Source organism: Gossypium arboreum, chromosome 8 (assembly GCF_025698485.1).
Source record: "Gossypium arboreum isolate Shixiya-1 chromosome 8, ASM2569848v2, whole genome shotgun sequence".
Taxonomy (NCBI): domain Eukaryota; kingdom Viridiplantae; phylum Streptophyta; class Magnoliopsida; order Malvales; family Malvaceae; genus Gossypium; species Gossypium arboreum.
In genome coordinates, this window is record NC_069077.1 from 72,470,333 (window position 1) to 72,542,421 (window position 72,089).

The window sequence follows — 72,089 nt, forward strand, 5'->3', positions numbered from 1 at the left end:
ATTACTAAAATACCCTTGGTTTATAAAATTACCAAAATACCCTAGTTTGTAAAATTACCAAAATACCCCTAATTTGTGAAATTCTGAAATACCTCGACCAGTAAAATTCTTGAAATGCCCTCGACTTGTAAAATTACCAAAGTACTCCGATTTACGAATTACTGTTTTACCCTCGGGTTATAGAATTCTTGTTTTACCTCGATTTGTAAAATTACCGTTTTACCCTTGATTCTGAATTACTGTTTTACCCTCGGTTCTGAATTACTATTTTACCTCGATTTGTAATTACCGTTTTACCCCAATTTACATAATTACCATTTTACCCCGATTTACATAATTATCGTTTTACCTCGATTTACGTAATTACTGCTTTTACCCTCGATTTATAGAATTACCATTTTACCCTCGATTTATAAATTCTTGTTTTACCCTTGATTTACTGAATTCTTGTTTTACCCTCGATTTACAAAATTACTAAAATACCCTTGGTTTGTGAAATTACCGTAATACCCTCAATTTGTAAAACTACCAAAATACCCTGTATGGTAAAATGACGAATATGCCCTTATGTTCCAGTATGGTGATGTGCTTAGGATTTACATATATTGATATTGGATTAGTTAAGTTTGAGTGGTGGTGGTGGTTATCGAGGCGATTGATTTTGGAAACGTTTCAACTTCAACCCATAACGGTGTGTGCTAACCTCTAAATAGCTTAGATTAATATTTTTTGAAAAGTCGAAAGGTTCATATTTTAGTGATTCGGGAATTAATATTTAGATCTATTTTTCACGCACGTTTAAGTTGGATTCTAGCGGATATGGGGTAGGAAGGTATTTGTAACGTTCTTCAATGAGTAGATCTCTTGGTAAGTATTGAACCTTCTTTCCATTTGTATCTTGTGGTTTAAGAAAAGTGAAAACCCTCTCTTCGACTAAGGCTAAAAGGGTTTTGGTGTTATTTGGTTTGTTGGTACTAGTGAGGATTAAAGGCTACCGATCGAGGAGTGTGTGAAAAGCTTGGATCATCGGAGTGACTAAATCTAGTCATCAACTTGGCAAAGGTATGAACCCAAGGGTCATTGTGGATGGTGGCGAATGTGTAAGTGATGATAATAGGTAGTTTTCGATTTGGTTTAATAATAACATGGTCTAATCTATAAGTGGTTGATTATAGGAGAAATCGCATAGGAGATCTCGTCAAGGAATATCGCAAATCGTGTGTAACGAACCCTTTTCATAGCTTAAAGTGATAAATGCGAAAAGCGAAATGCGTAAATTCGGCATTTCGAGGACTTGTGAGCAATAACGCTCACTAGTTAGTTAGAATCGATGAGATGATGATCGGGAACAATGGAAGCAGTAAGGGCGTGTTTTTGGCGTTCACGGTAAGTTGGGCCTCGAGAGGTTAAAATAGGCCCAATAGGCTTCGGGCCCATTTGGGTAAATTTCGTAGAAAATGGGAAATCATTAAATTGCATGTTAAAACTATTATCTTGTTATGGATAAAGGCTAAATGGGCCTAGATGAGAATCGGCTAAGTAGGGCCCATTAGGGTTTTTGGCCCAATAACTCGATTTCGCTAAAATGGGCCGGGATCACTGTTTGCACCTATGAATTGTTTGTAACCATTAATGGACATGGAAACCCTAATCTTTGGTAAAATTACGAGGTTACCCTATAACATGAAAATGACCGTTTTGCCCCTAGGTAAAAGTGACCATTATACCCTAGGGTTTATATATGAACTTAATGCATGGGATTTTGATAAACATGATATGTATGATATGCACATGACATGTATGATATGCACATGATATGTATGATATGCACATGAGATGTTCATAAATGCATTGGGTTGGGTTTTATATGGATGGAGGAAGTGCAAAAGGGCTTATGCCCTAGTTATTAAAGGGCTTATGCCCTGATTATCAAAAGGGCTTATGCCCGATTATCAAAAGGGCTTACGCCCTGATTATTAAAGGGCTTATGCCCCGATTATAAAAAGGGCTTTTGCCCGATTATTAAAAGAGGCTAGGCCTCCGGTTATATGATAAAGCGCTAAGCCGCCGGTGGAGAGTTATGGCGGGGTGGGTCGAGTTAATCCCACATGGTGTGTTGGTTGGTACGGTGGAGAGTAGCGGATGGTGGGTTGAGTAGTCTCCCCAAATGGGTTGCATTCTTTCATTTGACATTACATGTGTTATAAAATGGGCCTATGGGCCATACCGTTTCTGATAAAGGCTTGCCCGATAATATGAAACTTGAAAAGGCTTGACCTAGTGTTATGAAATATGAAATATGAAAAGGGCTATGGCCCAATATATGTTTGAGATTGGATTTGGGCTTAGACCCAACAGTGATTATTGTTTTGGGCTTTAAAAGGGCTTGTTGCACACTCGAGTTTCCAAACTCACCCCTTTCCTTAACCTTGCAGGTGAGCCTTGATGTGGGGACTTGGTAGGAGGGATTGAGTGGCCACGGTGATTGTCTTTGGACTTTTAAATAAGTGTTGGTTTTCATTTAATTTCCTTTAATTATTATTTATTTTGGGTTGTAATAAGGCCAATTTTAACTTTCCTTTTATTTCTTTTGAATTATTTTAATTTTAATAACTTTAAAAATTGGTTAATAATTATTCAAATGGGCTAGACTTAGGGCGTGTTTTCAAAATGATACTTGTTTTCAAAATATCTCAACACCACGATTAATCGATTTATCAAAGACATCCACTTAAACAAATTTAAACTCGATATAACAAAGTGTGGCTATGGTTGTGGGCATGTCTAGATTGGATCCAACAAAAGAGCTTGGTACTTAGCGACCTTCATGGCTCACCTCCTCTGTCTCGGATACCTACGGTGCCCGGCTTCCATACACTTTGTTAACTCAATAAAATGTATGGTTTTAAAACACTAAAACGGAACGTGGGTTTTCAACTCCAATGTGGCACGTCAGATTCGGCCATAACGTCTGGGCCGGGTTTGGGGTGTTACATTTCTTGTTCCGTTTTTAGTAATTTTGATATTTTTAAAACCAGGATAGCTTAATCTATATTTGAAGAGTTATCAAAGTATGGAAATTAGATCATGGATGTATATGCTAAAAATTAGAAAATTATGGTAGAAAATGAAAGGTTGTTGACAGAAACAACTTTTACAAAGTGATTTTTTATGAAAACATGATTTAGGGACTAAAATGTAAAGTTCTGAAAGTTGATGAAAAATTTTGAAATTTATAGAAAATATGTGCTGTAAGTTTTATGTTGAAATTTTGGCTAGGATTGGCATTGGGAGTAAATTGCATAAATTTCATTTTTCGAGCCTAAGGATGAAATTGGAATTTATGAAAATAGGATGTAAATTGAGTCCAAATGAATATGAAATGTGTGAAATTGATGATTAAAGTTATTTATATAGATCCAAATGAATATGAATATGAACTAGTGTCGAGGTAAGTTCGTGTAACTTAATTAATCATGTAAATATGTTAACTTGAATGTTATGATTGTATGCAATATGATTTATATTTAAATGAATATTATAAATGTATGAAATGATTACATGTTCAAAAAAGTCAATAAAAGGGGTAAAGTCTTGTTTGAATATTGATTTTCAATGGATAAATGTGATTGCCTTATAAAATGAGGTCCTGCATTTGTTGCTGACGAGATTTAGCTCGGACGAGTAATCCTATTGATCTCATTATAGAAAGGATTTAGCCCGGATGGGTAATCCTGATATAATCCCTCTCGAGCGTATGTTACAATTAGGATTTAGCCTGGACTGGTAATCCTGTAATATGATATGTGGGTCGAGAGTGTGTTCTTTGATTAAATGTCCTAATGGGTACTCTTGAATAAGAATTGACGGGTTATTGAATTGTACACCTTGAGTGTACTACCTGAGTATCCATCGGAACTTCAATGATTCAACACACAAAAATCTTGGCATGATGAGAGAATTATGAGATGAAATGATAATGTCTTGAAAGAATATTGCATGATGAGCTCATCTATATTTACTTGATTGATATAAGATTTTGTGACTAACACGTTTGATTGAATGCATGTGTTTAGGCAATTTTGTCAAATGGATGGAAAACATGATATTGTATGCTTAGATTTAATAAACGGGATTGGTAAGTTTAGTTCCGTTATATGAACTTACTAAGCATGTAATGCTTACTCCATTTTATTTTCCCCTGTTATATAGTGCTCGGAAGCTCACAAAGGTTGGAGATCATTGGAGCATCATCACACTATCCATTAGCTTATTTTGGGTATATATATAGTAAAATCATTTTGGTATAATAGGATGTATAGGCTAACTTGGCCTTAGATGGCTTAAATATGTGGTTTGTAATCTAGCCATTGGAATGGCTAGTAATGGTTGTTTTTGATATATTTGTAATGTCATACTATGGTAGCTACATACATGTCAATGGTTGCTCAAATTATGCCTAACATATGGACTATGCCAAGGTAAGATTATAAACATGTATGCATGTCATGTTGAATGATAGAGTTTGCTTAATTTGAATGCTTGAAATGGTTGGTATTTGGATGTGAGTTAAGTGCAGGTCATTGGTGTGATTTTGGGTAAGAAATGAAGTTAGAAATGGATTCATTTTGTCCACGTAGGCGTGTGTCTAAACCGTGTGTGCACACGGCCTATACATAGGCGTATGGCTAAGCCGTGTACCCTGCATCTTAAATTCGAGAAAACAGAATGCTCAGGATTGAGCACATGGGTAGAGACATGGGTGTGTGTTTCATCCGTGTGTGCTACATGGCCAAGAACATGGGCGTGTGTCTTGGCCGTGTGAAACCTGCACCTAATTTCGAAAGAATTTAATTAACCATACGGCCTAGCACAAGGGCGTGTGGTATGACCATGTGTACAAGTCAAAGAGTTACACGAGGTCGAACACGACCTGCAACAGAGACGTGTCCCTTGGACCACACGAGCATGTGAGCCCTGTAACTTAGAAAATTTTTGAAATGTCGTGAAAAATTCTTAGAGTTTCCGATTAAGTCCTGACTTGATTCTAATGCTCGTATTAGGCCTCGAGGGTCCTTTTAAGGGGCGATATGAATAATCTCGATTAATGATTAGTAAATTTCATGAATTATCTAAAAAATATTCTGAAAGTTTTGGTAGTGCTCCGTAACCCTGTTCTGGTGACTAATACGTGAATTATCAGAGCTACGGTTTAGCCGATTCTCAAATTTAACGTAGCAAACGCGAGTTTAGCTATATACATGCCATTATATTATAACACCACTTACCCGTGTCCGACTCCAAAACAGGGTATGAGGTATTACCGGACTTAATCATTCATAAACATGCAAAACCTGAGCAATAAAATTTCATTCATATAAAAACTTTTCATACACATGCATAATGTCCCATACACAGGCCTACGAAGCCCTAAACATGCATTGAAAGTAGTTAGGGACTAAACCGAGAACTTTAGAAAGTTTTGGGAAAGCATAGAAAATATTTTTCATGACACAAGGTCACACGCCCGTGTGGACACAGGGACATGCTCGTGTGCCTTCGACACGTCCATGTGCTAAGGCCGTGTCCCCCACACGGTTGAGACCCACGGTCGTGTCTCAGCCCGTGTGGCCAACACTTAGGCTATTTGCCAAGCCTTTAAGTTACCCTTAATCCTTCACATCTTTATTTCCATATTACACATTTAATTTAGGGATATGACCATTTAGATTGGTCATAAAACATTCATCATGCACATATTTCATAACACCAACCATATATGGCCAACAAGCATAATCACATCACAAGCATTAGAACATAGCATAGATAAATAGGTTCACAAACCGTACTCAATATGAGCCACCATTCATGGCCATATACAAATAACTCAATATAGGCCAATACATTTGGCTAGTCATATTAACACATATAAAAAAAAAAACAAAGTCCCTATACATGCCACTCACTTGAAGGCGCTTAATATATATATCAATATTCAATAGTGATGGCTTGATATGTGGTGCTGCCTCTGACGATCTCCAATCCCGAGCTAACCTATCAACATGAAAGAAAAGAAAAGGAAGGGAGTAAGCTTTATAGCTTAGTAAGATCGTATGAAATTAATATGCAATTTATCAATTTGCTTATCAAGGTAATACAACCATATTTGCACTTTTACTTATGTTCAGGTCAAGTTGTTTTCTCGAGTCACAGTCATTAAATTATTTATATCATGAGCTACAGAACTCCAAATTAAGATCTGCTAATTTTCCCTGAAACTAGACTCACATAACTTTTTACCATAAAATTTTCAGAATTTTTGGTTTAGCTAATAAGTACTGTAACACCCCTCACCCGTATCCGACGCTAGGATAGGGTTCGTGGTGCGACCTGACTTAAACTCAACCAACTATATAAAACTGGGCCATGAAATTTCAAACAATTTAAAAGCTTCTCTTTTCACATGCAACTAACTCATATATGGGTTTACGAGGCCCAATCATAAGTCCAGGGTTGTTTGCAACCCAACTGAGACCTCAAGAAAACTTAGAAAATTTTTGTGCATCAAGACTCCACACGCCCGTGTGAGTATAGAACATACGACCGTGTGCCAGGGACACGCCCGTGTCCCAAACTCGTGTCTGAAATCATAAGCATTCTGCCAAAACCACACAGCCCATGAACACACTCGTGCCCTATAACTGTGTCCTTCACACGGCTGATACACACGGCCGTGTCTATTATCCGTGTGCTACAAGCATGCATACTGACTTTATGACACGGCCTGGGCACACGCCCATGTGGCCTACCCGAGTGCTAAAATGACTTTAAAAATTTAAGTGCAGGGGACGCATGGCCGTAGCACACGCCCATGGGTGTGGGCCTAAGCACACGCCCGTGTGTCTTACCCGTGTGGACAAACTAGGATATTTCCTAAGCCTTTTTGTCACCCATTTTGCACAACCTACACAAGATCATTTCAATATATAAATCCCATCACAAAGGGCACTAATTCATCCATAGAAAGAACATTATATGCATTCATCAAAATGAATAATAGCCATTATTCCAGGCTTGATTACAAAATGAAGGGCCTTTGACTTAAGCCAAAATACATGAATCATTCTCTTAATACAACATCCTAGTCTAGCCCTATACATGCCACCACCAAAAATATAAATCCAACTATACCGGGTATTGCGGCCGATAGTGTGATCAATATCTCTGACTTTAAGGGATCTTTAAGTTAGCTTGATATCACTAAAAGAAGAGGGAAAGGAAAGAGGGTAAGCATAAAGCTTAGTAAGTTGCATATAAATAAATATACAACAACAATCTCACCATTAGTCATCATACTTATAGCTCAAAGGTAAACATAATTTAACTTACTCATTATCATCTACTCGAGTCACATTCTCTAAATTAAGCTCGTTACTCATGCTTACCATGTAGGTACCTGTACCACTCACAACATGATTATTCTTTCTTTATAAAAATTGATCTATAACTCTCATCATTGAAACATTTGAAATACTATTGGATATTCTATGAACCTTCAACATGGGATATATTTACGATGCCATGTCCCAGACATGGTCTTACACTGGCTCTCATATACGCGTGCTGATGCATGTCCCAGGCATGTCCCAAACATGTCTTACACTAGCACATCTCTTAGCCGATGTGTGTCCCAGACACGTCTTACACTAGCCATCTCTGTCGAGGCTAATGCATGTCCCAGACATGTCTTACACTGGCACTCATCTCTGTGTCGATGCCATGTCCCAGACATGGTCTTACACTGGCTATCATAGTATGGCTGATGCATGTCCCAGACATGTCTTACACGGGCCCTCGTCTGGATGTCGATGCCATGTCCCAGACATGGTCTTACACTGGCTATCATAATGTGGCCGATGCATGTCCTAGACATGTCTTACACTGGCGCACAAATTGCCCAAATGTCTTAATACGAATATCCAGTTCGTATCCTAATGTTTCAACGGGATATTTCTATTATCTCAAATATTACTAGACATTCTCAATTCATAACTTGACAACTCATACAATATCAATTCAATGGTGATACGAATACAAGTATTAACAGTGTAGTTGTATCATTTACATACAACTTACCTCGGTTTCCAAAAAGTACTTGGATATTCGGTTTAGTCAGTTTGCTTGGCCTTCCCCCGATCTAGGTTTGGATTTGGTAATTCTTGATCTATAATGACAATATGCACTCATTTCGTTACTAATTAGGATTAAGCAATCATAAATTACATCTTTGGTAAAATGACTATTTTGCCCCTAGACTTTGGCAAAATGACCATTTTACCCCTATGCCCGAAAATCAATTTTCATTGAATTTATTTGTATCTTAGGTCTAACCGAACTATTTTTACTATTATAGCAACTTCAAATTATCACTATTTCACATACTTATTAACCATTTTACCACTTATGCAAAATAGCCCCTTTAGGTGTTTTCATGCTAACACCTTTTACAAAAGTTGTTTATAACACAACTAGGACTCATATTCCTCCATAAAAACTCAATAAAAATCACAAATCCTTTCATGGCAACACTCTAAACTCTTGACCATTTTGCAAGATATCACCCTCATTTGAAAACTCATGCTTCAAGTGTCTCAAAAATGTAAAAATCATCAACAAAGGGTGTGGGAATCACTTACTTGTGAGGGTTTTTAGTTGCTGAAAATTTTTAGCCTTCAAAACTCCATTTTTTTTGATATTTTTGGTGGAGAAGAGATATGGAGAAGAAAGAAATGATAGCTAGGCTTTTAGGCATTATTTTATCACCAAATCATGACATCATCCACCTAACACTTTGACTATTTGCTTAAAACCCATCACATGGCCAGCCAACACTAATAAAAAGGGTGTAATTACCCTTTACAAGCCCTCAATTTAAGTTCTTTAGCTATTTAACTCATTTGGGTTACAAAAATGCAACTTTTGCCTTTTATGCGATTTAGTCCTTTTTCGAAATTGGGCTACAAAACATTAAAATTAGCTCACCAAATTTTTCATGCACTAATAAAATCTTACTATAACCTCATAAAAATAATAAAATAATTTTTTCTAACCTTAAATTTGTGGTCCCGAGACCACTGTTCCAACTAGGCCCTAAATCGGGCTGTTACAAGTACAGTTTATTCTTTAATGTCACCCTTGTTTTGCTTTCTGACAGTTCCAACCCCTCTTCACTAAAAATTAATTATCTCCTCATACGGGATTCAGATGATGTTTTCTTTTGTTTATTTTGAACATAGACTCATTAAGGATTCTAATCATATAAATTATAACCCATAATTATTTTTTTAAAATTTTTAATGATTTTCTCGAGTCGGAACAGAGGATTTCGAAATCATTCTGACTCTGTCTCACAACAATTCAAATATCTCATAATATGAACTTCTTTTGCTTACACCATTTCTTCTATATGGAACTAGACTCAATAAGATTTAATTTCATATTTTATTCAACATCTAATTTGATTTCCACAATTTTTGGTGGATTTTCAAAGTCAGACTGGTGCTGCTGTCCAAAACTGTTTCAATGCTAATTTTACCCTTTCATAATTATCTTTAAATAGACTTTTATGCCAATCAATTTCTCTTTTCATATTCATTAGGCCACAAGATGAAGGGATAAACATATCATGTCCCAATTTAATTCGACTTAAAAGCCTCATACATAATCACCCATCAAATTTACCACATAATTACACACCATATGTATCGACCTAATATTTACAAGGTCGTCACAAAGTCATTCTTATACGTATGACTTACTTATTTTCATAGCTAGAACTTACCCATATCATTCTTACCATCAAGGCAACATAATTAGACTCATATCTCATAGGTTCGAATAAGAACCTGCACCACTCACAACATGATTATATCATTCCATATCATTATCATAAGCCTTAAAATAACCCGTGAACCCTTTTGGAATGCTAATGGATATCCGATAAGCCTCACACAAAAGGATGAATTGCCAATGCCATGTCCTAGACATGTCTTACACTAGCTCACATGTCGAAGCTGATACCATGTCCCAGACATGGTCTTACACTAGCTCACAATCAACGCCGATGCCATGTCCAACATGGTCTTATACTGGCTCACAATCAACATCGATGCCATGTCCAACATGGTCTTACAATGGCTCACATGTCACCCAAATGTCATGGCATGGATATCCAATCTATTCCTAGGTTTAACTGGTAATGTACCACATTAATTTTCATCATACATTATTCAACCATATTATGCAAAATCATTCATTCAAACATAATAATGATAAAGTTACCTTACTTACGTACAACTTACTCACTTCCATGGAATATCATATTCCATCAAATTTCTAATGTATTCAATCATCACATAAATGTTATCAACATTTGGCATCACTTCTCATACTCAATATCATCAACATATAATTCAATACAATCATAACAAGATAGATTTCAAGTCTATTTACAATAACATGGATAACATGCTTATTTAGTCACACAGACTTACCTCGAATGCTAAAATGGCTAATTATTCCTTTTTTGTCCTAAACCACGTACTGTCTCGATTTAAGCCTGAATCTCAATTTTCTTGATCTAAAATAATAAAATTTACTCATTTAATCATCAAATTAAATTAAGCTTCCACAATTCATACTTTGGCAAAATAACCATTTTGCCCCTAGACTTTCACAAAAATTACGATTTTACCCCTAGGCTCGTAAAATGATTTTTATCAAATTTCCTCATTAACCAAGCCTAGCCCAAACTTTATTACTCTTTTAGCAACTCAAAATTCTAATTATTTCACACAATTCCCATCCATTTAACAAACTTTACAAAATGGTCCATATTACGTGTTTTCAAGAAAATCCTTTCACAAAAGTTATTTATTTAACAACCAAGATTCATTTTCTTCCATAAAAATTCAGCAAAAAACATGAATATTCTCATGGAAAAACCTTAGACTTTCAACCATTTTGCAAAATAGTCACCTCATTAGCTAGATTATGCTACAAGGGTCCCAAAAGTACAAAAATTATCAAGAAAGGCCATCAAAATTACTTACTTGTAAGGGATATAAGTTGTTGATATTTTGAATCTCCAAAACCCTTATTTTTGCTGGTCTTTTCAGTGGAGAAGAAGGAAGGAAAAAGATGAAGTCCTTTGTTTTATTTTAATTTTATTTCTACTCAAAATAGGTCACCAACTTCACCTAATTTTGACTTTTCTATTTCCTTTATCTCTATGGCCACCCAAGCCTTTCTTAAAGGATTATTTTCTCTTTAAAGACCCCTAATTATGGTTCTCTATCTATTTAACACATTTAGCTAGCAAAACAAAACTTTTGCCCTTTATGCGATTTAGTCTTTTTTCTCAATTAAGCTCACAAACACTAAAATTAGTTCACCAAAATTTTCATGTATCAATATAATCATGCTATAACGCAAAAATAATATTAAAAACAATTTATCCAGCCTCAGAATAGTGGTTCTGAAACCACTGTTTCGACTAGGCCCAAAATCGAGCTGTTACATATATAATTTGCAATAGTGTGATGTCTCTTGATCATTTTAAATGTGTTTTTCATATAGTAATGTCATCCAACCAAGCTAGAGCTGAATCCGAGGAAGCTGGGAGAAATGCTTCAGCTTCAGTTCAAAGAGTTGTATCTGCATCTAGTAGTGAAAGGCCCGTATCTGAGGGCCAAAGTGAATAGGCAAAACAGGCCTTCCTTCAATTCATAAATAAATGGTTTACTGAGTATTTAAGAACAAATCTGTGGTACAACGACCTCCCCCACCTTCTCCTCAACCTGTTCCTGAGATGCCATAGGGTGCTGAACCTGTTAGAACTGGTAAGCCTCCGTTAGATAAAATCCGTAAGCATGGGGCAAAAGAATTTAAAGCTACTGTAGAGGATGATCCGGAAAGAGCTGAATTTTGGTTGGAAAATATCATTCGAGTTTTTGATGAATTATCCTGTACACCTTCCAAATGTCTGAAATGTGCAGTATCTCTACTGAAAGACATAGCTTATCATTGGTGGAATACCATAACTTCGATGGTACCGAGAGAGAATATTACATGGGAATTCTTCCAAGCTGAATTCAGGAAGAAATGTGTTAGTCAGAGATTTATGGATCAGAAAAAGAAAGAATTTTTAGAACTTAAGTAAGGAGACATGACTGTATTTGAGTATGAACGAGAAATTGTTCAGATGAGTAAATATGCCAGAGAATGGGTCCAGTCTGAGGCTGAGATGTGTAAATGCTTTGAAGAGGGTTTAAATGAAGACTTCAAATTGTTGATAGGAATTCTCGAAATAAGGGAATTTACGGTGTTAGCCGATCGAGCACACAAAGTTGAGGAATTAATTAAAGAAAAGAAACAAGCTGAAAGAGAGGCTCAGGTTTCTGGAAAAAAGATTATCAGTAAGTCATAATCATCTTCTTCTAATAAAATAAAGAAGTATTATGATCGTGTTACCACCTCTACAGGATATTCTAGAAGAGAGCAAGGTTCCCAACGCTCTAACCCGAGGTCTTCATTGCCATCTATAACTAGTGTGGGTAGTGTCGGTAATCCCAAACCAACGTGTAAGTATTGTAACAAATTTCATTTTGGGGAATTTCATTTGAGAAGTGGAGCTTGTTACCGATGTGGTTCATTTGACCATTTTCTCAGAGATTGTCCAGAAAGAGTTGAAAAATAAATAAAACTAGCTCCAAAGCCAAGTAATCCTATTTCAAGGGGCAGACCACCCCATCACCCCGACAATGTTAGTGGTAGTTGAGGTACTACTAGGGATATAGCAGTTAGATCTGAGGCACGAGCACATATAAGAACATATACTATTCGTGCTAGAGAAGATGCCTCTGCACCAAACGTCATTACTAGTACATTTTCTCTACTTGATACTGATATTACTACATTGATTGATCCTGGTTCCACACATTCATAAATATGCACAAACTTAGTTTCTGTTAAAAAATTACCTGTTAAATTCACTAAATCTGTGGTTAAAGTTTCAAACCCCCTGGGCCAGTGTGTTATGGTGGATAAAGTCTATAAAAACTATCCGTTGATGGTAAAAGGTTATTGCTTTTCGACTGACTAGATGTTATTGCCATTTGATGAACTTGATGTGATTTTAGGAATGGATTGGTTAACTCAATATGATGTAGTGGTGAATTGTAAACATAAATATATTGTATTGAAATTCAGAATGGTGAATTAATTTATGTTGAATCTGATAAACTAGATGGATTACCTAATGTAATTTCAGCAATATCAGCACAGAAATATGTCAAAAAGGGTTATGATGCTTATCCCGCATATGTTTTAGATACTAAAGGATCTGAGTCAAAGATTTGGTCAGTGCCGGTTGTATGTGAATTTCCTGATGTATTCCCAGAAGAATTACCTGGTTTACCATCGGATAGGGAAGTGGAATTCTCTATAGATCTTGCCCTGGGTACAACACCTATATCTATAGCACCTTACAAGATGGATCCTACTGAATTAAAAGAGTTGAAAGCACAGTTGCAAGAATTGATTGACATAGGTTTTGCTCGACCTAGTTTCTCACCTTGGGGTGCACCAGTTCTGTTCGTAAAGAAGAAAGATGGATTGTTGAGGTTGTGCATTGATTAAAGGCAGCTCAACAAAGTAACAATAAAAAACAAGTATCTATTGTCTCGTATTGATGACTTGTTTGACCAATTAAAATGTGCCACTGTATTTTCAAATATTGATCTCCATTCTAGCTATTATTAGTTATGGGTAAAAGATTCAGATGTACCGAAAACAACTTTTAGAACCAGGTATTGACACTATGAGTTTCTTGTGATGTCATTCGGTTTAACAAATGCACCTGCAATGTTTGTGGATCTGATGAATAGAATTTTCAACCTATATTTAGACAGGTTTGTGGTGGTATTTATAGATGATATTTTGGTTTACTCCCAAGATGAAAATGAACATGCTGAGCATTTGAGAATAGTGTTGCAAACTCTACGAGAGAAACAATTATATGTCATCGAAGAATGTGTCTGAAGTTCGAAGTTTTCTGGGACTAGTTGGTTATTATCACAGGTTTGTGAAAAGGTTTTCAATGATAGCTTCTCCGATGACCCGTCTATTGCAAAAAGATATGAAATTTGAGTGGACTGATAAATGCCAGAAAAGTTTTGACAGATTAAAAACTTTATTGACAGAAGCTCCAATATTAGTTCAGCCAGAATCTGGTAAGAAATTTATAGTTTACAGTGATGTGTCATTGAATTGTTTAGGTTGTGTTTTGATGCAAGAAGGTAAAGTAATAGCCTATGCTTCAAGACAACTAAAACCACATGAAAGAAACTATCCGACACATGACCTTGAATTGGAAGTCATAGTGTTTGCATTGAAATTCTGGAAGCATTACTTGTTTGTGAAAAATGTCATATATTCACTGATCATAAAAGTTTGAAATATTTGATGTCACAGAAAGATTTGAATTTAAGGCAGCACAAATGGCTTGAATTACTGAAAGATTATGATCTTGTTATTGACTATCATCCGGGAAAAGCTAATGTGGTGGCAGATGCTTTGAGCAGAAAATCCCTGTATACATTGCGAGCAATGAATACCCGATTGTCATTATCTGATGATGGTTCAATTATAGCTAAGTTAAAATCTAGACCAATGTTTTTGCAGTAGATCTCTGAAGCTCAGCAAAATGATAGTAAATTGTAAGCAAAACGGATACAAAGTGAATCAACTCCTAACTCAAAATTTCATATCGGGACCGATGATTGTCTGTTATTTAGAGGCAGAGTATGTGTACCGAAAAGTTTAGAACTAGTACAGAAGATTTTGAATGAAGCTCATAATGGTAACATGTTTATCCATCCTGGTAGTAATAAAATGCATAATGATTTGAAAAAGATATACTGGTGGCTAAGAATGAAACGGGATACTTCTAAGTTTGTGTCTAAATATTTGATATGTCAGCAAGTAAAAGTTGAACATCAGTTGCCTTTTGGACTATTACAGCTAGTTATGATACGAAAATGGAAATGGGAAAGAATAACCATGGACTTCGTATAGAGATTACCTCTGTCTCCAAAGAAAAAAGTTGTCATTTTGGTGATTGTTGATCGGTTGACAAAGCTGCACACTTTATTCTGGTATATATTGGATTATTCTTTGGATAGGCTACCTGAATTATATGTCTCTGAGATTGTCAGATTGCATGGAGTGCATGTCTCTATTATTTTAGATAGAGACCTTCGGTTTACCTCTCGATTCTGGAGCAAATTGCAAAAAGCTCTGGGTACTCAGTTACATTTTAGCACTGCATTTCATCCACTGCAGATGGTCAATCTAAATGTGTTATACAAATTTTGAAAGATATGCTTCGGTGTTGTATACTTGAGTTTGAAGGTAATTGGGAAACGTATTTTCCTTTAATTGAATTTGCATACAATAACAGTTATCAGTCCAGCATCAAAATGTCATCATATGAAGCTTTGTATGGTCACAAATGTAGAATTCCATTGTATTGGACAGAACTCAATGAGAAAAAGTTACACGAAGTTGACTTAGTCTGTGAAAACAAGGAAAAAGTGAAAGTAATTCGGGACAGTTTGAAAGCAGCCTCTGATCGTCAAAAGTCTTGTAACACCCCTTACCCGTGTCTGATGCCGGAACAGGGGTACGAGAAATTACCAGACTTAATCGTTCACAAACATGCAAAAACCGGGCTACAAAATTTCATTCATATCAAAACTTTTCATACACATGCATAATGTCCCATACACGGGCCTACGAAGCCCTAAACATGCATTGAATGTAGTTAGGGACTAAACTGAGAACCTTAGAAAGTTTTGGGAAAACTTAGAAATTTTTTCCATGACACAAGGTCACACGCTCGTGTGTCATCGACATGCCTGTGTCCTCAGGCCGTGTAACTCTTTGACTATTACGTTAGCGAATAATTTGGACTACACGACCAAGCCACACACCCGTGTGCTAAGGTCGTGTCCCCCACACGGTTGAGACACACAGCTATGTCTCAGCCCGTATGGTCAACACTTAGGCTATTTTCAAGCCTTTAAGTTACCCTTAATCCTTCACATCTTTATTTCCATATTACACATTTAATTCATGGTCATGACCATTTAGATTGATCATAAAACATTCATTATGCACATATTTCATAACACCAACCATATATGGCCAACAAGCATAATCACATCACAAGCATTAGAACATAGCATAGATAGATAGGTTCACAAACCATAATCAATATAAGCCACCCTTCATAGCCATATACAAATAACTCAATATAGGCAAATACATTTGGCTAGTCATGTTAACACATATCATAAAAAAAACCAAGTCCCTATACATGCCACTCACTTGAAGACGCTTAGCATGCATATATATATATATATATCAATATTCAAAGGTGATGGTTTGATAGTGTGGTGCTGCCTCTGACGAACTCCAACCCCGAGCTAACCTATCAACACTAAAAAAAAAGGAAAGGAAGGGAGTAAGCTTTATAGCTTATTAAGACCGTATGAAATTAATAAGCAATTTATCAACTTGCTTCTCAAGGTAATACCACAATATTTGTGCTTTTGCTTATGTTCAAGTCAAGCTGTTTTCTCAAGTTGCAGTCACTAAATTACTTATATTTGGAGCTACAAAACTCCAAATTAATATCTACTAATTTTCCCTAAAACTAGACTCACATATTCTCTTACCATAAAATTTTAAAAAAATTTGGTCTATCCAATAAGTACAATTTATTCTTTGAAGTCATCCCTATTTCTCTGTCTGATAGTTCAGATCCCTCTTCACTAAACATTAATTATCTCCTCGTACAGGATTCAGATGATGATCCATTTTCTTTCTTTTGAAAATAGACTCATTAAAGATTATAATTATATAAATTATAACCTTTTACAATTTTTAATGATTTTCCCAAATCGAAACAGGGATTTCGAAATCATTCTAACTCTGTCTCACAACAATTCAAATATCTCATAATTTGAACTTTTTTTGCTTACATCGTTTCTTCTATATGAAACTAGACTCAATAAGCTTTAATTTCATATTTTATTCAGCATCTAATTCAATTTCCATAATTTTTGGTGGATTTTCAAAGTTAGACTGCTACTGTTGTCCAAAACTGTTCAATGCTAATTTTACCCTTTCATAATTATCTTTAAATAAGGTTTCGTGCCAATCAATTTCTCTTTTCATATTCATCAAGCCACAAGGTGAAGGGATAAACATATCATGTCCCAATTTAATTTGACCTAAAAGCCTCACACATAATCATCCATCAAATTTACCACATAATTATGCACCATAGGTATCGACCTAATATTTACAAGGTCGTCACAAAGTCATTCTCATAGGTATGACTTACTCAGTTACATTCTTACCAAAAGTCCAATATATATCGAGCTCATCACTCATGAATTTTTAGTACATACCTGTACCCTTTCAACATGATCATAAACATAGCTTACTCATTTTCATTCCTTACTAATCATACAACATACATTGAGCATGCATTTCATGAATTTTATGTAAGTACCTATATCACTCACATCATGGTCATAACCTCTCTTATTCTGACATAAATCGTAAATGTAATGTTGAACCATTTGGATTACTACAGGATATTAAATAAGCCTCAAGCATAGGGTAAGGTGCCGACGCCATGCCCCGGACATGGTCTTACACTAGTTCACATCAAAGTCGATGCCATGTCCCAGACATGGTCTTACATTGGCTCTCGTATATCAAGGCCAATTTCATGTCCCAGACATGGTCTTACACTGGCTCTCATCTATCGGTGCTGATGCCATGTCCCAGACATGGTCTTACACTAGCTCTCATATCTCGAGGCTGATGCCATGTCATAGACATGGTCTTACACTAGCTCTCATATCTCCCTAGCATCATGGCATGAATATCCGATCTATTCCTACAGTTCAACCGGGAGTTTCTCGTATTAATCTCATCATACATTACTCATAGCCACATTCAAACATTTTATGCAAAATCAATCATTAAATGCATAATAACGATAAATTTGTAATATTTACGCACATCTTACTCGTTTCAATGTAATATCATATTCCATTAAATTTCCAATGTATCCAATCATCACATAAATGTTATGTTATTAACATTTGGCATCACTTTCTCATACTCAACATCATCAACATATAATTCAATACAGTCATAGCAAGATAGATTTCAAGTATATTAACAATAACATGGATAATATGCTTATTTAATCACACGGACTTACCTCGAATGTAAAAACGGCTAATTATTCCCTTTTTGTCCTAAACCATGTACTTTTTTTATTTAAGCCCGAATCTCGATTTTCTTGATCTAAAATAATAAAATTTACTCATTTAATCATCACGTTAAATTAAGCGTTCCACAATTCATACTTTGGTAAAATGACCATTTTGCCCTTAGACTTTCACAAAAATTATGATTTTGCCCCTAGGCTCGTAAAATGATTTTTATCAAATTTACTCATTAGCCAAGCCTAGCCCAACCTTTATTACTCTTGTAACAACTCAAATTTCCAAATATTTCACACAATTCCCATCCATTTAACAAACTTTACAAAATGGTCCATATTAGGTGTTTTCATGAAAATCCTTTCACAAAAGTTGTTTATTTAACAACCAAGATTAATTTTTTTCCATAAAAATTCAATAAAAAACATGAATACTCTCATGGAAAAACCCTAGACTTTCAACCATTTTGCAAAATAGTCCCATCATTAGCTAGATTATGCTACAAGGGTCCCAAAAATACAAAAATTATGGCCATCAAAATCACTTACTTGTAAGGGATATAAGTTGCTGATACTTTTGAGCTTTCAAAACCCCCTCTTTGCTGGTATTTTCTGTGACAGCCCAAAATTGACCCTAGTCGGGATGTGGTTTCGGGACCACAAAACCGAGGCATAAAAATAATTTAAAATTTATTTTGATGCCTATGATATGTGTTAATTTGTGTGTGACATTTTTGATGTTTCGATTTAGTGTTATAAATGTGAATTTCACTAGATAGGACCTAGTAGCTTTGAAAGTATGATGGGGAAATGTGTGATGACTAGTTGCTCATGCATGCAAAAATAAGGGATTTGCATGTCAAATTTCCCCCCCCCTCAACATGAAGTGGCCGGCCATGGCAAGAGAGGATGGGCAAAACATGTCATGAAACATGTTTTGTTGGTGCATTAGGGAGAAATAATAAACAAAGGTGTATGGGTAAGAAAAGAATGAAAAAAAAATGTGTGTGAGTGTGGTATTCCCCCCCATTGCCGTGAGTTGTAGAGAAAGAAAGAAAAATTTTGTTCATCCTTTCTTTGAGCCAAAACTAAGGAAGAAGGAGGATTTTGCTCCATTTTTTTGTTTGGAAGAGATCTAGAAGGAGATTTTGGCTATACTTGCATCAAGATTAAGGTATGTATGAGGTTGTGTCATGAGATTCATGCATGTTTTAGTTGCTAACTTGATGTTCATGTTAGCCATGGTTCAAATCCTTGTTATGCCATGGAAATGGTATTTGGCCAAGGTTGTTATTGTGTTGAAGCCATTGCATGCTAAATGTGAAGCTTGCTAATGATGCATGCAATGATGGATTGACTACTCTTGAAATTTCTTTGTAGCAATCTTGAGTAAGACATTGAATTCTTTGTTTAACCATGACCGAAGTTGAAAGAGTATGGTTGTGATGTATTCGCCATGGTGCATTCATGAGCATGATTTATGCTTGTTACTTGATTGGTAAAATTTGTGTTTGGATGGGTATGAACCCCTTGAGATTGACCTTGCACCTATATGTGTATACATGTTTGCACATGATGTATTGGCATGACATATATACTATTTCAAGGTATATATTTGCTTGTGATGATGTTTGGTTATGAAGTACATGAGAGATGTGTATTGAGCTACAATATGTAATCGTTAGTTAGTAAAATGCATGCTGTTTTTGTGTGGTATTAAGTGCATAATTGGCCTCAACATGGACATGCATATTCGGCCACATGAGGGAAATTGGTGTGCATGCATTCGGTTAGAGGCAAGCATATTGATGCCTATTCTTGGCTTAGAAAATTCGGCTAAGAGGAATATTAACTAATGTGTTGAGTTCGATTAGTGATTTCGTACATATGTGACTTTGATGCCTAATGAGCATATATATATTGGCTAGGTATCTTGAATTCCTCTTTCGATGCTCAAATGATAAAACCAATTTATTTGTTAAATTAAGCTCAAGAGCAAAGGGAGCTAAATCCGATAAGGGAAGGAAAAAGTCGTCGAATAGCCGTCAAATCGTTCGACCACGTCCGAGGTAAGTTTTCAAGTATCGAAACTTAGATTTTGATTCGATTGAATGAAGTAATGAGCAATCAATTTGTGCCTTTGTATGTGGCCATTGAGCCGAAATGATATTTTGCTAAGGGAATTGTGCATAAAAGTTGTGTTATGAAATTGAAACAAAGATGTGTATGAATGTTCGAGTGATATCCGAGCTAAGCCGAAGGCAATTGTGCAAATTGTGATACGGGCTAAGCCCGAAGGCAATTGTGCGAGTTATGATATCCGGGCTAAGCCGAAGGCAATTGTGCAAATTGTGATATCCGGGTTAAGTCCGAAGGCCTTTGTGCGGGTTACCATAACGGGCTATGTCGAAGGCGTTTGAACAAGTAGCTATATCCGGATAAACTCGAAGGTATGTGATTCGAGAACTTTGAACTTGCTGGAAAATTTTCAGTTAATGCACTTGTGAAATTCCCAACAACAAGGTATGTTATGTGTGTGCCGCACACTATGAGTAAGTGCGTATGAATATTCGCTCTAATGATAAATGAGCTATCGGCATTAACTAGGCCGTTATTTGTGTATGAATATAAGAGTTGGGATTGTGAAGTAAGCATGTCTTTGAGAAATTGTGCATATGAATTATTGTTTAGCTACTTGAATGCTATGCTTTGGTTGTGTGTATATTATGGCTCGAAACTTACTAAGCATAAATTGCTTACTCCGTTTCTTTGTTTCTCTGTTTATAGATTTTGCTCGTTAGCGATCGGATTCGGGATCATAGAAGTTGAAGTCAACCACACTATCAAAGCCCTTTTTGGTACTCCTTTAGTTGAGTTTTGGATATGGCATGTATAGGACTACCCTCGGTTGTTTTAAGTACTTTGTGATGTATATGTGTGCGGCCATGCGAAAATGGTTCGTAAAAGTGGAGTATGGAATTTGACCATATGTGGTTTGTAATTATATTTGGTTTCATGATGTGATTATGGTTTGGAATAAGAGAGTTGGTCACATGATCAGCCATTGGAATGGCTAAATATGATCATATGTGGACCTAAGTATGACTAGACTATAGTTGGTCCATGGGAACTACAATATAGGTAAAGCCTACCTTAAAAACAGATGCTGCCAGCTGCAGTGACGTGGATGTGAAAAATCACCAAAATTTGTAGGAATGGTGTTAAATAGTGAATAAATTATGTGATCGAACCTTGACGAGTCTATTTTCATATGAAAGTAACGAAACGATCATATGAACAGTATACCGAGAGATATTAAAGTTCTCGTGAGACAGGACCAGAACGGTTTCTGGGTCCCCTGTCGCGACTTTGAAAATTTACCATAAATTATCCAGAATGAATTAGAAGTAATGCCTTATATGTGCAGATTCCTTTTTGAGTCTAGTTTCATTCGAAACAAACGGCATCAGTATTGAAACCCTGTACAGATAGATATTCAAGTTGTAATGCGCGAAGGTCAGTGTAGTCGACCCTGTAACATGGGTGACTTTAACTAATAAACTGTACCAATTGGCCCGACCAAAATTCTAGAAATAAATCCATGGATGGATATATGAGTATAAATTCAGGAAAATTTACGGAATCAGTTTCGAGTTGTGAAACTCGAGATATGCTTTTAAGGCGACAGCGACGCAGTTTTCCAGCTTGCCTGGGAATGTCAAATTAATTCGGTGCCATAAGTGGTTTTGGCTTGTTAACCCTCGTGTCCGACACCGCAGCGGTCTCGGGTTCGGGTGTTACAATTTATTGGTATCGAGCCACGGTTTAGTCGATTCTAGGACTACCGTGATATGTTTGGGGTCTAGCTATACATGCCATATAGTGATAAATTGATAGTGTGGTGATTTCGACAATCGAATTTGTGTTTGTTTATAGCAATGGATCCCGATCCCAACCGAGCAATAGCTGATGATGTGGAGAGTGTGGCGCTGCTCGCGCAAGGGACAGCGCGGCGGACTCTCAACCTATGGCCCACAATCCGAATAATGAGGCTAGGCAAGCCTTTTATAGCGTGATGAATGATTGGTTCAACCAATACATTCGAACTAACACTACTGTTCCACAACCTCCATTTTCGACTAATGCAACCCCGCACCTACAATACCTCCGATGGAATCGACCAAATAAGGTCAAGTAAGCCCCAGTCGATGAATTAAGTAAACATGGGGCCCATGAATTCAAGGCTACGGATAGCGAAGATGCCGAGCAAGCTGAATTTTGGTTGGACAACACTATCCGGTGATCGATGAGCTATCTTGTACACCGATGAGTGCTTAAAGTGTACCATCTCCTTGCTACGCGATTCGCCTACTATTGGTGGAGTACTCGACTTGTGGTGCCTAGGGAGCAAGTGACTTGGGAATTCTTTCAAACCGAGTTAGAAAAAAGTATATCGATCGAGATTCATCGACCAAAAGCGAAGGAATTTCTTGATCTTAAGCAAGGCTCTATGTCGATTCCGACTACGAACGAAAATTTGTGAGGCTTAGCCGTCTGGCGAGAATGCATTTCGTCCAAAGCTATTATGTGTAAACGCCGAGGATGGGCTGAATGATGATATAAGGATGTTCGTTGGCATTCTCAAAATCGAGAGTTCGTAGTACTTGTTGAGCGAGCTTGTAAAGCGAAGAGCTTAGAAAGGAGAAACAAAAAGTTGATGTGGGAACTGGAGAATTCGAAAAGGTCCTCGGAAAGTCTCTTCAACAAGCATCGAAGAGATTTCGAGATGATGTGAGCTGGTCTAGAGGCGCGGGCTTTTCTAGACGAGACCGCGATCGGCCCCTATGGGCACGCGAGTCACTTGATCGCCGGTGTTGGCAATGATCGCGAGACGAGCGGAGTGCCAATATTGTGGCAAATGGCATTCAGGAGTTGTAGATTCCGTGACCGCTCTGTTACAAGTGCGGATCGTCGATCATTTCATTAAGGATTGCCCGAGTTTATCCGAACAAAGCGTAAATCAAAGTGGGAACCCGGGTGCTACCACAACTCGAGGTAGGCCACCTAGAAATATGGGCAATGCTAGTGGCGGTCAGAGAGGATCTAGAGATGCTACCATCAGATCCGAGGCTCGTGCTCCTGCTAGGACTTATGCCATACGCGCGTGAGTATGCTTCCTCGTCAGATGTTATTACCGGTACTTTTACTCTCCTTTACACTAATGTGATTGCTTTGATTGACCCTGGTCCTACTCATTCTTATATATGCGAAACCTTAGCATCCAGTAAGACTTTGCCCATTGAGTCTACTGAGTTTGTAATTCGGTGTCAAACCCTTGGGTCATTATGTGCTTGTCAACAAAGTGTGTAAGAAAAGTCCCTAGTATTCCGAGGTTCTTGTTTTCGGCGGACTTGATGCTTTTGTCGTTCGACCAATTGACGTTATTCTTGGTTTGGATTGGTTGACCATGCACGATGCGGTTGTAAATTGCAAAAGCAAGACTATTGATCTGAGGTGCGCAAATAACGAGATAATTCGGGATGAGTCTACGGACTTAAAGGAGTTGAAAGCTCAGTTGCAAGAATTGGTGGATAGAGGTTTTGCTCGCCGAGTTTCTCGCCTTGGGTGCGCCAGTGTTGTTTGTGAAAAAGAAGGATGGAACCATGAGGTTGTGCATCGACTATCGTCAGCTTAATAAAGCGACGATAAAGAACAAATATCTGTTACCGCGTATCGACGATTTGTTCGATCAACTGAAGAGCTTCGGTGTTCTCGAAAATAGATTTGAGATCGGGCTATTATCAATTACGAATTCGAGATTGGACGTACCCAAGACCGCCTTGAGCGAGATATGGTCACTACGAGTTCCTAGTGATGCCGTTTGGGCTTACTAATGCCCTGCGGTATTTATGGATTTAATGAATCGGATCTTGAGACCATATTTGGATCGGTTCGTAGTCGTGTTCATTGATGACATCTTGGTCTATTCAAGAAATGAGACCGAACATCTTTGAACACCGAGGTTAGTCTTTGCAAATTTTACGGAATAAGCAATTATATGCTAAGTTGACAAGTGTGAGTTACGGTTAGAGAGGTTAGCTTCTTGGGGCATGTGATATCTGCATCGGGTATTCGAGTCGACCGAACAAAATTTCAGCCATACTTAAGCTGGAAGCCTCAGAAATATTACCGAGGTTGAAGCTTTTTGGGGCTGGCGGTTATTACCGACGATTTGTGAAAGGTTTCTCAACGATAGCCACGCCAATGACGGCTTACTCCAAAAGGATGTTAAGTTCGAATGGACGGAGAAATGTCGAAAAGTTTCGATCAATGAAAACTTATTTGGTGAAGCCCCAATTCTAGTGCAACCCGAATCGGGCAAAGAGTTTGTCATTTATAGTGACGCATCCCTACTTGGGTTGGGTTGCGTATTGATGCAAGAAGGGCGAGTTGTGGCCTATGCGTTGAGACAATTAAAGCCACATGAGAAAAATTATCCGACCCATGATCTCGAATTGGCTGCCATCGTATTCGCCTTAAAGATATGGCGATATTACTTATTTGGTGAGAAGTGCCATGTGTATTTGGATCACAAAAGTCTCAAATATTTGATGACCCAAAGAGACTTAAATCTGCGACAAAGACGTTGGCTCGAGTTGTTAAAAGATTATGAGCTCGTCGTTGATTATCACGGGAAAGGCTAATGTGGTTGCGGATGCCTTAAGTCGTAAATCATTATTTCGCTTCTGAGCGATGAATGTGCACTTGTCATTCGATCCGACAATGTGTTAGTAGCTGAATTGAAAGCCAAACCATTATTGATACATCAAATTCGTGAAGCTCGAAAGTCAACGACGAGTTGGCGCAAAAGCGAAAGTGAGTGTGTTCGAACAAGGACTCGGAGTTTCAAATCAATGATGACGATTGTTTGAGGTTCAAAGGTCGTCTGTGTGTTCCAAAGAATTGAACTTATTTCGATAATTCGGACGAAGCCCATTGTAGCCGAATGGCAATCCACCCGGAGTACGAAGATGTACAACGATTTGAAGCGTCGGTTTTGGTGACATGGTATGAAACGAGACATCTCCGACTTTGTTTTGAGATGTTTAATATGTCAACAAGTGAAAGCGGAACATCAAGTGCCTTGAGGATTACTTCACCGATCACGATACCCGAGTGGAAATGGGATCGAGTCACCATGGACTTTGTATCCGGACCGCCATTGTCGTGAGTAAGAAGGATGCGGTTTGGGTCGTGGTAGATAGATTGACTAAGTCGGCTCACTTTGTCCCGTGACGTACGGATTTTTCAATGGACAAACTAGCCATATTATGCGTTTTCAGATTGTGAGATTGCACGGGTGCCTATTTCCATCGTGTCGGATAGAGATCCAAGATTTACCTCGCGATTTTGGAAAAAGTTGCAAGAAGCTTTGGGTACCAAGTTGCATTTCAGACCGCCTTTCACCCCCAAACCGATGGTCAATCCGAGCGGATAATTCAGATACTTGAGGATATGTTGAGATGTTGCATCCTCGAGTTCGATGGTTCATGGGAGCGGTATTTGCCGTTGATTGAATTCGCTTACAACAACGACTTTCAATCAAGTATTAAGATGGCACCCTACGAGGCTTTATGCGGTCGTAAATGCCGTACACCATTGTTTTGGTGAGCTCGGTAAAAGCAAAATTTTCGGGTAGATTTGATTAGAGATCTTTGAGCAGAAAGTGAAAGTAATCCGTGAAAGTCGAAGATAGCCTCCGATCGTCGAGAAGTCGATGCGGTGCGAAACGAAAAGACATCGAGTATCGGTGGGAGATAAAGTGTTTCTCAAGGTTTCTTTGGGAAAAAGATACTCACATTCGGTACCGTAAGGGCAAGTTGAGCCCGAGGTTCATTGGGCCATATGAGATATCCGGCGAGTCGGTCCGGTGGCATATCATCGATTTTGCCCCGAACTCGAAAAGATTCACGATGTCTTTCATATTTCGATGCTTGACGCTATAGATCGATCCATCGCACGTGATTAGTCCATCGAGGTTGAAATTCAGGCCAATATGAGTTATGAGGAAGAACCGATTCGTATCCTATCACGTGAAGTGAAAGAGTTGCGAAACAAGCGGGTTCCGCTAGTGAAAGTGTTATGGCTCAAACACGGGATAGAAGAAGCTACTTGGGAAACCGAGAACTCTATGAAAGAGCGATACCCAACCCTATTTACGGTAAGATTTTGGGGACGAAAATTTCTTAAGTGGGGAGAGTTGTGACACCCAAAATTGACCCTAGTCGGGATGTGGTTTCGGGACCACAAAACCGAGGCATAAAAATAATTTAAAATTTATTTTGATGCCTATGATATGTGTTAATTTGTGTGTGACATTTTTGATGTTTCGATTTAGTGTTATAAATGTGAATTTCACTAGATAGGACCTAGTAGTGAACTTTGAAAGTATGATGGGAAATGTGTGATGACTAGTTGCTCATGCATGCAAAAATAAGGATTTGCATGTCAAATTTCCCCCAACATGAAGTGGCGGCCATGGCAAGAGAGGATGGGCAAAACATGTCATGAAACATGTTTTGTTGGTGTATTAGGGAGAAATAATAAACAAAGGTGTATGGGTAAGAAAAGAATAAAAAAAAATGTGAGAGTGTGGTATTCCCCCATTGCCGTGAGTTGTAGAGAAAGAAAGAAAAATTTTGTTCATCCTTTCTTTGAGCCAAAACTAAGGAAGAAGGAGGATTTTGCTCCATTTTTTTGTTTGGAAGAGATCTAGAAGGAGATTTTGGCTATACTTGCATCAAGATTAAGGTATGTATGAGGTTGTGTCATGAGATTCATGCATGTTTTAGTTGCTAACTTGATGTTCATGTTAGCCATGATTCAAATCCTTGTTATGCCATGGAAATGGTATTTGGCCAAGGTTGTTATTGTGTTGAAGCCATTGCATTCTAAATGTGAAGCTTGCTAATGATGCATGCAATGATGGATTGACTACTCTTGAAATTTCTTTGTAGCAATCTTGAGTAAGACATTGAATTCTTTGTTTAACCATGACCGAAGTTGAAAGAGTATGGTTGTGATGTATTCGGCCATGGTGCATTCATGAGCATGATTTATGCTTGTTACTTGATTGGTAAAATTTGTGTTTGGATGGGTATGGACCCCTTGAGATTGACCTTGCACCTATATGTGTATACATGTTTGCACATGATGTATTGGCATGACATATATACTATTTCAAGGTATATATTTGCTTGTGATGATGTTTGGTTATGAAGTACATGAGAGATGTGTATTGAGCTACAATATGTAATCGTTAGTTAGTAAAATGCATGCTGTTTTGTGTGGTATTAAGTGCATAATTGGCCTCAACATGGACATGCATATTCGCCACATGAGGGAAATTGGTGTGCATGCATTCGGTTAGAGGCAAGCATATTGATGCCTATTCTTGGCTTAGAAAATTGGCTAAGAGGAATATTAACTAATGTGTTGAGTTCGATTAGTGATTTCGTACATATGTGACTTTGATGCCTAATGAGCATATATATATTGGCTAGGTATCTTGAATTCCTCTTCGATGCTCAAATGATAAAACCAATTTATTTGTTAAATTAAGCTCAAGAGCAAAGGGAGCTAAATCCGATAAGGGAAGGAAAAAGTCGTCGAATAGCCGTCGAAATCGTTCAACCACGTCCGAGGTAAGTTTTGAGTATCGAAACTTAGATTTTGATTCGATTGAATGAAGTAATGAGCAATCGAATTTGTGCCTTTGTATGTGGCCATTGAGCCGAAATGATATTTTGCTAAGGGAATTGTGCATAAAAGTTGTGTTATGAAATTGAAACAAAGATGTGTATGAATGTTCGAGTGATATCGGGCTAAGCCGAAGGCAATTGTGCAAATTGTGATACGGGCTAAGCCGAAGGCAATTGTGCGAGTTATGATATCGGGCTAAGCAGAAGGCAATTGTGCAAATTGTGATATCCGGGTTAAGTCCGAAGGCCTTTGTGTCGGTTACCATAACCGGGCTATGTCCCGGCGTTTGAGCAGTAGCTATATCCGGATAAACTCCGAAGGTATGTGATTCGAGAACTTTGAACTTGCTGGAAAATTTTCAGTTAATGCACTTGTGAAATTCCCAACAACAAGGTATGTTATGTGTGTGCTTCGCACACTATGAGTAAGTGCGTATGAATATTCGCTCTAATGATAAATGAGCTATCGGCATTAACTAGGCCGTTATTTGTGTATGAATATAAGAGTTGGGATTGTGAAGTAAGCATGTCTTTGAGAAATTGTGCATATGAATTATTGTTTAGCTACTTGAATGCTATGCTTTGGTTGTGTGTATATTATGGCTCGAAACTTACTAAGCATAAATTGCTTACTCCGTTTCTTTGTTTCTCTGTTTATAGATTTTGCTCGTTAGCGATCGAATTCGAGATCATAGAAGTTGAAGTCAACCACACTATCAAAGCCCTTTTTGGTACTCCTTTAGTTGAGTTTTGGATATGGCATGTATAGGACTACCCTCGGTTGTTTTTAAGTACTTTGTGATGTATATGTGTGCGGCCATGCGAAAATGGTTCGTAAAAGTGGAGTATGGAATTTGACCATATGTGGTTTGTAATTATATTTGGTTTCATGATGTGATTATGGTTTGGAATAAGAGAGTTGGTCACATGATCAGCCATTGGAATGGCTAAATATGATCATATGTGGACCTAAGTATAACTAGACTATAGTTGGTCCATGGGAACTACAATATAGGTAAAGCCTACCTTAAAAACAGATGCCAGTGATGTGGATGTGAAAAATCACCAAAATTTGTAGGAATGGTGTTAAATAGTGAATAAATTTTGCGATCGAACCTTGACGAGTCTATTTTCATATGAAAGTAACGAAACAATCATATGAACAGTATACCGAGAGATATTAAAGTTCTCGTGAGACAGGACCAGAACGGTTTCTGGGTCCCCTGTCGCGACTTTGAAAATTTACCATAAATTATCCAGAATGAATTAGAAGTAATGCCTTATATGTGCAGATTCCTTTTTGAGTCTAGTGTCATTCAAAACAAACGGCATCAGTATTGAAACCCTGTACAGATAGATATTCAAGTTGTAATGCGCGAAGGTCAGTGTAGTCGACCCCTGTAACATGGGTGACTTTAACTAATAAACTGTACCAATTGGCCCGACCAAAAATTCTAGAAATAAATCCATGGATGGATATATGAGTCTAAATTCAATGAAAATTTACGGAATCAGTTTCTGAGTTGTGAAACTCGAGATATGCTTTTAAAGGCGACAATGACGCAGTTTTCCAGCTTGCTGGAATGTCAAATTGGTCGGTGCCATAAGTGGTTTTGGCTTGTTAACCCCTCGTGTCCGACACCGGCAACGGTCTCGGGTTCGGGGTGTTACATTTTCAGTAGGGAAGAAGGAAGATGAAAGATGATACCTTTTTTCTTTATTTTATTATATTACTAGTCAAATTAGTCACCAACATTTTACCTAACTTTGACCCTACAATATTTTTGCCTCTTTGATCAGCCACTAACATATTTATGGTCTATTTACTCAATAAATTTCCCTAATTTAAAGTTGTATAGCTATTTGACAACTTTAGCAAGTAGAACAAAACTTTCACACTTTATGCAATTTGGTCCTTTTTCAAAATTAAGCAAGCAATCGCTAAAATTATTTCACCAAAATTTTCATGCACTCATATAATCATGCTATAGCACATAAAATAACATTAAAAATAATTTATTCAGCCTCAGAATAGTGGTTTCAAAACCACTATTCTGACTAGGCCCAAAATCGGGCTGTTATAAGTCTTATGCTGATCTTAAACGAAAAGAAATAGAATTTCAAGTCGGTGACAAAGTATTCTTGAAAGTATCCCCTTGGAAGAAAGTTCTCCGGTTTGGTCAGAAAGGAAAACTAAGTTCGCGGTTCATTGGACCATACGAGATTACTGAACAAGTTGGATCGGATGCATATCGGTTAGCTTTACCACTGGAACTTGATCGGATTCATAATGTTTTTCATGTGTCTATGCTACGGCGGTACCGATCCGATCCTTCACATGATATTTCTCCGACAGAGGTAGACACTGTAACAGCCCGATTTAGGGCCAAAATGGAACAGTGGTTTTGAAACCACGAATCCGAGGTTGAAAATTTTATGATTGGGTGTTTAATTTGATGTTTAGGACTAAATTTAAATAGGTGGAAAATGTGTGTTCTAGTTCATAAAGTACTTGATTGAAATGGGGGTTTTAAGTAGAGGTCCTTAAATGGAATTAGACCATTATACTTTATAAGGACAAAAATGAGCATGAATAGGCCAAAATTTTAAAGAAAGGCCTTAAGGGTATTTTTGTCATTTGGTAATTAAAAGAAATAAAATGGGAAAAATAAGCCAAAATTTTGTCCATCCATCTTCTTCCTTGGCCGAAACTTGTATGTTCACCATAGCTAGGTTTTTTCCAAGTTTTCAAGCTCAATAGTAAGTGCATTCAAGCCCTGTTTTTAATGTTCTTTATATTTTTGAAATCCTCGTAACTCGGTCTACCTATTTCTACCATTATTTCGAGTTAGGGTTTATGTTTAAAAATTTACCCATGAATGATATGCATGTATTTTGATGTTTGATGGTAGAATATGAATGTTTGAAGTTAGGAGAACGATCTTTTCGAAGCGATTTTTAGCGAAAACAAGCAAAATGGCATAACCGGTAAAAAAACCTAATGTTCATAAGTACTTGTTAGAGTGAGAATTTGATGTTTCCATAGAAGAGAAAAATGTTCAGCATGTCATAAAACATAAGAATAAGGGCTGAAATTAAATTTCTGAGCCTAGGGACAAAATCGTTATTTTGTAAAAGTTAGGGGGCAAAAACGTAATTTTTCCATAATATGATTTATGGATGAAATAGATAGTATGAGTGTTAAATGAGCTAAATGTGTTGTTATAGATCAAGAAATGCATGGAATCAACCTCGAACGGGCGAAGGAAAAGATTTTGGACTAAATTGCAAAATTTTTATATTTTGCACCGAGGTAAGTTTGTATGTAAATAATACATTATCTTTATTTACGTTTTTATATTTCAGCATATTTTATATATTGTAGCTGATTTTGAATCATAATCGACTATTGGAAGAATGGAAATAAGTATTAGAAAGTGAAATACTTCCTGGTTGAACCTTCGGAATCGAAAGATACAGATGGTACGTAGCTAGGTCACATGTATGGTGCTAAGTACACATCATGTGTACAAGAGAGCTACGAGATACTATGTGGTAGCTAGGTCACATGGATGATACAGGATGTACACCAGGTAGACAAGAGAGCTACGGGATAAATGTAGCTAGGTCGCATGTGTTGTTCCAGGTGAAGGACACCATGTAGACAAGAGAGCTACAAAGTAAAGTGGCTAGGTCACATGGGTGGTACTAAGTATTCATGTTCACCATGTGTACAAGAGAGCCGAACTATGTGATGGGTGGAACTACGTGCTGAAACCACCAAGCATCGGGGACTCGATCCGAAGTGTTCAACGGGAAAATAGACTAAATGAAATTATGTATGACCTTGTAATGATAAGTGTAAGTATATACATGTGTAACGTATGAGTAATAAGCTCGATATGTGATTAGAAGTTGGAAAAATTGTTGAGGATAAGCAATGAATACAACTAAAGTGTGAAAGATCAAAATTGATAATAAAACTGTTTGGACAGTCATAGTGACGTGAATTTGAAAAATCACCAAAAATAGTAGGAATTCAATTAAAGGCTGAATGAGATATGAAATTAAATCTTAATGAGTCTATTTTCATGTAAAAGAAACAGAGCAAGTAAAGGAATCCTATATTTCGAGATATTTATATTTTTGTGAGACTTGTTCAGAATGACTACGTGATCCTCTATTCTGACTTTGAAAAATCATTAAAAATTGTACAAAACTAATTAAGAAATATAGTTTATATGCCTAGATTCCTTATTGAGTCTACTTTTAAATGAAACAAATTTCATGACTATTTTACTTTTTAACAGGGTGAAAATCAATTTGAAGTGAATAGAGGTCAGACCAGTCGAGCTATATAACAAGGGAAACTTTAACTAATAAACTGTACTAATTGGCTGGACCAAAAATTCTAGAAAAACATTTAGTAAGAAGTTATATGAGTCTAGTTTCAGGGAAATTTATGGATTTGAATTTTGAGTTTCGTAACTCGAGTTATGATTTATTCAGTGAACATGACGCAGGAGGGACAGCTTGATGAAATTGGAGTAAATAGTGAAATTAAAAATAGATATAATTGAGTTGTTCTGTAAACATATTAGATTCCTTATTTATTATTTATATACCTACTTACTAAGCTATAAGCTTACTTTCTTTTCTCTCCTTTGTCTTATAGTGTCGTCCAACTAGCACAGGAGTTAGAGATCGTTGAAGATCGGCCCACACTATCAATGCTTTTGGTATTTGAACTAAACATTTTGAATTATGGCATGTATAGTAAGCTTAGTTATTTTGTTACGTGTCATAATTGCTTAGGTTTAAAATATTGGTTACAGTATCTGACCGATTATTTTGTACAAAGCCATTGAAGTTGGCTAATATTGTTAAAGGCATATGTTATAATGATTCATGATCTAATTGGATGCCATATTTCTGTCTCGGTTTTATTTAATGGTATGTGTTATGTTCTGGTAATACCTCGTACCCTGTTCTGGTGTTGAATGCGAGTAAGGGGTGTTACAGACATTCAACCTGATATGACATATAGTGAAGAACCAATCAAAATCTTAGCTCGGGAAACAAAAGAGTTAAGAAATAAAAATGTAGCATTAGTAAAAGTTCTTTGGAAACGACACGGTGTAGAAGAGGCTACCTAGGAAATGGAGTGTACTATGAGGAAACAATACTCGAATCTTTTTACTGGTAAGATTTTTTAGGATGAAAATCCATAAGGGGGAGAGTTGTAATAGTCCATTTTTTAGTGAAATCAGAACAGTGGTTTCGGGACCACAAATTCGATCCAAAAATAAAATTTATTTTTATTTTATTACATGGTCGTCATGTGAAAATTCTGATAAGAAAATATTATTGATTTTGTGCTTAATTACTAGAAGGACTAAATCGCATAAAATGCAAAAGTTGAATTCTAGTAGCTAGAAGGATTAAATAGCTATGGAATTCAAAACTTGGTGTCCTTATATGGTAATTAAACCATTAAAGAAAAGTATGTAGATATTTTAGTGACCCATCCATGGAAATTTAGAAAAAGGGCAAGGACTAAATTGGAACTTAAAATAATTTAATTAATTGAAAGATGAAAAACAGAAAATATCATCTTATTTTCTCATCTTCTTCCCCAAAAATACATGGAAACCCTAGGAGAGAGAGAAGAAACTTTCATGGCTTAATTGGGTAAGTTTTCTTATTCTGTTTTTAATAATTTTGATATTTTTGAAACCGAGATAGCTTAATCTATCTATTTAGGGGATCAATTTGAAGAGTTATCAAAGTATGGAATGTAACAACCCTATTTAGACCCTATTTTGAATGGTAGTTTTGGGACCACGAATCCAAGTCAAAGAAATATTTAAAAATTAATTTCTGTGTTTATTATGTGTGAATTTATATGTGTGAAATTTTCGTGATTTAATTTTGTCGTTTGAGTGCCCGATTTAATAAAAGGGCTTAATCACGTAAAATGAAAATTTGATGGTTAATTTTAAAAAGGGCCGAATTGATGATGTCTTTATTGCATGAGGTATTTATGTTGCAAATAGACCATAATTATATGTTATGGACGGTAAAAACCTTATGTTATAATGGTTTTATATTTATGTTTAAAGGTTATTAATGTAAAATGGTAAATAATATATGATATAATAAAACATAAAATAAAGAGATAAGTGTTGATATTCTTTTGCATGACCAAAACTAAAGAAAAGAAAAAGAAAAAAAGAGTTTAAGGGTTCGCCAATTTGATAGCTTAATTAAGGTATGTAACTAGCTCGGTTTTTGATAATTTTTACGTTTTTGAGATCGTTGTCGTGTAATGTACAAAGCACATGCTTGAATTTTTTATTTTGATGAATATTTTGAGTTATGTCATTGATGAATATTTGAGTTATGTGATGCTAGTTGATGAATTATGAAAGATATGTATTGGATTAATATGTTTTGTATTGTAATTTTTGATGATTTTGAGTAATTAGGACTAAATTGAAAAAATAATAAATTGAGGGACTAAAATGTGAAATAAATGAAATGTATGGACTTGTATGAACACAAGGAACATTCGGCCTAAGCATGGTGTGTGCAAATTTTACATGTTTTTTGTTTTGTGCAATTTGGACTAAATTGTAAAAAGTGTGAAATGTTAGGGGTAAAATGGTAATTTTCCCATTTATGTGTTTTTGGACTTAAGTGAGTGAAATTATGTTTGAATGTGTTTAATTTGAATATGTTTAGATCAAGAACCAAAGAAATTAGATTTGGATCGGGAGAAAACCAAAGTTGTCAATTAGTCATCACGTTCCGATTTTCGTTGTCCGAGGTAAGTTTATAAGCAAATAAATGTTGTAAATTTTGAATATATGTGAATATAAAATGCTGATTTAAATTTTATGAGCTTGTATATATGATAGCCGAATGTGTATATACTTGGGAACTATGTTTACGAGTTCGATTCGACGGAGTTACGACGTCCGAAAGCCCTGTACGAACCTTAAGAATAGCTAGGATACATATGTCATTAAATAGCATTTTCGATATGTGTTCTCGTGTAAGACCACATTTGGGACGTTGGCATCGATATATTTGGTTACGTGTAAGACCATGTCTAGGACATCGACATCGTATTTGATTCGTGTAAGACCCTGTCTGAGACAGTGGCATCGATATGTGATTGCATGTAAGACCACGTCTGGGACGTTGGCATTGTATGATATGTGTGATTATCTGAGTATCCTATTCAATTTCGAATGGTTCAACGGGCAATGATAAGTTGTGATCGAATGTGTAAAACGAGCTAAAACGATCAGGTATGAGTTAGTTGATTACCTATTTGAAAATAAGGTAAGTTGGCTATTTGATATGTGATGCAAATTATACAAGTTACTAATGTAAACATAAGTGCATTTGTGTAGTATATTCGGCCATAAGTTATGAATATGTATGTGATGTTATATTTTGATTCATGAGTATATGTATATGAATGTAAATGTACTTGGTTATATAATGATATTTTGGCTTTGAAATTGAATGATACTTTGTTAATATATATATGTACATTTGGCCATGATAAAGTTTATATGTGAAAGTATATGTTATACATGAAATTGTAAACTTAAGATTAAATGTGAATATGATAGTATAATTTGGTTTGGTTTAAATGAGTTAATTATGTCATTGAGTTGTTTATTTTCTTATGACTTACTAAGCTATGATAGTTTACTGTGTGTTTATGTTTGCCTCTATTTTATAGATTTTGGAGATTAGTAACGAGCTCGAGGATCGTCAGCAAAGTCCATCACACTATCAACTATTTTTGGTATTTTATAAGTTTGAACTTGAACCTATGGCATGTATAGGATAGATTATTTTTGGTTAAGTTTGAAGTATGTATATATTAAGCCATGCGAAAATGGCTAATATGTTATGTGAGTATATGAAACTTTAGTCAAGTTTATATGTGTTATATAATTTGGAAATAATTGGTGATTTTGGATGTATATGTGGTTGATTCGGCTATGGTTTATGCATAGATAAAAGTATATATGAATTTGGTTGATATGTTTTGTTAAGGTGTTGTTATGTGATTTGGTATTAAAGAATATTCGGTTAGATCCAAACATGGTTGGAGTTTATTTTGGTATGCATATTATATTGTATTTTTATCTTTATGAATGGTTTAATGATTTATTTTAGTAATGGAGTAAAATGATAATGATTTATATATATATTTGAATGTGTATTAGTTAATTTGATTCGGTTTGTAATGGCAATGTATGTTCGCATATTGTGTTTGAATGGTTGGTTAATTACGTAAAATTGATAAAAAAAATAATAAGTATGTTATATAACTATTTTTGGTTAATATGATTTGTTTGAGGTATGGTATTAAAAGACCAAAATGTTAAGCTTTGTATTGAGTTGAAAATGTGTTATATTTGTGGTTCGGCGAATGTGTTTAAATTAGGTCATTATGTGTTTACTGGTATGTTAATGTTATAATTGTCGTATTGAATATTTGTGGGCTAAGTTAGGCTATGAAAATTTGATTAATGGATGTGGTTTTTGTGTTGGTTTCAAATGGCATTTTACTTGAATGTTTTGGTCAGTTTATTTGAGTAGTTTAATTGGTTAAGTTGATTATATATATTAGGTATATGCTAAGTAAAATATTATATATATGTATCAATGTTATGCAATTTTTGTAGTTAGGTAAACAAATGCTATAAAGGTATGGTAATATTTGATAGATGAAATAGACATAATGGTATATGTTATTTATATGAAATGAAATGATGTATGTTTACATGTTTTAAAGTATGTGCATATAATTTGTAAGTTGATAAGTTATTCTATATTTAAATCATTGAATGCCTTAAATGTTATGTATGCATATATGATTGGTATATGAAATGAAATATACTTGGTTATGAGTTAAGCATTCGGTTTCCATGATTACTTGGTTGTATTGATTGAATAGAAATTTGGAAAATTATACGAATTATAGAACCGAAGTATGTTAGTTTGGTTTAAAATTTTACTATCCAATAAAATTGAATGAAAAATCGAGATTCCTTATCTCCGAAAGAATACAAACATCACATCCAGCATGATAGGACACGATATTCTTAAACTCTCGTAACTGAAATCATCTCGTGATTTACAAAATCTATTTAGAAGGATACTTTAGGCATTTAGACAAACGGGAAATCGCAACCCAACATGTTAGGGCACTATTTCCCAAATTCCTAAATACGAAAAACATTGCCTCATTTTAGAAAAATTTTTGGATAAAATATGACAATTAAATAAAATATATTTTTTAAAATAATGATTTGAATAAAATTTAAAAAATAATTTACTAAGAGTAATACTAAAAAATATTAAAAATGAAAGAGTTTGATATGATACTAAAATTATTTAAAAAAATAAAATATATAAAAAAATTTAGGGAAACATGGATTAAATCAAAATAAAAAGAGTTGAAAAACGAAGATGAACAAAGAATAAAATAAGAACAAACAGTAGAAAATAAGAACGTAAGAGGGAGAGAAATTTGAGTGAAAGCTCTCAAAAATTTTTACTGTTTCCAAAAACTCCAGTATGTTTACAATGAAGGGAGAGGCCTCTATTTATAGTTGAACCTCCTCAAATCCAACGGTACAGATCAATTACATCAACGGTTAAGATTAAAAGGTATCTACAAATTAAACCTCTAAGATTACAAAATCATATCTTCTAAGATTGCATATCATATCTAAGATTGCATATCATTGAAGATTATATTTCCATATGAGTCAAGCTTGTAGATGGACCTTAAATCTTTTCAAGTAATAGGCCATTCCGATCGGGTCAAATTATATTTGTAATTCTGGACTGAACTTGGACTTTGTTTTTTTTTTTGGAGGTTTATTATTTTTGTTTTTGGACTTATTTCTGGGCCCGGCCAAAATTAAGTGTCTACAACCACCATTCCACATTATGACATGACATATTTTCTTCAAATGAATAAGTTTTGGCACTTTTTTACAAACACCTAAAACCTTTCAAATTCAGTTTCAATTATATGTCCACCCAAAATCTATATATAAAATAAGTTTATATTGCCTAAATGTACCATTTATCCAATTCAAATAATCAACCAATTCAACAATTCTTTTAATTTTTTCATTGAACAAATTTTCATTTATAAACATACACATATTAACACTTAACCAAATAGACCATTCATGTATCACAAAATATGCCTAACTCAAAAGCTATGACATTCACAACTTTATATATATAACATATGGCCAAACTGAATTATCAAATTCTAACACAACCTAGGTACCTGTTGTATAACGAACAAAAGAAACTATACAAACATGGTTGCGTCTGGGAACCTCATCTGGATGCTAAAGTCAATGCTTAGAACCTCAATATGAACCTAACATACATACGAAAAACAAAATTGTATGCTAAGCGATAGAGCTTAGTGATATTTCCATTATTCAAAACAATATAATACAAAATCCAAATCATTTTTATACAATAAACTTCAAATGCAAATATTAACTAATTTACATACAACTATGTAAATCTTTAGATAATGTAATTATGTGCATATGCCACAATATAAACTAAATAAGCCAATTGATTCAACTAACATATTATTTCAACTAACTAATCAATGAACATATCATGCCAATTTGATTTACATTCATGTTTCCTCTACTTGTATGCATTTAATAAAGTTCATATATAATTTTTGAATCGAAAAAATTCGGCCATTATCGTTCCTTATCGGCCCTTAGGCTCGTTTAACCAGTTTTCATTACCTTTCATGTGCTATCAATAATTATATGTCATAAATACATACCTATAGTACAATTTCATAATGTCGAATACATTTTCAAATATCAATCAACAAATCTTCAATTTATACTCCTAATTGGCATGACTCGAACTTAAAGATTGCGCGTTCATATTGTGCAAATCAAATATGTTCATATGTGAAAGATTTGGACGTTATGTTCACATGAATCAAATATGTTCATATGTGAATTATGATAAAGAAAGCCTATAACTTATTGTGCAAATCAATTGAAAATGAGCCTTGGGGGCCGAAATGAATACGAATGAGATGATAGACTCCAAAAAGGAATTGAATGGTAAGTTAAAAGGTAAATGATATGGATTCATTATGAAATTTTGATGACTTAATGTCAATGACATGTCTGTATAGATGTTGAATTCATGATGGCTTATTGAAAGGTAAGTGGCAAATGAATTTAATTGGTTAAAAATGATAAATGTTGAGTAGATTGGTTTGTCATTGCTATAAGAATGCTCATATATATATAATATAATGAATTGTGTTGCATTATGAGATATGTATTGGTAGATACTGAGATTATGCCTATTATGCTAAATTGCTAATGTTATGTTATAATATCTTGAATCATGAAAGTACCATTGAGCTTTATCGCTTAGCACACGGTTTTGTTTATTCTGTACGCAAGTATAGGTATTTCTCGAAGCCCTAAAAAGTGCAGTTAGCATTTAGATCGTAGCTTTTAACTTAACTGAATCTGTATAGCTCTTTTTCTATTTTGATCAAATGGCATGTACCTAGGATTATCTAGTCCTAAGTTGGAAATGGTCAAATTTTTTTGTAAATGAGTTGGTGAATATACGGAAATGGTTTTGATCATGCATGGAAATGGTACAAATCGTTTGGTAATTGAAAATTGAGCATGTCTTGTTTGTGTTGGATGATCAATTGTGGCCTTAAGGCCAATTATTGTTGATATATGTTAGCTTTGGAATGTCTAAAATTGGGAGTTAGTGGATTGTCGAGGATGTCACGACTTCACACCTTGAATGTCACGACACTAGCCCTCTTCGTCGTGACTTCTCCTATTTGATATCGTGACGTTAACCCTATATTATTTTGAGAACTTTACAATTTGGTCCTTAGGTTGGGAAGTTTGCTCACTATCTTTAAAGTCACGATGTCAAACCCTGAATGTCGTGAAATCGACCTGGGATGTTTTGATAATGTTGTAGTTTAATCCTCGTTCGACCCTAGGATAGCATTGAGCTTTCATAAGCTTGTATATGACCTGGAAATGATTATATATCGTATATCACACATGCGATGCTTGTATCTAAGTGTTTAATGATGAATTTGAATATAGTGTATCATAGTTGCTTCAACAACGAATGTGATATCCTGTAACTCGAACTCGATTATCGGGTTAGGTTTGGGGTGTTACAATTTAAAATAATAAAAAATAAAATATTAACATTATTTTTAATTAAATTATAAAATCATTTGTTATTATTAAAAGTGAAATGGCTCATTTAGGCGAGATGAACTCAAAGCTAAAAAAGTTTTGTGAAATCGAGCCTTGGCATAGCCTCACCCATAAACACCTCTAATGGTAATAAGTCTCTCCAAAGTTTGAGCTATTCATTCACCAATATTAAATCATATTTGACCAAGTATTTTTAATTTAATTCAAATAATTTATATATCAAAAATATTTTAATTAAATTTATTTATAAAATATATTAAATATTAGTGTAAAATGATTTTTAAATAAAAAAACTCTAAACCGATTCAAATTAAAATTTAAAAATTAGTGTAATTTTTTTTCAAAATAAACTATATAAACATTTCAAAATTAATTTATTACTTTTTCATCAACATGAGATCCATTTTATATAAAAACCTTTTAATATAGTATATTTTAAAATATATATAAATTTAATTTGAACCGATTTTGAATTTGTATCTTTGTTTAAAATTATTCTACACTAATATTTTATATACTTTATAATTGAATTTATATAAAAATATTTTTGATGTATAATTAATTTGATTTAAAATAAAAAATTTGTTCAAAATTGATTTAATATAGACGAAACGAATAGCTTAAAGTTTAAAAGATCTTATCACCATTCATGGGTAAATGATACTTTTTTTTATTTTTAGAATTTTTATACTTTTCATATTTCTAATTTTTTAATTTTAAAGAGTTTTAATCTTTCACAAATTTTTACAATTTTTATTAAAGATATGGAAAAAATTGAATTTTAAAACCTTTTTTTGTAATTGTTTAAGTACTTTTAAAGGGTAAGGACCAATTTAACAAAAACTATAAATGTTGAAGGCTAAAGAAGTTGTTTTACCTTTTTTTTTATAACAATCATATTAACAATTCTTACAATAAAATTAAATTATAGAGACTAAATTTTAAATTTCTAAAGAGTATATAGGCGTTTGGCATATTTAAACCACTAATCAATTGGAAAATTTATTTGCTTAGTAAATTTTTTAGTAGGTATTTTATACATATACGCATAAGCATGTTTATGTTGAATGCATGCATAAAGTCTTTTTAAAGTGTTAGATTTTATTGAAATTGTTTAATGCTTCATTGGTATATCTCTTATTGAAATTCAATATGTTTATGTCTTATTTAAGTGTTTGTGCTTAATTTTTCAAGGAATATTTTATTAGGGAGAGTTCTATTTTGAAAATGACTAAATGATTTAAAAGGAACTTTTCAAAATGCAAATTTCTCTTAAATTTATCAAAAAGGGGGAGATTGTTAGCTTTGATGTTTTAAGCTTTTGATATAACAACTTTTAAAATAAATTTTATATGTATTATATTTCCCAAGTCATTTGCTGAAAATATGGTTGAAAATTTTATCAAACATTTTTAAAGCATTTTCAAATACTTGCAATGTATTCAAAAATGTGTTTTAATTTATTTAAATATTTTTGGGTTACTACCAAAATGTTCTAAGTTGTTTAAAATGTTTTTAAAGGACTTTGGTATGCAAATCTTAACACCTACGACTATATGTCTCGAGACATGAAAACTTTGAAGCAAAACTCTACTGCAAGGGCTACATGTTTAGAGACATTAGCCAGTATGTCTAGAGACATATCTCGAGACATAGCCTGCCAACAGTTATTTTTCAACCATATCTCGAGACATCTTGCCAAATCTCAAGAGATACATTGCAGGAACAAATTTTAAGCCTGAAATTAATGCTTCCAATGGCTAGAAATCATCTACAATGCCCATATTATTGAGAGACGTATTCAAGCATCAAACACAAGAGAATCAACTTAAATTTTTTATTTTCATCACTTCTTTTGTACATATTATTGAGAGTTCATTATAACATCTCTTTTTACTCTCAAATCTCTGTATTTAGAGCTTCAATTTGCAAACACACACCTACTAAAGGTTCAGTGTTAGTTTGCTCATCTTTTCTTTGTTGTAAAGAACATATTTAAAGTTTTTGAGGTATAAAATATTAAGTAGATTGTAAAGGGTTTCTAGTTGAGCCAAAAAAGTTATAGGATTTTAGTTGAGCCATAAAAACTAAGAGAATGTTCTATCTTAGCCTTGTGAAAAAAATATGAATTGTAAAGGCTATACCTTTTCCTTGAAAGGTAACAATTCAAGTATAGTGAAATGAAAAATCCTTGGTTGAGGTATACCAAAGTAGTGGAGGTAGACAATTGGAGTTGAAACACTAAAAATCGAATTGTCCAAGCTTTTCTTCCCTTTCCTTATCATTTAGGATAATTTTGCAAAGAATTTAAAAAAAACTAATCCATCCCCTTTTGGTATTTTGGGCCTAACAATGGTCAATAATCTCCACCTCACCACAGCCTGAATAGTATGGGTCAACGTTACACCCCTTTTCCAACAAATGGGCTCTATATGAAATAAAATTCTTTAAACAATGCCATACAAAATCTTTCACTTTGGGAGGAAGGTGGGCATTCCAAATATGCGACCCACTAGCAACAAGAAGGTTTTGCTCAATATTCATAAAAGAATTCACTACAAGCACATAATCGGATTGGACCATATAACTACCTTGGTGAAATGCCATACAAGATCAGGCAACTGAAGACTAAAGGGAATGATCATGACTCGAGCTACGTCCAATGAAACCAGAATGCCTTTAAGAAAGGATTTATCCCAAACCCCCATCACTTTGTAACAAATCTTTCACCCTTTATATCTTTTATGCCTAGTAGCGGGGAGGACATAACATAAAAATCTCGATCATTCATGAGCCAAGGGTCGTGAAACACTCTTGTATCGTTTCCATTACCAAAGCGCCAATGTATACCTTTTACGAGCAACCATTTGGCAGCATGCAAGCTTCTCCAAATGAAGAAAGGATTATGCCTTTCCAATGACTCTAGAAAATTGAAACAAGGGAATTATTTTTCTTTGAACACCCTAGTCAATAGAGACTTCAGAGAAAACTTACAGCATGGTTGGTTCACTGTTTACTTCATTCCATTCCTGCCCAATTCCGCGCGCTACAGTGATTTTTTGCTATTACACCGTTTGGTTCACCATTTACTTCATTCCACCAATTTGCTATTACGCTCATATTACCTTAGATGCTGTAATAGGTATTCCGGGGTGAGGGCACTAAATTTCTATTCAACACTAGACGTGTAAAATTTATCCCCAAAATAGCCTGCTTTCTTCTCCCTTGCTCCAGATTTCTTCCAACATTTTTCCCCAAATCAACAGCACGTTCGCCCTTCATCTTCATCTCCGGTACGTTTTTTTTTATTTCATCTCCTGTTTTTATTTCTCCTTCCTCATAACTTCATAACTCTTCTTGTATAAAACTTCATAACTCTTCTCATGGTCATCTTTGATTGTCAAAATTTGTTATGGGTCTCTGATATATTTCTTTGTTTCCTTGGCTTATGAAACTGAAGGCACCAGCTGTTTTTTTTTTTGTTTGATTCTTTGATTGTCAAAATTTGTTATAGGTCTCTGATATATTTTTCAGCTTCTTATCTCTCATTCCAGGTTGTGTATTTTCCCCCTATAAACTCTTTTCTTAATGAATATTTTTCATTTAATCTCTGCAAATGTTAGTTCATTTGGTGCTACGGTTTTTTATTTATCTTCAATTTTGTATTTCTTCATCTGGGTATTAAGCAAGTTATGTTAATTTCACTCAGTCATTGGTTTTGGTTTCATAGGAAGTTGGCTTACGGTCAATTGTATTTTTTTTAGGTAATGATGGAATTGGATTTTTTGTAGGCATTTTATATTGGTGTTTAGGAATTTATGTTATTTTTCGATTTATAGGAAGTGAAGTAATGGTTAATTCAAGTTATTTTAGGTTAATTATATTTGTTGGGAATTTCTCTTCAAGTTCTTATAATGGAGTGAGAAAGTATATGTAAGGTAGATTTTCCATGTCAAACAGTTTTTCTTTTTCTTTTTGTGTGTGTGTATGTGTATGTATTCTCTTTAGCTTTGAAGGATGGACCTAATAATTGTACAAAGGGGCAATCTAAACTCTATTACTACTGATTTTTTGTTAGATTAGAGTGAATTAGATATTAAAGACGGGTTTGCAAAAGACGAGTTTGCTAACTGAGGATAATAATCCTTTCAACCTTCTATTACTCTGGTTTTGTTAGTTAGTGGCTTGGTCAATTTATCAAGTATTTCTTGATTCAAAGCTTAGCTTAAAAGTCAATATATGTGTAAGAATGATAAACCTCCTATTAGATGCAGCCTATGCAAACAATGTTGTAGTGAGGACTTTAAAAGTACATCCAGCTCCTTGTGGTGCATTAGTTTAATGCCGTGCAGTATGGTCTCAACCCAAACACCATGTAGTAGTATAATAGCCCAACTGAATATCTTCTTGTGCCTTACCATGCCATGGAATTTTTGGCAACTAGTAGTACAAATGCCTATACATAGATATGGTTTGATGGGTTAATGTAATAAGAACTAAAATTTTTCATTCCAAAAATTTCTATTTAAAGGTTCAGGACTATGTTTGAAATGAATGTTTTTCTATGGCAAAACACCTAGTGTTCAGTTCACTAATTTCCTTGAAACTAAGGTATGGAAAATGGTATTGCTAAAGTTATAGTATATATTGTTTTGGATTGTGGTTTTCTAGACAAACAAGGGAGGTGCTTGCTTGAATATTCTTAAGAATATATTAGGTGTAGAAACTTGCTGTCTATCTTCGTGCTATTGCTTATGGTCGATCTCTTGAGCCTTTTAAATATCATAAATGTTCTATGTGGCTGGATGACTCTGGATTGTCCCTTTCTTTTTGGTGGTGGTGGTCTTTTCTTTGAAGTGCGAATTGATAATTTCCCAATACAATGGTGTTTAACTTGTTTGTTCCTTCCATATAACTGTTTGATATTTCTTTGTTCTTTGTTTTCAAAAGGAAAACTAATAATAGATGCTGAAGCTGATTGTGATCAAATCAATAATTAATTCAATTTTTGAGCAGGTTTTGGATCGCGGGGAGAAGGTTGAACTTCTAGTGAACTGCTCCTCCACTTGATAAAAAGAGCATAGAAGATGAGACTATTTGGATACATAATCAACTTTTAATGAATTCATATATATTGTTCTGCAATAAAAGAACTGAAGAAAGATCGTAAAGGTATCATTCTCTTGAACAAAATTAAGAAGGAAGATATTATGAGGTTCCTGGAATTGCATCATGTGGAGAAGTTTGATGTAAGTATACTAAAACTTTTGTTCAAAGTTTGAAATTAAAATGCAAACTTACATGTATGTTTTCTCTCTATGCTAGGTTCCATTTATTGCCATGTATCGGAAGAAGCAATGTCTGAGTCTGCTGGATGATTTTGAGCAAAATGAGGCTGAGAATGAAGATAATGATGATGTTGGACAATCAAGGCAATTGAAGTAGCATAAGGTAAGTTTTTTTTATTAAATTTTGCTTATGTGCCAAGAGTTGAGAGTGGCTCAGATGCCTTAATCAATGGCTGAGCCATAATAATGGTCTCTATACTATGATGGTATACTGAAAGTGTGACATCCAAGAGCAAGTTCTATTTATTGCATTATTTTCAGGTACTTTGGATTATAAAAGAATTAGACATGTGGTTGCTCCTTCAAAAGCGTAAGAGTGTGCTTCAGATGCAGCAAAAGAAAAATTACGATGAGGAATGTCTACAGATTGATAACAGTGAAAAGTATACTTTGAATAAGCAGTTATTCGAATCAATATCAAAGTCTCTCAATGAAGCTGAAACGAAGGAAGAGATTGATGACATGGATGCAAAGTATACTTTGAATAAGCTGTTACATAATCTGCAGCATTTACAATTTATGTTTTTTGGATTCATTCGGTTGTAGGTGTTGAGTAGTATATGTATGATGTATCTAGTGTAGGTCTATTCATTATTTTTGAAAATTTTTAATTACAAAATTCTTAAAAGATCCATGTTTAAATGTTAATAATACTATATTTTATTTGCTAAAAAAATGAATTTGACAAAATGAAAAAAAATTGGTAGCTCGTAGTAGAACCACTAGTCTATCTCTCGGCATGTAATAATTTTGTGAAAGAAAATATTGGTATAGTTATTGTTTTATTTTGTATTCACATGTACATATCGATCCAAAGGCTTTAATATTATTCCATACTAAGATTTTTTAATAATCTTTTTACTTTTCTATTTTTAATGAATTTGAGATAATTTTGTTGAAATATAATTTTGTAAGTTTTATAATTGATTGGATTTAATATATTCCTCATATAGATATTATGCAAAGGTATTCCTTGATTAAATTAAATTTATATCATAATATTAAAGTCACGAAGATGTGACTCTCCCAAAATGGTAAATTTGTAATAAAACCTTTTAAATTTTATCAAATCATAAATTAATATAATGATAAAATTATAATTTGATCTCTTATAAATTAATTATTCATTTTAACCTTAAAATAATTTTTAACTTCTCCCTACTTTTAGCACATTAAATTGTAATGCAATTTAAAAATAATAAAGTAGATTATATATTATTTTAATAATATTATATATTATGATTTTTAATTCATATAATAATTATATTAAGAATATTATTGAATTGTATATTATTTTATTAAATTATATTTAATAATAATTATGTTAAAATATGATTAAATTATTTATTATTATTTTAATAAAATATATTTAATAATAATGTTATTAAAATTTAATAACAATAACAATAATTATCTACCTAAACAAATTATGCTAAGGGTACTTTAGTCATTTAAGCCTTTTTTCCTTATACTATTACAACATCTATTCCATTCAACTAAACAAAAGAATGCTATTACAGCTCTATTCCATTCCATTACAGCTTTATTCAATTACAGCCCTATTTTATTACAGTGAACAAAACGTGATGTTAATTGATTCCTAACTTTCAATTAAGACATTAATTATATGTAATTTTCTATTCAAACCTTAATTAAGTATGATTTTTCTACTAAGATATTAATTAAATTTTAATTATTTTACTTTTTTTTGTATTTAAGCTTTATTTTTATGTTCTATTTCCTAGAACTTAACTTGGGTAAAAAAAAAAAAAAACTTGCTAAGCAATTTATTTACGAGTTAACTATACGGTTGGTCACTTAACTCTCATAAGTTTTTATTTTAGGCATCAAAAATAAAAGTTTGCAAATTTAGGCTATGTTGTTAGATGCTTTTATCATTTCAGTCACTGTTGTTACAATTTTTATCATTTTAGTCACTTGTCATTAATTTATCATTACATAAACTCATTTCAATTACCGAACTTTAGTAAATTTTCATTTTGATCACTCATTTTAATTTATAAAATTATACCAAAAATATTTCTTTTATAGAATTAATTTTAATTTTAAAAATAGGTTTTACAAATAATTAAGCTATTCAAATACTAAGATGAAAGTCACATTTTTCACATATAACTCAATTCTATTTAAAAAAAAGGTTTTCACTGTTTAAAAAACCCAATAATTTTGTAAAACCCTAATTTTCTCTTTGACTAAAAAAATAAAAGAAATTAAAAGATAAAATTATTTTTAATTGTAAAAATTTAAGTTTTTCCTTTTATTAAAAAATAAAATTAATTCGGGAAAAAATAAAGGAAATGAAAAGGATAAGTTGGGATTTTGTTGTAAAAACTCAAAACTTTTTTCTATAAAAACGCACATAATTCCATATAAAATGGATTTTAGTGGGAAAAACTAAAAATAATTCTTAAAAGACAAAAAATGAAAACTGAAGGATTAAAATGAATGTATCTAATGAGGAGTGCATATAACTATAATGATTAAAATGAAAATAATATATAATGATAGTGCCTAAATTATAAACTTTTTATTTTCGGTATCATGTTTATTTATTTATTTTTAGTATATTTAATTAAAGAAAAGACAAGAGGGAGACTCAAAGTGAAGCAGCGTCCCTTTGTAATCATAGAAAATTAGATAAAGATTCACACAGTTCCTGTTTCTCTCTTTGTCTGCACGAAAAGAAGGAATCAACACAACACCAACCAACCATAAACCCTAGCTAGAACAAATCACCTTTTTCACCTTCTATCTTCTTCTCCATCCTCTCTCTGTCTCAATTCGTTTCCGTTTGTGATGGCTTCTACATCTGCCTCGTGGTCTCCAAGCTCTCCTCAGCTCCGCTTGGCTTTCCGTTGCAGGAATTGTAGGGAACCACGTCCGCTTCTCCTGCTTGATTATCGTCGTCCTCGTCTGCTCTCGGTTTCACTAAGCCGGACTAAGGAACTGGAACGACGTCGTAATGTTGCTTCGCGGATTGTATCGGACTCCACTGCTGGGGCGGATACTTTTTCCGGCTGGTCCGATTCGGATACTGTTGAAGATTCCATTGGCTCGGGAGGGAGAAGAAGGTTTGGAGGTATTTATCTATTATACCTTGCACAAACAAATGTTCTCACTACTTCTCTTGGCTGAATTTCGGCTGTCTTTTGTTTTCAAGAGTTGAGTAGAAGAGAATAAGAAAATGTTAAAACATTTCTTGCTTGCAATTTGGCTTCTTAATTATGTTTTCTGATTAAGTTTTTAATTATGTTTCCTTGCACTAAATGTTAGTTTACTGTCTGTTAATCAAAGCTATTTCATAGCAGTGAAGCATATATGAATCATATGATATTTAGGCATTGAATTTGAGGCATAATCCCGCAAATAGCTTTCAGGGTTGTTTGGACTAATTAAACTAGTTGGTTTCCATATTATGGACTAATAACAATTCGTAAGTAGTTTGCTTTTAGGAATTATGGGAGCTGGATCAGCTGGACTTGTGCTGGTAGCAGGGTTTTCCTTTGCAGCAATGTCCCTAAGTAATCGAAGCACTTCCAGTAAGTGGTCTCTTTCAATTTCACTTGGTTCTATTACCATGCTCTTCTATCTATTTATATTCTGTTAATTTTTTTTGGTTTCTGTGTTTATTGGACTTAATTTAGATGAATTGACAACAATCCCCGAGAACTGGTGTTGAAAGATTATACCATTTGTTGACTGCAGGACCCAAACAGCAGTTGGAACCCTTAACAGCTCAACAGGAAGTTTCATTTGATAACGATAGTGAACAAGCCAAAGAAAATGAAATTGAAACAGGAACACATAAGGATCTTTCGGCACCTACCGAATCCAGCGGCACTTCTGAAAATAATCTTGATAATGACAATGGGACGTACTTAGTAGACAGTTCGACGTCCAATGGTGATAGTGCCAGTAACACCAGTTCTATTCAAGAATACAGGCAGAATGTTTCATCTTTGGATGGGGAGTCAGCTTTCCTGGACACAACTCCGATATCACCTAACTTGCCTGAATCTGATGCTGTGGGTGTCTCTTCTGTTGCATCAAACCTAAGAGAGTCAGATAGCAACCTTGACATTGGTTCACCTGAAGCAACTTCAGAGATTGAAGACAAATTGATTAGTGTCCAAGAAACTATTGATACTAACTTGTCTGACCCAATAAACCTAGACAATGATCTCAACGAGGGAAAACTTGAAGGAAAAGAGAATTCCAGTATCTCAGTGGATTCTTCTTCTAGTTCCAATTCAATCAGTGATCCTTCAATTGTGGGCTTCTCAGTTAGTTCAGAGTTGGAACCAATTTTAGAACCTCAGGCTATACCTGAAGACAATCTGGAAACCACAGATTCCTCTCAAACTAAAGAAAACCTTGAGAGTCGCAAAATGTCTCTGCCCTCGGTTGAAATAAAGAATGCATCTCTGGAAGATAATAAGTTAAATGAGAGTGAGTCATCTCAAACAACCCCTGTGTCAGCACCTGCTCATTCATTAACAATAGAGCAAAGCAAAATTGATTGTGATGGGATGAAAGATAGCATACCAGATTTTGAATCACCAACTCCTAGGAGTTCCTTCTCCCCAGTTGGTATACCTGCTCCGTCTGCAGTTTCTGCAGATCTACAGGTTCACCCGGGAGAGGTTCTAGTTCCTGCAGTTGTTGATCAGTTTCAGGAGCAGGCACTTGCAGCTCTTCGAGTTTTGAAGGTATTTCATTCTTACTGAGATACAGAATTATTAAGTGTATTCGCCCTTGCAGATAATATGAGAACTTGTGACCTATTACTCATATATATGTATCTTTTCCAGGTTATTGAGGCTGAAGCTCTACCTGGTGAACTCTGTACACGTCGTGAGTATGCTCGGTGGTTAGTGGCAGCAAGCAGTGCTCTTTCAAGGTATATATGCCTTCTTGTTACTCCCATGTATGGCAGTGTGAAGCCATCAGGAATTAGCATGTAATAGATACCTTTATGCTTGTAAATTTAATCCTTTTTGCTGCTTGCAGGAATGTAGTATCAAAAGTTTATCCTGCAATGTATGTTGAGAATGTTACTGAACTTGCATTTGATGACATCATACCTGAAGACCCTGATTTTTCATCGATTCAAGGTTAAGAAGTGGACTTTATATTCTTGGTCATTTTGGTAGAGTAACTTCCTTTTTTGTTATAACTATTCTTGCTAATTGAGTTGCATGATTCAGGCTTGGCAGAGGCTGGACTTATCTCAAGCAAGCTTTCAAATCAAGATCTGCTTAATTACAATCGAGGCCCAGTTTACTTCTCTCCTGAAAGGTATTCCTGTTCAGACTAAACTCATTTTGCAATATAAGCATTGATATTTAGCTTGGTTAATGCTCAGGGGAGGATCCTCGTAGAACCCTCAAAAATTTTGGAAACTTGTTATTAGGCCCACCAAAATTTTGTAATTCTTATTAAGCATTTTAAATTTTTTGAAAATTTTAACTGAGTCTCAAAATTTTTAAAAGTTCTTATTAAGCCTCTCAAAAATTCTTAAATTTTTTTATTTAAACCCCAAATTTTTTGGAAATTCCGATTAAGCCCTTTAAAATGAAACCCCTAAATTTTTTAAAATTACAGCCACTATTAATGCTTACTCCAATGCTAATTTCCCACTATTTTATTGCCCATCTGCAAGGCCTTTTTCCATCTGTATTCTCGATTACTTTCCCATTGTTTTCTTAACCCATTCTCATTATAACTTATTTGTAAAATGTTAATAGAATATACTAAAACCTAAAATCATGAGTGAAATTGCATTGCAGTTTTACATTCATTATTAATTGCTTTATTTTAGATGCAAGGGTACTTTACTTCCTTTTTGTGGTTAGCTTCTTATTTTCTCTCTTTTTTTTTTTTTCTAGCCCTCTATCACGCCAGGATCTTGTTAGCTGGAAAATGGCTCTAGAGAAAAGACAACTCCCAGAAGCTGACCGAGAGGTCGCTTATATTTTGAGTTTGTTTATATGTTCATTTCATCTCTTTCTTGCATGTTATAGTGGGTATGTTATTAATTTTACCGTTTTGTTCATGTATAGATCCTCTACCAACTTTCTGGTTTTATAGACATTGATAAGATAAATCCAGATGCATGGCCTGCACTTGTAGCTGACTTGTCTACTGGAGAACCAGGAATAATAGCTCTTGCTTTTGGTAAGTCATCTCAATGGTAATTACTTTCTCCAAGTTTCATCTTATTTTTAATGATTGATATGCCTTTGTTATTGTCATTATCCTGTCAGGTTGTACAAGATTGTTCCAGCCAAATAAGCCTGTGACAAAGGCCCAAGCAGCTGTTGCTATTGCAACTGGTGAAGCTTCTGACCTTGTAAGTGAGGAGCTAGCACGTATTGAAGCTGAATCAGTGGCAGAAAATGCAGTATCTGCTCACAATGCTTTAGTAGCTGAAGTTGAGAAAGATGTTAATGCTAATTTTGAGAAAGAACTTTCGATAGAACGTGAAAAGATTGATGCTTTTGAAAAAATGGCTGAAGAGGCAAAGCGCGAGCTGGAAAGGATAAGAGCTGAAAGAGAGGAAGAGAATATGGTCCTAATGAAGGACCGTGCTGCTATTAGTGCTGAAACGAAAATTCTTTCAAGATTAAGGCGTGAAGTGGAGGAGCAGTTGGAAACCATGATAAATGACAAAGTAGAGATATCATACGAGAGGGAAAGAATTAGTAAACTACGAAAAGAAACAGAGGATGAAACCCAAGAGATTGTCAGGTTACAGCATGAGTTGGAGGTGGAAAGAAAAGCCTTATCAATGGCCAGGTAAGGAAATAAACTTTATTATCACATAGTTTTGAAACAATACTTCAACAACTTAATCTGGAGGAATGACAAATGATTCTTCAAATATATATATTAGATGCTTCATTTCATGGAATAATATTTTCAAGGATGCAGAGTGATAGGATATTTTTGTTCTCTTGTATCTTTGCAGCTAAATAAAATGTAAGATGAAACTTTGGTTAATTCTCATTTCCCGAGAATTTGCATTTATCAGATTTCAGAGTCATGCCTATCTGCTCAATCGATAAATATCCCCTTTGTTACTAGGCAGAACTGGAAATGATGCACCAGGCAAGATGATCAATGTTGAATGATTCCTGACATTGTATAAATTTGAAATCTCTGTTAAAGCTGTAAAAGTTTGACCTGTGCTAACTGCTAAATGATTCTATTAGGTAAAGTTCTAGAGTTGAGAAATACATTTGGCTTCTATATGGTGGTCAAATTAATGTTTCTGCTGCATTCCTTATCTATCATGAATAGCTTCGGCTTTTCTTCTTTAGGGGTCACTGTAATATTCAGTAGGAGTTTCAGTTATTGCCTCTTGTTTGTCTTTTTCTTTCGTTTGCCCCTTTAGTTTTTCTTCTAGATGTATGCCTGTGCTTGTTCTCATTCAATTATTAAACTGATTACTCAATTATGGTACAAAACTTCCTATAATTCAGGGCATGGGCTGAGGATGAGGCGAAACGAGCAAGAGAACAGGCAAAAGCCCTGGAGGAGGCTAGGGAACAGTGGGAAAGGCAGGGCGTCAAAGTGGTGGTTGACAATGACCTCCATGAAGAGAGTGTTGCAGGAGATACGTGGGTAAATGTAGGGAAGCAAGTTGCAGTTGAAGGAACTATTAGCAGGGGTGAAACGTTGGTGGGGAAGCTCAAGATATTGGCAAGTGAAGTAAAAAGCAAATCTAGAGAGTTCATCGATAAGATTGTCCAGAGGATCCAGTATTTGATTTCAGTGTTGAGAAAATGGGCCTCCGATGCAGGTGCAAAGGCTGAAGAATTGAAAGATGGGGCTGTGTTGAAGGCAAGGGGATCAGTACAGGAGATGCAGCAAACCACAGCAGGATTTAGTTCGGCTGTTAAAGAAGGTGCAAAACGAGTGGCAGGAGATTGTCGGGAAGGAGTTGAGAAACTCACTCAGAGGTTCAGAACATAGCCTTCCCAAGAGGTTCGTCCCCCTCCTTTCTTTCTTGGACACCAATAAATAAATTTCGCAGCAGAGAAGCATGTAATTCTTCTTCCGATCTCTGGTCATTAGATGGTACCTAGTTATCAATCTAATGATGTTTGTAAAATAAGGTGTACTAATATTTTAAATCTATTTGTTGTTGCTGCCGCTTCCTGTTAAGGAATTCAACTTGGAAATGTCCTAGTGAAGCTCATAAAATGAGCCGACGGATGAACTCATTTTTTATTTGGATAAGCTACGCTGCACCAGAATCGATTTTAACAGTTCAATCATTAGTGACTTAAAAGATAACTCTGTAATTCAGTGAGATTTTGCAGCTTTTTTATGTTGATGACCAAAACATAAATTTACAAATAGTTTAGTGATCACAAGTGTGGTTTATCTTTCTTAATTTAGGAATATACATTTTTGCTCAACTCCCAACTAAGTCTGTTAGACCCAATGATGGGCAGCTTCTAAAGCGTTTGATTGATGTCTCATCCCCTCTCAACGGGGCTCATTAAGCTAAATGCAACACAAGACGATAAAATTTGAGACCACCACTAATTGATTTGGTTTAAATAAACGACGAAAGATGCTCTCTTTACTCAATGATAATCTTCCAAATCCTTACGGCTAAGAAAACAAGGCAATACCCAACATGTCAAGGACATGCAACTAAACACAAAAATTTAGCATACATTATAAAATTAAACAAACGAGATTCAGTGCATAGTTTTCAGTCTCAAACCAATAAGTTGAAATTTATGCTAAACAAAGTTCTCTAATGAAATCATCAAGGTGACTTGTCACCAGAGAGCTTCACTTCTTCTTTTCTCCACCTCCAGGGTGAGCCCTGCAAGGAAAGCACTGAGTTCACTACCATTTTCAGAATGCAAATGCCCCTTCAAAACATAAGACAAGGAATACTTGCTTGTCCTCGGATATAAGATATTACCTCATCTTGCGGAGCACACTAGACATCTCCTCACGCTTCTTCTTTGCCCTTTTGTGAGTTCCCAACTTTCTTTTAGCAACCTTGAGCGCTCGTTTGTCCTTACCAACTTTCAGAAGTTCAGTAATCCTCTTCTCATATGGTGCAAAACCAGCAACTTCCCTAATCAAGTTCCTCACAAAATGGACTCTTTTGCTAGTTTTCTGAATTAATTAGATAAATCAGGGCCACGACTTCAAGCTAAGAAAACACCAACTAGGAAACAGACTTCTCAAAAGATAAATACAAAGAACAACAGCAGATCTAACTTGACAACCTAAAAGTATTGCTACTGCTTCCCTATGCGGTTTTCTCAACTTCTCTTTCAATTGCTTCATATTCGATAACTATTATTCTACATAAAACTTAATCAATATATGATGTACTTACTCCTTTCCGATTAGAGGGACGTGGAGCCAACTCCTTCTTGGTTACAACATGGCCCTTGTTCAGTCCCACAAAGAGGCCAGTATTTGGCTGCTTGGTAGCCATTCCTGCTCAATTGAAAACAAATCACATATAAAGAAACGGAAAACATAACACTGGAGTGGCACTGCAATCAATTCCAAATCCAAAACACAGATCATTCTGATTTGGCTCCTGCTTCAGACATGGTTGATAAATAAAAGACTTAACTCAGGACTCAAACCCTCAATTTATCGTCTTTCCTTTATAAGCCTCTCAATCAAATATGTATATCAACACACATGAAATGAAAAATGGGCTTCAAAACCTAAAAGCATAAACTTGCAAAATGGAACTAACGCACATGTATATATATACCCAAACATTTAATATACAGAATAACAACTAGAAACCAAAGCTTGTAAACAGAAATAAAATAAAAATCTAAATAGTATCATATCATCCAAAAAACCCACCAACCAAAGCACAGCAGTTGATAAATCGCAACTTAAATCGTTTACAGTCGAGGAAACCAGCTAAAGCAGCTCAATATTTGAGTTGAGTCTATCATATTTATATTTCTACGGAAGTTGCGGTTTTAAGTTAAACTTGGTTCCCCGAGAAATCGAACAGAAGAAAACATTCAGAAAGAGTAAAGTAGAAGTGAAGAGAGAAGGACAGAGAGGTACCTGTGGAGACGGAGATCTGAGGCAGACTAAAAGCAAAAAGGTATTTATTAAGTTTTTGTTCTTATATAACAAATATATTGATTCCTGATTTTAGGTTTATGGGATTGGGTTTTGGGCTTTTTAAGTATTAAAAAAGAAAAGAAAAGAAAAGAAAATTAGACATTTTCTAAATGAAACCTTCGCTTATTTGCTAAGGTACGCCTTCAATTTTTGAGATTATCCTTCATCATATTCTGATATTATGAGTTTTCCTCTCACTTTGCTTGTTTGTGATTTTAAATTATATTTGTAATTTACAAGTCTTCCTCTCACTTTCTGCGTATGCCATTTATAGGTTTTATCTAATTTTTTCCACTTTGATTTAATTGTTTTCTATTCTTCCTTTCTTGTGTTTTACATTGAGTTGATTTTTTATTGTAGTTAATCATACGTATCTTTATAACTGTACTATATTTGTAATTGGATTAGAATTGAATTGATCCAAATTGAAACATAGACTTTAATTTTTACCATTAATCTATTTGTAAACGATTAATCTAAATTTATTTACATCCATTAATATAAATTTTTAAAATGTACATTGTCGGTGAAGTTTTTAAATTCCAAAAGCAAAGTTAAGAGGCTGATAAGTGCCATATAAGGTATAGTAAAATATTTAAAAAATACATGGAAAATTTTTAAAGTTGTTTATGAAATAAAAAAGTACACTGCTAATGTACTAAATACTAACTTTATTTAATAATTTTTTATTTTATTCAACTTTTCTTTTTTGCAAACTAAAGCTACTGATGCATTTATTAAGGTAAAAATTGAACCGATTCCTAAACCCCCTATTCTGTCGTGGGCTACACATGTCTATCCACTATTACATGTCTTTGCGATGCCTCAGGCATAACTTAAAAACAGATGACCATTTAATGAAAGCTTAATACCTTAGTAAATTAAACAAAAATACACAACTATCAATGCTAAAAAATCGAAACCCTAAATAATTTCCTAAAAAAAAACAACCCTTCAATTTTCTTCAAAGAACTTATCTCCTTTCATGCATCAAAGCCAGATTTGAGCTTAGCTAGAATTCAACACAATCTTTGGCTATTTCCCACTTTTTGTCCCCCAACCTCTTTATATTCCCTGAGTTCATTGGAAGACAACCCACATCAGAACCATTTTCAGATTCAGACCCTTCAATTTCAATTTACTCCCTTCCAAACCCCCTCCTATCTCCAGCGATGAAAATTTCCACTTCCATTGAGACTTCTTCTATCCAATAAAATGAGCCATCGTACTGGCAACCTTTCACTGCCAACACGTGTTGCTTTATTAGCCCTTCGTGGAGCATATCAAAAAGTAAGTCTTCTGAAACTTGATACTCTATTTTTTTTTATCTAATTTATCAATTTTTTGATGGTTGATTTGTCATTGTCTGCAGTCTTTAGCTTCCTTATCACGGTTAAGGCGTCCCCTTCCACACACACCTCTCTGAAACCCAAGTCCTTTGCAAATGTCACTGCTTGTAGACATGCTCATGCTTCTACCATGGTAAGATCTAGTACATTTTCCACCGAATAAATACATGATGCCATAACTAAACCTTCATTATTTCTAACTATAACTCTTGATATGCGTCAAAGTTTCCTTTAACTAATTCCCTATTTGGTAGCTCCTAACTCACTTTTCTGTTAGATTATGCCCAAAGACTAATCATGAGATGATTGTAATAACATACTTGTTTTACCTCGTTTATTAGTATAAGGCATTGCCATTATTATTTCAGTTTCTTTTCTATGTATATAAATAATTTGTTTTATAACAATGTCTTAAGAATAATATTCTTAAAAGGTCTTTAGTCGAGTATTATTGTGGGTTTGGACAACAATAATGCATTAAGACTAACATGTAGTTTATTGATGACAAAGTGTTCTTATCGACATGGGATGTCAAAATCAACACATAAGTATGTGTGTTAGAGAACAACATATTGTACTGACCCAGTCTAAGTATGTATGTTTCTTGGATTATTATGTAATAGTCACAACATAACTCATAGTGATTACTATGTATATGATCCTCAGACTTGAGATCACCATTATCCCAACATTGTGAGTCATATATTTTGATATAGTCCAACATCCACCGTAATTGGTTGTTCTATAAAGGCTGATGTTGGATATACCACAATCTATGTAGTGGGATATGATTGATCAATATAGGATTCGTCCCTCTTACATAATGGGAGCAATATCTTAGGCCACTTGATTAAGTGAGACTAGAAATGCATGGCTATGCTCGAATAAGTTGATATTAGATATCATACTTATTTGTTTATCATAGTCTACTCAGGATATCAAGAAACATTAGATGGACTATGCAAGTGTGACTATTCCATGACTTGTGTCCATTCTAGATATAAAGGAAAAAATGATTTAATACATGAAGGGTTAATCATAGAGAGTTTATGTTAAATCATGACTTCTTGTAACTTAGGTAGCAATGATGCATTGCTAGATGCCACTCATTGTTTGTAATATTAGAATCGTTCTAGTATTACTGCTAACATTACAAGAACCTACAGGTTCACACCCTATGGTTGAAACGAACAAAATCCAAACATAATTGGTATTATTTTTTAGCTGTCACACGAATTAAACTGATTATAGAATTAATTTAATTGGGTAGTTAAATATCAAACGAATATATGTACAAGTATGTTGTACACAAAATGAAAACATGGTTAAATTAATATATATGAATTTTATTCGCATAAACTAAACATAATTTACGAAATCCTTGTTATAATTATTGTAATTATAATTTACGATCGGATATTATTATAATTATTGTAATTGTAATTTTTCGGTCAAACATTATTATAATTATGGCAATTATAATTATTATATTTGGTTAATTATTATAATGAATTTTGATTCATATTAAAATATCAACTATTCCGATTTAGGAATTATAGGATTTTAAGAAAAACCTAATATACCTGAAATATATAGAACGAGGTTTAGTAGTTGTCAAATAGATTTTTCTCTCTGAAAAAGTTTAAAAGAGTTATTTTCGTTCGTTGTCACGCTAGGTGGATTGCGTAGGGGCCGAAACTTTTCGTTGTAACAACCTGTTTTCCGTGAAATCGGAACAGTGGTTTCAGGACCAAAAATCCAAGTCCGTAAGAAAAATTATTTTAAAATTATTTTATGGTCTACCATATGATAGGAATATTGTCTAAAAATTTCGTTAAGAAAAATTTACCGATTAAATGTTTAATTGATAAAAGGACAAAAATAGAGTTCTAGTAGCTATAAGTATCAAATAGCTATGGAATTCAAAATTGGAGGTCCTTATTGAAAAATAGACCATTAAGAGGATTTAGTAGAAAAGTTTGATGATTCATCCATAGAAAATTAGAAAAAGAAAAGGATAAAATTGGAAAGATGAAAAATAAAGATGAAAAATAATAAACTAAAGAAAATATCATCATTTTATCATCATCTTTCCCAGTTAAAATATGAAAACTCTAGCCATGGAGAATTGAAGAAAGATAAAAATTATTTGGCCTAATTAGGTGAGTATTCAAGTCTCGTTTTTAGTAATTTTTATATTTTTGAGATCGTAATAGCTTAATTTAGCTATCCCGGGGATTAATTTGAAAAGTTATTAAAGTAATAGGGTTTTTCCTTGGATGAATATGCATGAATTATGAAATTTATGGTAGCAAATGAAAGGTTGTTGATAGATAAACAACTTTTGTAAAGTGAATTATCATGAAATTGTGATTTAGGGACTAAATTGTAAAGATGTAAAATTTATGGCAAAATTCTAAATTATATGAATTACATGGGCTGAAAATATTATATGTAAAAATTTGTTAGGCTTGGAATAAAGATTAAATTGCATGAATTTCATTTTCTGAGCCTAGGGACGAAATCGCCATTAATTAAAAGTATAGGGGCAAAATGGTACTTCTGCCTAAAATGTGAATTGGATTGAGTAGAGTATGAATTGTATTAAATTGAGCTAAGTTTACTTGTATAGATCTAGATAGACCAAATACGGAGCTAGATCAAGGTAAAGAGAAAGTATCAGATTAGTAGATTACAAATACACAAATACTTGTCGAGGTAAGTTCGTGTGACTAAATTGTATATTTATATGTTTGAAATGAATTGTATGTAAGTGTTGTAAATGCTATGTATATAAAATTGATTATATATCTGACAATGCTTGACAAATGTTAAGTCTCGTTTGAATAAATGAAATTCGAAAGACACAGGATTCCTGAATTGGTTGTGGTCCTACATATGTTGCGGACACACCATAGCTCGAAAGAGCATCCCGTTATGAGCCCTTTCGAGCCTCCCGTTATATAGTTCTTGTAAGCTTTCCGTTAATAGCTCTTCGGAGCATCCCGATTGGTTGTGATTTTGCATGTGTTGTAGACACACCACAACACTTATAAGCGTCATGATATATGGCTCTTCGTGAGCTTCCTGATTAAAGGCTCTTTATGAGCTTCCTGATTAATGGCTCTCCGAAGCTTCCTGATATGGTTCGCTTAAACTTCCCGATATATGGCTATCTAGAGCTTCCCGATTAATAGCTCTTCGGAGCTACCCATTATTGGCTCGCATGAGCTTCCTGATTATGATTCTTATGAGCTTCCCATTATACAGCCCGGATAAGCTTTCTATTACATGGCTTACATGAGCTTCCTGTTATATGGCTCAAGAGAGGGCTTTCTAATTATGTGCTCTAACGAGTACCCCCGAATATGAATTAATGGATTTCAAATTCGTACACTTCATGTGTACTACCCTTGTATCCATCTAGATTTTATATGGTTCAACGGGCAAAGTTTTGAACTGAGATAATATGGATTCAGAATGGATTATTACCCGAATGTATCTGAAATACATGGAAATGGTTTGTATATAGTATATGATAATTCTGTTGTTATGAGCTCATATATGTTCCTTGATACCTCTATGAAATACATGACTAACATGTTTGATGAGGATATGTATTTAGGCTATTGGCCAAATTGCTTTGGATATATTGTGTGTGCTTACCTTAATGAAATTGAATGGTAAGTTAACTTCCCGTTATACAAACTTACTAAGCATTAAATGCTTACTCTATTTCATTTTCTCTATTTTATAGTAATTCCAAGACTCGTTGGATTGGAAGATTGGCGGAGATATTACACACTATCCATCGGCTTGTTTCGGTATATATATAGTAAACTACATTTTGGTTATAATGGCATGTATAGGTTAAATTTGGTCAAAGATGGCATGTAAATATTGAGTTGAATCTAGCCATTGGCATGACTTGTGGTTGATATAGTTTGATATATATATATATATATATATATATATATATAAGGTCTTAATATGTTTGATATGTATTGAAATGGATGAATGATAGAAATTCACATAGGCATATTGAAGAGTGATTTGAGATAACATGATTGATGAAAAATACATATATGTTTATATGAACAATTAACTAAGACTGAATACTTGGACATATGAGGTGTTATGACATGTATTACACTCGAGTTTGGCTTGATTTGAGTGTTTGGTATTGGTTTGTGAATGTGTTAAAGTGTTAATGTAAGTGAAAAGCAAGTTTGGGTGAGAAATATAGTTTGGAAATAACTCTATTTCGTCCATATGGGCGTGTGTTTCAGCTGTGTATCTAGCCCACAGACGTGTGAATTGGCTGTGTGTCCCCTGCATCTGTAAAATTTCAAAACAGAATGCTCAGAATTGATCACACAGCCTAGCACATGGGCGCATGGCTTGGCCGTGTGACCTCTGCACCTACAGACGGCCTAACACACGGGCGTATGGCTTGGTCGTGTAACCTCTGCACCTACAGACGGCCTAACACACGGGCTTATGACTTGGCCGTGTGACCTAAGTCAGAGAGTTATACAGATACATACACGGGCTGGGACATGGCCGTGTGAGCCACATGGCCTGACCACACGGGCGTGTGTCCCTTGTACCTTGGCAAAATTTTGAGATTCTGCGAAAAATTCTTTGAATACCCGTTTTAGTCCCGATTTGATTCTAACGTGAGTTTTAGGCCTCGAAGGCTTACATAAGGGACAATGTGACTGAATTTTGATATGATTGATAAATTATATGAAATGTTTGTTATACATTCTGTAAATTTTGGTAATGTTCTATAACCCTGTTTCAGTGACGGATACGGGTTAGGAGTGTTACATTCGTAGTGGCTTGGAATCGACATACAATTGCGTAATCAGCTTCACAACAATTATTTTTTGTTTTCCAGACGATTAAAGGTAATTGTTCATACCCTTCTCACCCTGATTCGTTCCTCACACATGGATCCCTGGATGTGATCACCAGATTTATTTTTTTTTCCACTGCGCCATGGGGTGTACTGGTGTTCTAACACTTTCCTGCTTCCTGTACAAATTTGGGTAAGCATTCTATTTGCTCGATTTTCAATTTATATGCATTTATAAATCCTATGACATCCTATATATTGTCTTTTATCCCTTTACGATAAGCTTTATTTCTATTGAACCATAACACCTAAAAAATAATGGCTAGCATTGTACATTCTTGTGAACTCTTACTTCTGAATTCTACTGCTAACCATTGCTTCCAACTTTTCTCCCTACCTGTGGTCGATGGGGTTATTATCCTTAATCTTTGCAGGACAATTTTGCGAAGGCACAATCTCTGAACAGATGGGTCATGGTCTCCTTTCCCTATTTGCAAGCTGAGCATAGTGCATTCTCTATGAGCCTTCTTGCTTTTAGATTACCCAGTGTGGGCATGTATTCGCTTGTAACTTTCCACAGATTTATTCGGGCTTTGTTAGGAATTTTTAGACTCCATATTTTTGTAAAATAATTGCTTGTATCAATGGCTTGAATTGTTCTATTGTTTCCCGACATATTTAGGTATTTTTTAATTAGCCATTTGTACCCACTATTAGCTGTATAGACCCTATTATTATCACCCCTCCAAATCACTTCATTTGTCTGCATGCTGCTCACTAGTGAGATTGATAAAATCCCTTCCACTAGCTCTTCACTGAATAGCATCTTAATTACTTCACTTTTCTAGGTAACCGTTACACTATTAATCAAGTTAGCAACAATAGTATAATTAACATTAATATTTTGAAAATTTACTCTACCATCACCAGGACCTGGTAACCACGCATTGTTCCAAATGTTTACCGATGCCCCATTCCTGATTTTTCAGCATGTGCCTTTCTCCAACAAAATACAAGCACCCCAAATGCTTTGCTAGGTAAATGAAGGGTAAGATCCCAAATTGGCACTCATAAAATCCCCTTGAAGATAATAACTTGCCTTCAAAACTCGTGTAAATAGACTATTAGGATTATTGATTAGTTTCCATCCTTGTTTTGCCAATAGGGCTATGTTAAACTTTGATAGCTCACTAAACCCAATCCACCATCGTGATTTTGGTATGCACATAGCAGTCCAATTACACCAGTGTATGACTTTATTGGACTTTAGATTACGCCACCAAAATCTACACAGTAAGCTTTCTGACTCTCGGCATAAAGATATAGACAACTTAAAACACTGCACTGCGTAAATCAGTATGGCTTGCAAAAAGGATTTAATAAAAACCTCATTTCCCCTATCAACAGATTGCGTACACTCTAATTTTTCATTTTTAATGAATTTTTCTTTAATATCAATGAAAGCATTCTTTTTTTATCTTCCCGTCATTGTTGGCAACCCAAGATACCTTTTTGGGTTATTAGAGATTCACACTCCTAGCACACTTCCTACCTGGTTTCGTACACCATCATGCACATTACCACTAAAGTATATAAGTGACTTATCAAAATTAACAAGTTGACCCAAAACCTCATCGTACTCAATCACCATTGATTTTATTGCACTAACACCTTCCAAGTTGCTTCCCCAAATAAAATACTATCATCTGAAAAAAAACAAATGTGTTATCGACAAGTTGCTTCTCCCCACTCTCGCTCCACCAATTCTCCCCTCCTTTTTGGCTACATTTAGTAAAGTAGAGAAACCTTCTACACAAATTATAAATAAATATGGACTTAGAGGGTTCCCTTGCCTTAGCCCTCGTGTTGGCTTGAATTCTGCTCCTTGAATTCCATTAAGCATTACCGAATAGGAGACACCATTTACACATCTCATAATTAGAAATATCCATTCATTACAAAAACCTAATCTGCTCATCATATTTCCTACAAAACACTATTCCACCCTATCGTAAGCCTTGCTCATATCCAGTTTTAATGCAAAAAATCTAATTCCACTCCCTTTCTTCTTTTTAGAAGAACGTATAATTTTGTATGCCACTAGGATATTGTCCATTGTCTGCCAACCTGGTACATACGCTCCTTGTGTTTCCTTACTACAGAGATTAATTACTCTCCAGAATCTATTTACCACAATTTTTTAGATAATTTTGTAGAGTACATTACAGAGGCTAATAGGCCTGAATTACCCCAAATTCCTCAGTGTAATTACTTTAGGGATTAGCACTATATTCGTTCTACTTATCTCTTCTATATCCCTTTGCCCATTCAATACATCTAGACAATATTTAGTAACCTCATTCTCCATAATATGCCAGTTGTTTTTATAGAACAAGGTTGGGTAACCATCCTTCTCTGAAGCCTTAAGTGGGGCCATCGATTTCAGAGCTTCCACCACCTTATCTTCCTTGAACTCAATAATTAATTCTTCGTTCAGACTTTCTGATATGCATGGATGTATTTCAGCTAGTAATCTTTCACAATTTTGCACCGTTTTTTATGAGAAAATCTCTTTGAAATAATTAGTTGCCAACCCAACCATCTCCTCATCCTTCTTGATCCATACTCCATTACCATCTTCCAAGCCTTTCACTATGTTTCTTCTTTTCCAATACAAGGCAAAACTATGAAAAAAAGATATGTTGCGATCCTCCATTCAAAGCCAATTCGTTCTTGCCCTTTGTTCCCAAAATAGTTCTTCCTTATCCATTTCCATATTTAATGCTAGCTTTACCTTGATGATTTTTTGCCAAATTCTCCTCCTATAGGTCTTTCTCCAATCAGCTTGCTTAGCCTTGAATTCAAGTCCTCCCTTTTTCTGTTCTGGATTCCACTTTTTAATTTAGCCCACTCTTTTAAAAATTTACCCAAATTGGAAAGTTTTATTGATAGTTCTTCCTCGTATGAATCCCACCCCTTCTTGACTTGATCCTCAAAATCCTCCACCAATATCCAATCCACATCAAACTTGAATGGAGAGTCTCCTCATATTGAATTACCCCTCTTTCCTTCGGCCTTATCCACTAATACTGGACAATGATCGGAAATACTATGATTTAGGGTAACCATCGAAAACCTTAGACAAAATTCTCACTATGTTGAATTTGCAACCCCCTATCTAACCTTTCTCTAATATTGTTCTCTGGTAACCTCCCCATTTCCCATGTAAACCATTGACCTGAACAACGTACGTCATTTAGGTCACAATCTTCAAGCACTTTCCTAAAGGTAGACATGTAATAGCCCATTTTTTTAGGGAAATCGAAACAGTGGTTTTGGGACAACAAATCCGACCCAAAAATATAAATTATTTTTATTTTAATATATGGTCCATAATATGGTAGATATGTCGTGTAACACCCCATACCCGTAACCCACGCTAGAGCGGAATATGAGGTATTACCAAACTCGATCTCATGCACACAAACATTCCCCAAGTTACCAAGACTTGGTCAAATTTAAAACATTTTCAATTTCTACTTTAAAATTCTTATTATGGGCCTACGAGCCCTAAATTGACAATTGAAAAATATTAGGGATCAATCCGGGTCCTTAAACCATCTATAGAAAAATTAACTTTGAAACAGGGCACACGCCTGTGTAGAAAGGAAACACACCCGGTGGCTCACACGACTTAAGCAATACAGGGACACGCCCATGTCCTCCACTTGTGTGGAATTAATTTTAAATACACAACTACAGGGGTTTTCACATGGCCTGGCACACGCCCGTGTCCTTGGCTCGTGTCCTTCACATGGCCATGACACGCCTGTGTCCTAACCCGTGTGCACAAACTTGGACATTCTATTTTTGATGTCAACCCTAAAATGTCACACAGGTAAGGCACACGCCCGTGTACTAGGCCATTTCCTTCACACAGCTAAGACGCACGGCCGTGTCTCTGCCCGTCTGTTAACTACCATGCATACTGACTTGAAAATTTTACGTGCATGGGACACATGGCCAGACCACATGCCCATAGGGCAGACCGTGTGTCACACATGGCCTAGACACACGCCTATATGTCTACCCGTGCAGACAATATAAGGCTATTTACCAAGCCTCTTTGCCACCCTTACTTATACAACCTACACATTAGCAACCAAAACCAATACAAGGCTATCTCATGCAACCAAATCAGCCATAATAAACAACATTCCATGTGTGCATTTTACTCATCTATGAAAGTAATATCTTTTTATATAAATCAAAATGAATGTTAGCAATCATTCAAGGCTTAATACAAAATGAGGGATTTTTCCCAAACCAACACATTTTGGCCAAATTAATAGTAACCTAAAACACAAGCCTAATTCCCTATACATGCCATATTATAAAATATAAATTAAACTATACCACATGCTTCGATTGATAATGTGATCGATATCTCTGACTTCCGTTGATCCTTGAGCTAGATAGGCGGCACTATAAGAAAATGTAAAAGGAGAGGGAGTAAGCATAAAGATTAGTAAGTTGCACATAAATTAATATACAACATAACTTTACAATTCACGAACAAGCTCATAACATACAATTGGGCATAAGCAAAAACCTACTTATCAATATCCAGTACACATTGTATATCATAAAATGGGCTCATATTCTATATATACCAAATAGGTACCTGGACCACTCACAACACAGTTATACTTTCCTCGTTAACTTGAAATCATAACTTTCACTGTTGAACCATTTGGAACACCATCAGATATTCATTAAGCTTCAAACATGGGGTAAGGTGCCGATGCCATGTCCCAAACATGGTTTTATACAAGCTCTAGGATCTTTGTGCCGATGTCGTGTCCCAGACATGGTCTTACACTGTCACATCTCATAGCCGATGCATGTCCCAGACATGTCTTACACTGACTTACGTCTCGAGGCTGATGCATGTCCCAGACATGTCTTACACTAGCACTCATCTCAATGTCGATACCATGTCCCAGACATGGTCTTACGCTAGCTCTCATAATATGGCTAATGCATGTCCCAGACATGTCTTACACTAGCTCACAATAACCCATATGTTATGGCATGAATATTTGATTTATTTCTTAGGTTCAAATGGGAACTCTACTATCTCTATTACCATCATGCTTTCTCAATTCCACAATCAAACAATTCATGTTATATTAAATTCAAGTACAATTCAACATATACATTAACATTGTAGTTGTATTATTTACATACAACTTACCTCGGATTACAAAATGTGGCGACTAGTTTATTTAGTCGATTTGCTTGGCTTTCCCCTGGTCTAGATTTGGATTCGGTATTTCTTAATCTATAATAGCACAATGCACTTAATTAGCCACATTATCAATCTAGGCACTCTACAATTCATAATTGGGAAAAATGACCAATTTGCCCCTAGACTTTTACAAAATGACCTTTTTATTCCTAAGCCGAAAATCAATTTTTATCTAATTTCTTTACACCTTAAGCCTTGTCGAACCCTTTCTACTCTTATAGCAACTCCAAATTCCCACTATTACACACACTTATCATCTATTTTACAACTTATGCAAAATAGTCCTTTTAGGTGTTTTCATGCTAACTCCTTTCACAAAAGTTGTTTATAAGACACCCAAGACTCATTTTCTTCCATAAAAACTCAGCAAACATAACAAATCCTTTCATGGTAAAACTCTAAACTCTTAATCATTTTGCAAAATAGTACCCTCAATTGAAAGCTTAAGCTTTAAGGGCATCAAAAATGCAAAGATCATCAACAAAGGGTGTGGAAATCACCTACTTGTGAGTCAACTAAGTAGCTGAAATTTCAAGCTCCCAAAGCCCTTTTTTTTTTTCTGGTATCGGTGAAGAAGGAGAGGTGAAAGAGATGATATCATCCTTTGATTATTTTATTTCTACTTTAGTTAAAAAGTCAAGAATCAATTACCTAACCTTGAAAATTTTCAATTCATTGTCCCCTATGGCCGATCACCCTATTTTTAAGGGTCTAATTACCCTTTAAAGGCCCCCAATATTTATTCCCTAACTATTTGACACCTTTACCTATCAATTCAGGACTTTTGTACTTTATGCGATTTAGTCCTTTTTTGCAATTGGGCTCACAAACGTCAAAATTACTACACCAAAATTTTCATGCACTATTAAAAACATGTTATAACATCAAAATAATAATGGAATAATTTATTCGACTCCGGATTTGTGGTCCCGAGACCACTATTTCGACTAGCCACAAGTTCGGGCTATTACAATTCTCCCCCTTTAGGGATTTTTGTCCTCGAAAATCTTACAGGCGAATAAGTTAGGGTACTGATCTTTCATAGTCTCCTCAGGTTTCCATGTGGCTTCCTCGACTCCATGTCTATTCCATAAAACTTTCACGAGTGCGATACTCTTATTTTTTAACTTTTTGACTTCCCGAGCCAATATCTTGACCAGTTCTTCGCCATAAGTCATGTCTAGAAGAATCTCAACCTCTATTGGCGCAATCACATGCTAAGGGTCTGATCTATATCGGCGTAGCATGGACACATGAAATACGTCGTGAATCTTTTCCAATTCTAGTGGCAAAGCCAATCGATAGGCAACCAGCCCTACTCTCTCGGTATTCTCATAAGGTCCTATGAAATGAGGACTCAACTTGCCTCTTCTACCAATCTGAGAACTTTCCTCCACGGGGATACTTTCAAAAACACTTTATCACCCCCTTGAAATTCGATCTCTTTACATTTTAAATTCGCATAGGATTTCTGTTTATCCGAGGCAGCCTTCAAACAATCACAAATCACTTTAACTTTCTCTTCAGTCTCTTTTATTAAATTGACCCCTTGAATCTGACTCTCTCTGAGCTCAGTCTAATATAAGGGTGTTCGACACTTTCGCCCATACAAAGCCTCATAGGGTGCCATCTTCAAACTTGACTGATAACTATTATTGTAGGCGAATTTAATAAATGGTAAATACCTTTCCCAACTACCTTGAAATTCAAGAACACAACAACACAACAACACAATATGTCTTCTAAAATCTGAATCACTCTTTCTGATTGGCCGTCGGTTTGCGGGTGAAATGCCGTGCTAAAACTCAACTTTGTTCTCAATTCCTCTTGTAAATTTTTCCAAAACCTCGAGGTATATCTCAGGTCCCTATCTAAAACAATTGATAAGGGTACCCCGTGTAGTCTCACAATCTCAGAAACGTACAATTTAGCCAATCTCTCAAGGGAGTAGTTGGTATGCACTGGTATAAAATATGCTAACTTTGTTAGCCTATCCAAAACATCCCAAACATCATCCTTTTTCTTCGGGGTTACCGGCAAACCTATCACAAAATCCATAGTGATCCGATCCCACTTCTACTCGAGGACCATTATAAGCTGAAGTAGACCCGAAGGTACTTGGTGTTCAGCCTTCACTTGCTGACACACAAGGCACTTAGAAATGAACTCTGAAATATCTCTTTTCATCCCTGACCACCAATACATTTTCTTCAAGTCGTTGTACATTTTTACACTGCCGGGGTGGACGGACAAACAATCACTATGTGCCTCTCGCAGAATCTTCTGAATAAGCTCATTGTCCTTGGGTACACAAACTATATCTTTGAACATTAAACATCCATCAACACCAATCTGAAACTCGAATTCATTTTCCATCTCACACTAAGCCATCTTAGGTTGTAACTCCTTATCACCTTCCTGACATTCATGGATCTCTTGTAGAAATGTCGGTCTAGCTCTCAACTCTGCTAGGACCGAACCATCGCTAGACATAGACAATTGAATATTCATGGCTCTTAAAAGCGAACAATGACTTTCTACCCAAAGCGTCAACGACTATATTCGCCATTCCCGGATGGTAGTCGATAATCAACTTATAATCCTTTATTAGCTTTAACCATCATCGTTGTCGCAAATTTAACTACTTTTGAGTCATCAAATACTTGAGACTTTTATGATCAGAAAATACTCGGCATTTCTTGCCATACAGATGGTGTCTCTAAATTTTCAACGCGAACACGATGGCGACCAACTCTAAATTGTATGTCGGGTAGTTTTTCTCATTAGGCTTCAGCTGTCTCGAAGCGTAAGCTATGACCTTACCTTCTTGCATAAGCACACACCCCAAACCATTCAAGGAGGCATCGCTATATATCATAAATTCCTTACCCGACTCCGGTTGCACTAACACTGGTGCTTCGGTCAACAAAGCTAATTTCTCGAAACTCTGTTGGCACTTTTCTGTCCATTCGAACTTAACATCTTTTTGTAGTAGCCTTATCATCAGAGTAGCTATCATAGAGAACCCGTTTACAAACCGTCTATAGTATTCGGCCAAACCCAAAAAACTTCAGACCCCTGTCACATTCTTCGGTGGTTTCCATTCAATAATAGTCGAGATTTTGTTTGGGTCAACTCTAATCCTGTCATCCAACACAATGTGTCTTAGAAATCCAACCCCCTTAAGTCAAAATTCGTTCTTATTGAACTTTGCGTACAATTGTTTGTCTCTCAGGGTTTGTAATACAGTCCTCAAATGCTTCGCGTGCTCACACTCATCATGTGAGTAAATCAATATATCGTCGATAAAGACCTTATCCAAATACGGTTGAAAAATACGGTTCATCAAATCCATAAACACCTCCGGGGCATTAGTTATGCCAAAGAGCATAATGAGGAACTCATGATGCCCGTATCTTGTCCAAAACGCAGTCTTTTATACATCTTGTTCTTTCACCCTTAACTGGTAGTATCCTGACCTCAGGTCAATCTTGGAAAATACAGTGACTCCCTTTAACTGATCAAACAAGTCATCGATCCTTGGAAAAGGATACTTGTTCTTTACTATTACCTTATTGAGCTGTCTATAGTCGATGCATAACCTCATCGACCCATCTTTCTTTTTCACAAAGAGCACTAGAGCACCCCACGGGGAAAAGTTCGGTCTCGCAAAGCCCTTGTCAGTTAACTCTTGTAGTTGAACTTTCAACTCCTTTAACTCTATAGGAGCCATCCTATACGGAGCAATCAAGATGGGTGCCGTGCCGGGGACCAACTCGATTCCAAACTCAACCTCCCTCATTGGAGGTAATCTGGGTAATTCCTCTAGAAATACATCTATAAACTCACAAACCACTGGTACCAATTCAATCTTCAACTCAGACACTTGAGTATTTAGCACAAAAGCTAGGTAAGCCTCATATCCTTTTCTTAAATATTTCTCAGTAGTCAAAGACGATACTATTATAGGCAAACTACCCGATTCATCTGGCCCAACCTAAGAACATTCTCGTCTTCACATTTTAACTCAATAACTTTTCTCCCACAGTCCACTACAACACGATGAAAAGTTAACCAATCCATCCTAAGGATTACATCGACAATAACATCAAGTTAGCCAGAAAACAATGATCTCTAATTGTCAAAGGATAATTTCTACATACTTGGTCCACTAGTACATGTTTGCCTAAAGGGTTAGACACCTTTATCACAAACTCAGTGGACTCTACCATCATGTTCATACGAGGTATCAATTCTATACAAATATAAGAATGGATAGACCCTGGATCAATTAAAGCAACAACAGATATTTCATGAATAGAAAAGGTACCCGTGATCATGTCAGGAGACTCTGCCTCTTCACGGGCATGAATAGTATAAGTCCTTGCAGATGCTTTTTCCTCGGACCTTACTGCAGCACCTCTTAGTGCACCTCTACTAACAGCCCCGCTTCTGGGGTTCTTTTGCGGTCTACTCCTCAATGGAGCACTACTTGCCTTTACTTCTTGTTTTTTCTCTCTCTCTCTTCCATTTTAGGACAGTCTTGGATGAAATGGTCTAGTGACCCACATTTGAAGCACCCTCTTTCTTTACCTCGGCACTCGCTAAAATGGCGTCTACCACATT

At 35.2% G+C, this 72,089-nt stretch overlaps 2 protein-coding genes across 4 annotated transcripts; one reads left to right on the forward strand and one right to left on the reverse strand.

The window, feature by feature from the left end:
- The first annotated feature begins 48,375 nt into the window (after positions 1–48,375).
- LOC108465783 (uncharacterized) lies at positions 48,376–54,648 on the forward strand. Of its 2 annotated transcripts, none has more exons than XM_017766163.2 (10): positions 48,376–48,884; positions 49,258–49,344; positions 49,511–50,514; positions 50,617–50,705; positions 50,816–50,919; positions 51,013–51,103; positions 51,694–51,769; positions 51,868–51,982; positions 52,072–52,603; positions 53,290–54,648. In XM_017766163.2, exons 1-10 carry the CDS (start codon positions 48,602–48,604, stop codon positions 53,780–53,782), a joined length of 2,874 nt encoding a protein of 957 aa, XP_017621652.1. In that variant the 5' UTR covers positions 48,376–48,601; the 3' UTR covers positions 53,783–54,648. The 2 variants fall into 2 exon arrangements, with proteins under 2 accessions (XP_017621652.1, XP_017621653.1); XM_017766164.2 differs by having other exon boundaries at positions 48,745–48,884; positions 49,247–49,344.
- On the reverse strand, positions 54,366–56,112 carry LOC108469751 (60S ribosomal protein L36-2-like). 2 transcript variants are annotated; one of them, XM_017770769.2, is made up of 4 exons: positions 55,883–56,112; positions 55,179–55,282; positions 54,753–54,952; positions 54,366–54,650 (listed from the first exon to the last, which is right to left on the reverse strand). In XM_017770769.2, exons 2-4 carry the CDS (start codon positions 55,278–55,280, stop codon positions 54,617–54,619), a joined length of 336 nt encoding a protein of 111 aa, XP_017626258.1. In that variant the 5' UTR covers positions 55,281–55,282; positions 55,883–56,112; the 3' UTR covers positions 54,366–54,616. The 2 variants fall into 2 exon arrangements, with proteins under 2 accessions (XP_017626258.1, XP_017626259.1); XM_017770770.2 differs by lacking the exon at positions 55,883–56,112 and adding an exon at positions 55,670–55,786.
- Positions 56,113–72,089: the final 15,977 nt, after the last annotated feature.

Excerpts from the sequence above, each read along its gene's own strand:
- LOC108465783 (XM_017766163.2), top strand. The coding sequence starts at position 48,602 with ATGGCTTCTACATCTGCCTCGTGGTCTCCAAGCTCTCCTCAGCTCCGC. Across the intron at positions 50,706-50,815 it reads GCAAGCAGTGCTCTTTCAAG|GAATGTAGTATCAAAAGTTT; the intron begins GTATATATGCCT and ends TGCTGCTTGCAG. Across the intron at positions 52,604-53,289 it reads AAAGCCTTATCAATGGCCAG|GGCATGGGCTGAGGATGAGG; the intron begins GTAAGGAAATAA and ends CCTATAATTCAG.
- LOC108469751 (XM_017770769.2), bottom strand. The coding sequence starts at position 55,280 with ATGGCTACCAAGCAGCCAAATACTGGCCTCTTTGTGGGACTGAACAAG. Across the intron at positions 54,953-55,178 it reads GTCCCTCTAATCGGAAAGGA|AAAACTAGCAAAAGAGTCCA; the intron begins GTAAGTACATCA and ends TAATTAATTCAG. Across the intron at positions 54,651-54,752 it reads AGTGTGCTCCGCAAGATGAG|GGCTCACCCTGGAGGTGGAG; the intron begins GTAATATCTTAT and ends CTTTCCTTGCAG.